This window comes from Mercenaria mercenaria, chromosome 5 (assembly GCF_021730395.1).
Source record: "Mercenaria mercenaria strain notata chromosome 5, MADL_Memer_1, whole genome shotgun sequence".
Classification (NCBI taxonomy): Eukaryota; Metazoa; Mollusca; class Bivalvia; order Venerida; family Veneridae; genus Mercenaria; species Mercenaria mercenaria.
The window spans coordinates 27,309,919-27,370,866 of record NC_069365.1 but is presented as its reverse complement, the minus strand read 5'-3'; the positions used below and the strand labels follow the sequence as shown (position 1 = coordinate 27,370,866).

Sequence of the window (60,948 nt, the reverse complement as noted above, 5' to 3'; positions counted from 1 at the left end):
TCAAAAATGCCGAGCACTAGCTAACTGACTGAAAAGGCATTCTGTATACAATAATATATCAAATCAACCTAAATAAATTGCAAAGTTTTGCAAGATATGTCTAACCATTGAAGTTTAATTTTGAAGTATCTAAATTCATAATCTGAAAGTGTAGAGCATTGGTAAATATCCAAACGAACCTTAACAAGTTTTTACTTGGTCTTTTTTTCACGAAACAGTGTGAATCGTTGAGAGCAGTTAAATGGTAATTTTGTTCCCATTTAAAATATTTCTTTTTCGCGTCGAGTTTTGGTTCACCAACTAATGTGAAATACACTCGGTGACTGCTTCCTGGAAAGTAACCAGTACTCGCACCGAAAGAAAGGACTGTTGGAGTCACGGTCAAATCCGCTGACAGGATTCGAACCCGCGACCTCCGGTTTCGAGACTTCTGTACAAAAATGAAAAATGGTAAAATTTGTATCTCGATTCTACTCTATATAGTTTTGAACTAATTTGAATATAACTTAAGTAAGTCAGTTTATTCAGAGATTACTTGCAAACTTAAAAAAAAAAAGAAAATATGTTAAAACATTATAGCAACCTGCCGAATATGAAATCGATTATCGAAAGTGCAAAGGCTATGCCACAAGCTGCAATGTACCACAATATATTCAATGTGTGACTTTCATCGTACGTCAATTCAGTCGACTAAGTTCAAGAGATACTCACAATACTGCGTGAACAAACCTGTCTCAGTATTTGTTTCTATATATTTGTACAGGAATATTTTAAAAATATGGGGTACGGTGTGTAAAACTTTTCAATATTCAACGCTGCATCTTCGTGCGCTATCGGTATCCCGACCTATCCTATTTTTTTACATAACCCTAAATGTTTTATAGTCTTTGAGATTTTTTAAAAACTTTTTAATAAAAAGTTTTAAAAAACTGCTCATTCTATTCTTTAAAAATTGTCAGTGATATTAGAAATTATTCGTATTCATTTTTTTTTTTTTTGACATAAAAATAATTCCGTAAAGTCTCATTTAACAAAAAAGTATAAAAATCCTGCCTTTTTACTACCTATTTTTTTAGGCATGTTACCGGACACAAAGAATTATTTAGGCTTTGGGAATACACAGGTGAAACAAAAACTCTTTGAGGCCCGAGAGGAATTCCTTTCTTCGAAATATAACAACTTTTTGGACAAAACGTGATTATAAAATAGTATATAATGATAACGATACAAAATATCGGGAACTAATTAGAAGGCTCGTCAAAACAACGCTATGTATAACGACTTCCTGTGTACAAGTTTACAAATTATATTAAGACGTTTTTGCAACCAGAAAGAACACGCAGTTTTAACCCATTCATCAAAGAAGTTCCTCGCGGGCATCATAAAGTTCAGTGTATTTTTTTTACTCAATTCTAAATATGTAAGTTGATATCGACACGATATCATTCGTAATTATATTAGCCTTCCGTCCGTAAGTTTCCGGTGGTTTCCGTACAATCGGAATCGGCTATTTCCGTGGTTTGGTCCGGGCCGGGCCGGGCCGGGTTTTATTAATAACCTAATACAAATGCGTTTCATGACTGTGATTAATTAGAAAAAAAGAAAACAATTGTCATTTAATTTTTCTGTTTTACCAAACATAAGTTTATCAGGTGCAGTTTTAAGTTGTGGAAATGACCACGATATAAAGTTATTGGAAGCTGTCTTTTCTGCTACTTTATATTCTTGCAAGTAAAAAGAGTCCTTTTTGTGAAATTATTCGGTCTCGAAACTGTTCGTACTTAAAACCACAGTAAGTACAAACAGCGTTTGTTTTTTTGTTTGTTTTTTATTTTTGTTACTAGTATCATATTTTTGTTGTAAAGAAGTACTTGGAGTAATCAGTGGATGCCTGTCACCTGGAGAATATTCTCTCTTATAGCAATATTCACCAAACTTGAACAAAATGTCTTTGGCCAAGTTCAGTAACTAGCCAAATCGGCCCAGGAGCTTTGGTATTATGGCCCTTGAATTACCAAAAAATATTGATGCCAGTGATACAGGTCTTGGTGCATGGTTAACTCAGATACATAATGGAGAAAATTTAAATGTCAATCTAGATGATTAGGCAGTTCTGGGAGACATGCACTTTTTTCTCAAAATCGGCTAGATAGATAGATAGATTTATTTGTGTAAATATATACATCACATTGACACAATTAATCACATACATTGAATTTAAACAGCACATAATATATTAACACAGCTTTGATTTCACAGATATTATTGGTGACTAGTGCACAATCATGACATATATAAAAACACAGGATAACCTGTAAAAGCCTTGCGGCTTATTTCCAACAGGGTCAAAGGCTCTACTTTCATTTGATTTCTGGACCATTTCCCTCCCAAGCCTAATGCTCCTCTGACTATCCATTTACTTTCAGTTCAGTTTCTTTATACTGTATCTTGTTATCTGCATTCCACACCCCCATATATACCCCCTCCAGGGTTTCCTCAGGGTCAGATTGACTGCGCCAACAATTAAATTTGCCAATCAGAAAATGTTTGTGCCAGTGTTACCAAACTTGGAGCCAGTAGTCTGTGGGAGGCAACATACCACTTTTGTTAAGATATAATAACAATTACAGGCAATCAGTAACAAACACATAAATTCCAATCATTTAAATATCAACTGTGACACTTTATCAAATATTTAAGAAACAGCACAAGAAGTGTCTTTTCTTTTACCCATATATATAATTTTCATTCATGAGAAAATTATACCATAAATTTAAACTGAATAATAACGGCAGCATCACAAGCAATATTTGTTTTCATCAGCTGTTCATTGTTTTAAATTTGCTACAGTCGTCAGCCAATGCGTGCATAATCAACTGTTTGAATAATCTCGTCAGTTAATTCAGTTATATTATATTTGTACTCTGAAAATGTCACTAGCTACTCAAAACACTTGTCTCGAAGTGTCATACAGGTGATGCAAACAACACAATCATCATGTATATGATCATGTGTGACCTTTCCCTTGCATCAATTTTCTGTGTATGCGATAAGAATTTTATGTCTGTGAGAAAAACTCATCGCTGAATATTATTAGCTTGACTATTCGAAGAATAAGTAGAGCTATCCTACTAGGGTTGGATACCGGTTCCCAGTATCGGTACAATACCGAATAATCACTTCAAAAAGTACCGGTATATACCGTTTCGTAAAAGAACCGGTTCCGATTTCGGTATTTCCATAAAAGTAAAAACAAAATTCTTACGAAATCTGTGGCAAAATAAAGCAGAAATTTAAGCAAATAGCGTAATAACGCGATCGACATTGTTTACTGTGATACCACTCAGAGTAACCTCCCTTGACATGGAGAGCTAACCGTGCGAATAGTTTTGTTGCTAAATATTACCTGAAATACTTCTTTACCAGTCGTTTTAGACAATGTAAACCAATACTTAATTTCAAAATATACGACACTATTTTTCTTTGTAGTATTCTTTTAAAACCAATGAAAAAAAAATGATGTAAATAAAAAAATACAAGAGTAAGCTGTAACCTACATAAACAAATGATCGGTTTTCGCAAACCATTAGAAATAATGTTATTGTTGGAATGTTGGTTGTTTCAAGAGTTTTGAAGGTTATTGTTCAATTAAAAATGTGTTGCTAAGTGTTTCACTTTAAAAACATTACTAGTCAACCTAGTCGAAGATTATCATGAGTGAGAATGAGTCTGACTTGTTAGAGGGGTAATTTGAAAGCTATGAATGTTCAGTTTAACAGTTCTAGACAGTACTGAGCTTTAAAACCATTACTACTGTGAGTGTATTCATAGATTTAAATTGCATAGTGAGCGAGCTATCTACTCTAGATTTTAATTTTGGAAAACTAGTCTGTAAGATATGTTTATTTTGTACTCTTTCATAATCTAATACACACAACATTCCATTAACAGACTTAAAATGTTTATTTATCACAGCAAATTTTCATGTATATCTACTTACATAGGTGTATATAGTACTAAGCAAATCATTGCTTATGTAATGTACTACAAAGCATGGTATCGGTATCGTTAAAAATACCGTATCGTTTCATTAGTATCGGTATCGGACTGCTTCGTCCTTAACGATATCCAACCCTATATCCTACCAGTGATTTTTTTTGCGTATTTTTACTGCCGAATATCGGCACTTTCCCCTCGCCAAAATAGGCCATTTTTTCCCAAAAAATTGTCTATTTTTCCCCTAAAAAAGAAATGTTTTCCCCCCTCAAATTATAATATTTTATTTTCAAAATGTAACAGTATATATTCGGGCGTGAGATCCACGATATCTAACATGAAATTGGCAGAAATGACGTCCTTTTTAAGATCAGAATCGCATCAAGGTTACCGTCGCGAAAACACGTGACAAACAAAACATTGCCGATTTTCAAGAGAAATATGGACTACAGTCGGTTTAAATATGTTTCATTATGTCAGTTAATCATTTATGGTAATGAAAAATGACAATATCTCTCCTAGTTTTTGAAAAATTGGTCATCAAAATCGCCGCGATTGTACCGAATTTCGGATAGTCAAAATTTCGGACGTTATCAAATTTCAAGGGAATGAAGTGAAAATTGATAAATACAATTATAACAAGTTGTATTGGTGTCTTAATTAATTTTATCAACCAAAAATTTCACGATTTTAAATCCAAACGTGGTTTTGAAAAAATATAAACTCTTTAAACAAAATTCAGTTAGGAAATGTACAGATTTATATCACTTAGTATGGAAATTAAACATATTTCTATTTTTCCCAATTTGGGGAATTATCGTGCTTATTTTCCCAATTCAGCGGGCACAGGCACCTTTATTTTGTCCAAAAAAAATCACTGCCTACTCTCCACAGCGTCGACGTCACACCTTGGTTAAATTTTTTGTACCAGTCCACTTTTTGACAAAGTCTTTTGAGATAAAGCTTTGAAACTTTCAATACTTGTTAACCATCACCATGTCCAGTTTTAGACAAGAGTACATAACTCCAACAAGAATTTTGGCTGAGCTATGGCCCCTTTTAACTTAGAAATCTTGGTTAAGTTATTTGCACCAGTTCACATTTTGTGTAAAGTGTTTGATATATGGCTTTGGACCTTTTATCACTAATGTTTAATATAACAGTCTCTATCTGTAGGCAAGAGTACATAACTCTGTCAACTATATTGGCTGAATTATGGCCGTTTTTGGACTTGGAAATTGGTAGAATTTTTGTACAAGTCCATGTTTTGTCAAAACTATTTGACTTGTGGCTTTGAAAGTTTGAACAATTGTTTATCATCATGATTTATATTTGTAGGCAAGAGTACATAACTTTGTCAACTATTTTGGCTGAATTATGGCCCTTTTTTGACATGGAAATTGGTTCAGTTTTTCGTACAAATCCATGTTTTGTCAAAACTATTTGACATATGGCTTTGAAACTTTGTACACTTGTTTACCATCATGATTTCCATCTGTAGGCAAGAGTACATAACTCTGTCAACTATTTTGGCTGAATTATGGCCCTTTTTGGACTTGGAAATCTGTTTAGATTTCGTACCAGTCTGTATTTTGCCTAACCTGTTTGTCATATGGCTTTGAAACTTTGACCACTTGTTTACCTTCATAGTCTTAGGAAATTTCACATACCATTGGATATTTTGTCTATTAACTGTTTGATATATGGCTTTGAAACTTTGAACACTTGCTTACCATCATGGTCACACATTGCCATATAACTTGTAAGACTTATCCAATTCCACAAATGCAGGTACAATGTTTGTCTTATCTGTTCCTTTTCTTTTGTCTGAAAATCTCAGGTAATATTTTGACCCTATACTTCTGTCAGTGCTTCAAATAGTCGAACATGGTGTCAACAGACAGCTCTTGTTTTGTAATATTTTTTGTTGGGGCCACTAGAATTCACAAATTGAATATTTTTCGAGCCACAATTTATTTGATGTGCATTTCATGATTTGAAATTGGTAAGGCTAAGCACTTGTTGTAATTTAAATTCTAATTTCTAAAATTTTTGTTTATATGGCTGAAAAAAAAATCTAACTTTTCCCTTTGAAATTAAAGGTAAAGGTAAATTTTATTTACCATTGGTTTATGAAGCAATGAACATAAGTTCTGTGGAGTTTTTGAGCAACCTTATTTGAAGAACAGTTTTACCTTACTCCCAGCATAAATATTACTTGGCACAAATGTTCCCCAAATGAGATGCCATGACCCAGACCCCTAGCTCCAAGGTCAAGATTACACTTTAAAGTCAAAAGATTCTTGTGCTTTCCATAACTGCCTTTCATCAAAGATTTTGAAATTACTTGTCACAAATGTTCCTCATAACATGTCATGTGCAAGACCCAGGCCCCTAGCTTCAAGGTCAAGGTCACAGATCTATAGCATCAGTTTCATGCCCTCTACCATTCATCAAGAGATTTCAAAAATCACTTGACACAAAATGTTCCCAGTAAGAAGACATTGTATCATGTGCAAGATCCAAACCCCTCTCTCAGTTATGGTCAGATTCACACTTAGAGGTCAGAGATATAAGAACTTTTTTGTTTTGATCTTGTTAGTAACTTTACTTTGCATGAATGGATATTCAAGTAACTTGACAAAGACAGTCACTGTAATAAAACGGTTGTTTTGTGTCTAAGACTTAGACCTCTAGCTCAAGGTCAAGGTCAAATTTGAAGATAAAACATTTTTTGTGTTTTTTTTTGTTTGGTCTGTAACTTCTTTATGCATGGATTACATTCTACCCTGCTAAATTTTTAAAATGAACAGGTCCATCTTTCAGTTTGGGCAGTACCACTTATTATTCAAAGGGGTGTTCATTGAACATTTTCTGACTGAATATCGAACAGTGTAGACTATGATCAGCCAGCACAGTTTAAGCTGCTGGCCCTCTGAATCAGCCAGATGCTTTCTTGTTGACTTGACTTTGTTCCACTGATAACTTGAAAAAAACACACCATGTACAACGACGTCATACTGATTTCATGACATTCCTAATGTCACGTCTCAAAATGCCTTTGGTGACTTACTTAAAAGCATTGTAGCTCTTGAAATAGTGGAGATAATTACTTTAATTTTTTTATATTAGAAAGGTAAAAGAATGTTCTTCATGGATATTTTGTTATCTCAATTTTGAATTTTTTGTCACTACTACAGGTTTTCTCATGGAATGCCCAATATATTTATATTAGGACAGTGTTAGTGAGAGACCAATCAATATGAGTCATTAAGCTTGTTTAGGGTTTGTTGCTGTTTTAATCAAAGGATTTTATAGTTTAAAAGTAGATGGCATTTTAATAGTCTCCTTGTTCTTTTATGCTGCAGAATGGAGGACTACAAGTATTTATTCAAGATAGTTCTAGTAGGGGAAGCTGGTGTAGGAAAGACATGTCTTGTGAGACGTTTCACTCAGGTAATTGATACAGCTTGTATATCTTTCTTATGAGCCAACAACAGAATGAAATAACTGTTACCATAATAGTGAAACATGTCTGAAATAGCAGTCAAACTTTTAAAACTACAAAAAGCATGTTAAGTCTTTAAAAATGTGAACCATCAGACATTTTTGTTAGAAAAAAATTACATGCGTTTAGGATTGAGCTTTTTTGGCAGTTTGCAACAATTTACTTAGCAGACACTTCTGGTGGTCCTGCAAGCAAGTAAAAAGTATAATGTGTTTGTAAATGTGTTATGTCTCAGATATCTGTAATAAATAAATTTAAAATGTATACAGAAATGTAAACAGTGTCCGAATCATGTTTTTTTATTTCTGTAGCAATGCCATTTACAGCCTAACAGGTATCTTTCCCTCAGTAAATTTCATTCAAATCATGCAGTTTTCCTCCAGTTTCTAAAATTGACTGCACATACATAATTATCAGGATTTTAATTTTTATTCCCCTTTGCCCAACTACTGAGCTAGTTTTTTACCCAAATGACATGTATAGCCTTCCCCTTTGCTTCTGGATGGAAATGAATTTATTAAAATTGCATAGCTAAGTATTGCTGATGCAATTTGTAATGAGTAGAATTTTGAATTTTCAGGGTCTGTTTCCACCTGGTCAGGCAGCAACTATTGGTGTTGATTTTATGATTAAAACGGTGGAGATTGAGGGTGATAAAGTCAAGGTAAGTATGCATGGCATAACCGTATCACGTATACATGTTTTTGTAATCTGTACCTCCTTATCAAGTTATCAGTTGTCTTGGTAGTCTGTCTGTAGATAAGAAAGTATTAGATCAGAAAAATGAGAATACTTTCACATAAAGCCTTTATGTAAAACTTGGAAGTAGATTCATCAGTCTTACTGTATTTTTTTAGCAATAGATCAAAGGCAAAGGCCTGTACATTACCTTGAAACTGAAGACATTTGTTGACTTAAACACTTTGACATCAAAAGATGATTGCCTAGGCTCAGTGGAGGACCAATTTAAATCAAGGTTCATGGTCACCCTGGCCCTGAACTTCAATAAGATGAATATTGCCTGTTCTAAGTACTCAAACTCAGTGCTTGTTTGGGCCTCCTAGTTCCAGATCATTTGATAATGGTTTTTAGCTCCACTATTCAGATTCTACTCGCCCCGGCGTTTGCGTGGGCGTGACCTTTATTGGTTTAAGTTTTTCGGCAACCTTTGTTTTTCTGTCATATCTTTGTTACTATTGCTTATACCTTACTGTAACTTCACATAAACATTGTCCAGTATACAAACAAAGTATGTGTAGGGGCTGAGCCCATTATACCCAAGGTCAAGGTCACCAAGGTGTTATACTTAGGTTATTTTTAAGGTTAAAGTTTCTCGGCAACCTTTGTTTTTCTGTCATATCTTTGTTACTATTGCTTATATCTTACTGTAACTTTACATAAACATTGTCCAGCATACAAACAAAGTATGTACAGGGGCTGGGCCCATTATACTCAAGGTCAAGGTCACCAAGGTGTTATACTTAGGTTATTTTTAAGGTTAAAGCTTTTCGGCAACCTTTGTTTTTCTGTCATATCTTTGTTATTGTTGCTTATATCTTACTGTAAGTTCACATAAACATTGTCCAGCATACAAACAAAGTATTGGCAGGGGCTAGGCCCATTATACCCAAGGTCAAGGTCACAAAGTTATTATACTTGGAATTATTTTCATGTTAAATTTTTTTGAAAGCTTCGTTTATAGACATATCTTTGGTACTTTAAAAGATAATGACTTGAAGTTAAAAGTATTTCTTTATAATCATCATCTGCACTTGTGGTTACAAACCCCATAACTGTAATTGTATTTTTGACAGAATTATGCCCCTTTTGTACTTAGTTTTTTTGTGTGCAATCTTTGCTTTCTGGATATAACTTTAATGCAATATAAGATAAAGACTTGAAACTTAAAATGTATCTTTATCATCATCATCTGCATGTGTGGTAACAATCCCCATAACTCTGATTTGTATTTTTGACCAAATTATGCCCCTTTCATACTGTAAATCACTTTATATTAGCGTGATCTTTATTTCGCGAATTCCGGCACCCTGAATTACTTCGCGGTTTTATGAATTCGCGATGGAAGGGTCAGGAATTTAAATTCGCGAAGGTTCTTATCTTATATTAGCGAAATTTCAATTAATTCAGGAAGTCGTGATTATATTAATGCCTTTTTTTTCAGTACCGTACCGAATTTATGCCTGTCAAAGACTCGTTAAACACATGGTCCGTAACGGTTATTTTGTATCAGCAATCGGTTACTTTATTCACACAGACTGAAATAATTGAGCCTTTAAAATCCTTTATTCAATTTAATGGCGATTATTCTTATTACACGTAATAGCTGATAAAATGTTCAAAGTTTGTTACAGCCATTTCATAAATAATTAACGCACAAGTATATAATACAATGGTGTGATAAATTGTCCGCTAATCCCTATTGTTGTCTAAACAAAATGTGTAAGGTTTGTTGAGAAGATAAGTGATGATATGGATCTTCCCTTCGGGCAACACGCGCTCTGCTTGTTTGACACAAGGAGATGCTCTCCGTTAAAAACTGCCTGCTACATGTAAATCTAACCTTTAGCAGTATATTCTACATGAATTATTCATAATACATTGAAATGTGAAATGAATTGAAATTCATTCAATAAACATTGATGTACAGGCGGCTAGTTATGATTGCTGAACTTGACCGTATTTTGGACATTTTTTCGAATATGTCTGTATGTTATGGAAGGATATTTACGCGGATTCATGATTTCGCGATGCACCCGATTCGCGAAAAATAGCGAAAATTATAACAACGCGAATAATACCGGATTTACAGTACTTAAATTTTTTTAACAAACTTCGTTTTCTGGACATAACTTTGGTACTATATAAGATAATGACTTGAAACTCAAAATACATCTTTACCAGTATCATCTGCATGTGTGGTAACAATCCCAATAACTCTAATTTGTGTTCTTGACAGAATTATGCCCCTTGGTGTATCTTCCTTTTAAAGTAGAGGCCTCTTATTGAGACATACATTCATTTTATTGTCAAATCCTCGGATAGTGGAGCGCGCTGTCTTACGAACAGCTGTTGTAGAATTTTATGATTTCTTTAGTATTACAAGAAAGATGTTCAAATTAGTTATTTTTGTATCAGCTGCAGATATGGGATACGGCGGGTCAGGAGAAGTTTCGATCAATCACCCAGAGTTACTACAGAGCTGCTCATGGCCTCATTCTGGTGTATGATGTCTGCTTACAGAACACATTTGATGCTCTTCCACAGTGGTTGACAGATATCGAATCATTTGCTAATGAGAAAGTGCTCTCCTATTTAGTTGGTGTGTATATTACTTTTATGACTCAGTTAAGCAGACATGCGTAATTATACCTGCAAAAATGAAGCAGGGATGTAGGAGTCATCTAACGTTTGGTTGGTCTGTTGGTCATACCGTCAGTCGGTCAGAAACAAAATATTTGTGGAGTGAACTACTTCAACAGAAATGTTTAGTTGTAAATAAAATAATTTTCTGTGGCAGACAAAGTTAGATGGCACTGGGGGACCTACGCCCCTCAAAGTGGATTTAACTACTTTAGCAGTTTTAAAGGGATTCCAATGAAACTTCATACACATGGTCTCCAAGAATAATTATTGTAGATTTGCATAATTATTTTGTCAGGTATTGACAATGGTTCTAACCCTTAGGCACCGCACCCTCTCAATTTTGTGGAATGAACTATTTCCACATCTTTTAGGGGGATTGCAAGTAAGGAATAATTTATAGCAAAACTGGTTTTAACACTATTTATACATAATGAGCAGTTTTGCATGGAGCTTAATAATTTCACGAGAGCGTAACCCGAGTGAAATTATTACGTATGACGTATAACCATCAAAGTATAAAAATAGTGTTCAAACATGGTATGCCATAAATTATTTCGATTCTTGTATGTCTTTTATTGTAAAATTTAGATCAAATGTGATAGAACTGTTTCTTTGCGCATGTATGGTACCAAATGGTAGGTCATCACACTCCTTTGTTTATATACGCCTGGACCAGAAATGGTTATACGTCTTGCTGAATATTCCGTTGTCGAATTATTCTGCACAGCAAATAACAAACTCAGTTGGTGTGTAAAAAAATCAAGACAGTTGTGCATTGTGACATTTTGTTTTAAACATGTTTTTAAGGAAAATATTTGATCAAATTTGAAAGTACTATTTCTCGATGCATACATGGCGCTAAATTATAAATATCACATCAACGTGATGTCAGCATAATATCTTTGTGAGGATTTAAGCATTGCTAGTCATATTAGATGAATCTTCATACAGGTGATCACCATGAAGTGTAGTTTTATATGACATGTTTTGTTTTTGGGATGGACAAAGGTGGGGGCATAGGGGCACCCATACCCTATCAAGATTGTGAAATGAACTACTTTCTCAGTTTTGAAGGTCTTCATACAGCAAATTACAGGTAATCACTATGATGTTTAGTTGTATAGGGGTTTCATGAATGGCCAGGGGTGAGGTGGTTGTGGGGGCCAATTTTCCACTTGCTGTAGTTATCTGAAATCCTGGCTACTTTTCCTATAGCAAGCAATGTTTTAAATGGAAGGGATCCCAGGTCTGTGTCTAATCCTCAGCTTCCATGATCTGCTTCAGTAATTAAAAAAAAAGTCCTGCAAGGTTTGTGTAACATCTGTTGTTTTGGGATAGACAAGATGTGGGGCCCAGGGATACCCCTGAAGTTGGTGATTAATTTAAATGTAGAAAACTACTTCCACTAGTTTTAAAGGGACTCTAATGAAACCACCATGGGTGGATGAAGGTAGGGGCATGTCTCAGCTTTTGTTTTTTGTTACCTTTTTTAGCTCACCTGTCACAAAGTGACAAGGTGAGCTTTTGTGATCGCGCGGTGTCCGTCGTCCGTCCGTCTGTGCGTGCGTGCATCCGTAAACTTTTGCTTGTGACCACTCTAGAGGTCACATTTTTCATTGGATCTTTATGAAAGTTGGTCAGAATGTTCATCTTGATGATATCTAGGTCAAGTTCGAAACTGGGTCACGTGCCTTCAAAAACTAGGTCAGTAGGTCTAAAAATAGAAAAACCTTGTGATCTCTCTAGAGGCCATATATTTCACAAGATCTTCATGAAAATTGGTCAGAATGTTCACCTTGATGATATCTAGGTCAAGTTCGAAACTGGGTAACGTGCCATCAAAAACTAGGTCAGTAGGTCTAAAAATGGAAAAACCTTGTGACCTCTCTAGAGGCCATATATTTCACAAGATCTTCATGAAAATTGGTCAGAACGTTCACCTTGATGATATCTAGGTCAAGTTCGAAACTGGGTCACGTGCCGTCAAAAACTAGGTCAGTAGGTCAAATAATAGAAAAACCTTGTGACCTCTCTAAAGGCCATATTTTTCATGGGATCTGTATGAAAGTTGGTCTGAATGTTCATCTTGATGATATCAAGGTCAGCTTCGAAACTGGGTCGCGTGCGGTCAAAAACTAGGTCAGTAGGTCTAAAAATAGAAAAACCTTGTGACCCCTCTAGAGGCCATATATTTCACAAGATCTTCATGAAAATTGGTCAGAACGTTCACCTTGATGATATCTAGGTCAAGTTCGAAACTGGGTCATGTGCCATCAAAAACTAGGTCAGTAGGTCAAATAATAGAAAAAACTTGTGACCTCTCTAAAGGCCATATTTTTCATGGGATCTGTATGAAAGTTGGTCTGAATGTTCATCTTGATGATATCTAGGTCAGGTTCGAAACTGGGTCACGTGCGGTCAAAAACTAGGTCAGTAGGTCTAAAAATAGAAAAACCTTGTGACCTCTCAAGAGGCCAAATATTTCATGAGATCTTCATGAAAATTGGTCACAATGTTCACCTTGATGATATCTAGGTCAAATTCAAAAGTGGGTCACGTGTCTTCAAAAACTAGGTCAGTAGGTCAAATAATAGAAAACCATTGTGACCTCTCTTGAGACCATATTTTTCATGGGATCTGTATGAAAGTTGGTCTGAATGTTCATCTTGATGATATCTAGGTCAAGTTCGAAAGTGGATCACGTGCCATCAAAAGCTAGGTCAGTAGGTCAAATAATAGAAAAACCTTGTGACCTCTCTAAAGGCCATATTTTTCATGGGATCTGTATGAAAATTGGTCTGAATGTTCATCTTGATGATATCTAGGTCAAGTTCGAAACAGGGTCATGTGCGGACAAAAACTAGGTCAGCAGGTCTAAAAATAGAAAAACCTTGTGACCTCTCTAGAGGCCATACTTTTGAATGGATTTCCATTAAAATTGGTCAGAATGTTCACCTTGATGATATCTAGGTCAAGTTTGAAACTGGGTCACATGCCTTAAAAAACTAGGTCAGTAGGTCAAATAATAAAAAAACCTTGTGACCTCTCTAGAGGCCATACTTTTCATGGGATCTGTATGAAAGTTGGTCTGAATGTTCATCTTGATGATATCTAGGTCAGGTTTGAAACTGGGTCAACTGCGGTCAAAAACTAGGTCAGTAGATCTAAAATTATTAAAATCTTTTGACCTCTCTAGAGGCCATATTTTTCAATGGATCTTCATGAAAATTGATCTGAATGTTCACCTTGATGATATCTAGGTGAGTTTCGAAACTGGGTCACATGCGGTCAAAAACTAGGCCAGTAGGTATAAAAATAGAAAAACCTTGTGACCTCTCTAGAGGCCATATTTTTCATGAGCTCTTCATGAAAATTAGTGAGAATGTTCACCTTGATGATATCTAGGTAAAGTTCAAAACAGGGTCACATACCTTCGAAAACTAGGTCACTATGTCAAATAATAGAAAAACCTTGTGACCTCTGTAGAAACCATATTTTTCAATAGATCTTTATGAAAATTGGTCAGAATTTTTATCTTGATAATATCTAGGTCAAGTTCAAAACTGGGTCACATGAGCTCAAAAACTAGGTCACTATGTCAAATAATGACATCATACTCAAAACTGGGTCATGTGGGAAGAGGTGAGCGATTCAGGACCATCATGGTCCTCTTGTTTAATACATTTTTGTCCAAAACTTGACAGCTGGTATCACACTACTATGGCATGCACTATTGTTAAAAATAATTTGCTTTTATTTATATTCTTTTTATGGTATGAATTCTTAAACTGAGAATGTCTTCTTTTCTCTGACAATGCGGTATTTGGGATATTACCAACATTTAGTGATAGTTCTAGGTGTAAAATATTTTTTTAAATATAACATAGAATATTGTACCATCAAAGTTCCTTTGTCAGTTCTTTTGTTTAAGATAGACTATAAGCAGGGTATAAATACACCTCAGATTAGTCAGAACATTTGAAAATGTTTCTAGGCACTGTCATACCTAACTGGTTTCAGGAAACCACACGTAACTAATTTCCATTTAAATATCATTTTATATTGGGTATCATGTTTTACTAATGTCTTTATTTGTGGTTTGTTTGAGTGAATCATGCCATAATGTGTGCGTAAAGAAATGGTAAAAATATAGCAACTCCATTACTTCTGATTTGAAATGTCAAATCACCACAACATTTATCATAAATATTTATGGCTGTGTAGCATTGATGAAAGTAGCGCATATATTTAATTCAAGTTCTACATGGAAATAGGATTCACTTAGATGTGTAGCCACATCAAATAGTGATAGGTTGTTTGTATTGACAAATATGCACTAATTCTGTAGTGGAGATATTGGGCCTAACGTAAGGATTACATTTTTTTCTGCAAAAGGACAAATGCTAACAATTATTTATAACATATGCATCTACAATGCTTATTATTATATAAATGGAGAAAAAAAGTCTTTTACATGAGTACAGTTGAAAATACCACCAAAGATGAACATTTTAATGCAACAAGTTTCAACACATTAGAATGACTTCATGCACCAAATATGAAATTTGGATGTCAGTAAGGAAGAAATTTGATGTCTCCAGTCCAGTTGTAAATATTTATTTACAAATATTGTTATTATTTTAATTGTTGGATGTCAATGTACATGTGTCCTATTTTCACAATGTTTATGTTTTCCAAGGTAACAAGATAGATAGAGGAGATGCCAGGGAGATCCCTACACATATAGGTCAACAGTTTGCTGATCGCTACGAAATGAAATTCATAGAAACTTCTGCTAAAGAGGCAGACAATGTAGATAAACTCTTCCTGGATATTGCAATGAAACTGACAGCCGACGCAAGAGAGATGGGTAGACTGGCACCAGATAGTTCACCAATGAACATTTCCAGTAATACCAAAACCATTAGTTCCTGTTCACAGTGCTTCAAGTTTTGATGAAGGAGTTGTGTGATATTACAGTTATGTGAATGTTATAAAAGCTGTATCATTGGTGTATTTTTAGAGATTGATGGTTGAAAGGTCTAATATTTCAGACCAGTTACAGTATGGTAGTTATTGTGAGATTATTTTTGCACAACTGAATGCCTGTAGTATTGTCTTACCCCTGAGTAGGGAACTTTTTCCATAAAGTTTAAACATAGTCTATCAGAAAATTAATGATTTTCTGAGTTGTTGCAGTGAGTCAGGTGTGTGCAGACAGGAAATTTCATTTTAGAAGATATATCAGAAAGAATACATTAAAAATACTGTTAAAATTTTGGGCATAAACTTAAATTTTGAGATCATATTAGGTATATTACTGTTAAGCCATTTTGGAGAAGGATTTGATATCCAATTTTTTACATAAACTTACTTGTATAGGAGAGATCGCCGTTACGTCACGCATTAACACCTGTTTATCTGGTGGTGGGCAAAACCAATGTTTTTACATTTGTGTATGGGATTGGAATTTTTAATTTTTAATAACTTTTTCGCTCATTTATGGATTTTGAAAATTCAAAAAGTTTTGAAATGCTTACGATTTTCATATTTTCTCATTTAAATATCTTTTTAAAATTAATAAACATTTTAAATGACATATGATTTTAATAGCGGCGTAGCGATGCACCAAGCTTTTAGAAAAAACACTGTTTTTAAAGTTAAGCGTTCATAATTATTCCATTTTATTTCGAAATAATAATTAAAAGTAATCAGTAAATTGCTTGTTTTATATCCTTTCAATTGATCATAAAAATATTGATGTCAGTTATGTTTTAAGAAAGTTTAAGCCGTTAGAAAAACAGCACTGTTTACAGAAAAACATCGGAGCTCGGCATCTGCCCACCCAATCATTGCCTTATCAGTTCTAAAAATAGAAAAATACAACGGATTTGTATACAAACACGATCTCTCCTATAGGAATAAAAACTTTCTAAGATACAGATAAATATGTATACAGGGTACTTTCACTTTCATATACTAACAGAAAGAGTCATATAGTAATATACATGCAATAATACATTGCTTTTCAAGACTTTCCATGCTTAAATAATTTCTTAAGAAATAATGTCTATTTTCAATCTTTCAAATATTGACACAATATACAGATTTTTTTGTAGATGATAACCTCTGTGATATTTTTCATCAGACTTATTAATCCCCCGCCGTGGCGGAGGGATTATAGGAATGGTCTGCGTCTGTCCTTCCGTCCGTCTTTCCGTCCGTCCTTCCGTCCGTAATAAAATCGTGTCCGGTCCATATCTCCTAAACCCCTTGAAGGATTTTCATGAAACTTGGGTCAAATGATCACCTCATCAAGACGATGTGCAGAACCCATGAGTCAGCCTTGTTGGTTCAAGGTCAAGGTCACAACTCAAGGTCAAAGGTTTGAGCTTTCCATTTTGTGTCCGCTCTATATCTTCTAAACCCCTTGAAGGAATTTTATAAAACTTGGGTCAAATGATCACCTCATCAAGACGATGTGCAGAACCCATGAGTCAGCCATGCTGGCTCAAGGTCAAGGTCACAACTCAAGGTCAAAGGTTTGAGCCTTCCATTTTTTGTCTGCTCTATATCTCTTAAACCCCTTGAAGGAATTTTATAAAACTTGGGTCAAATGATCACCTAATCAAGACGATGTGCAGAACCCATGATTCAGTCATGCCGGCTCGAGGTCAAGGTCACAACTTGGGGTCAAAGTTTGAACCCTTTCCCTTTTGTGTCCGCTCTGTATCTCCAAACCCCTTGAAGGATTTTCAATCAAACTGGGTCAAACGATCACCTCATCAAGGCGATGTGCAGAACTTATAAGTCAGCCATGTCGGCTCAAGGTCAAGGTCACAATGGAAGGTCAAAGGTTTGAGCCTTCCATTTAGTGTCCGCTCTATATGTCCTAAACCCCTTGAAGGAATTTTATAAAACTTGGGTCAAATGATTACCTCATCAGAACGATGTGCAGAAATTATGAGTCAACCATGCCAGCTCAAGGTCAAGGACACAACTAAGGGTCGAAGGTTTGAGCCTTCCATTTGGTGTCCACTCTGTATCTCCTTAACCCCTTGAAGGATTTTCATCAAACTTGGGTCAAATGATCACCTCATCAAGAACTCATGAGTCAGCCATGTCAACTCAAGGTCAAGGTTACAACTGAAGGTCAAAGGTTTCAGCTCTGTATCTCCTAAACCCCTTGAAGGATTTTCATGAAACTTTGGTCAAATGATCACCTCATCAAGACGTTGTGCAGAATTCATGAGTCAGCCATGTCAGTTCAAGGTCAAGGTCACAGCTAAAATCAAAGGTTTTACCCTTTCACTATCCATAGCAGTGGCGGGGGATTTAGCTGTCTTTCAGACTGCCTTGTTCATGGAATGCATTAACAGTTACCAAACACCATTTAAGTGGAGATTCACCTAAAATTACTGATTACTTGCAAGTGAAGGGTTTGCATTTTGTCTTCAGATGTAAATTACCTTTATAGCAGTAATTATATTCAGTTTTTGCTTCCATACGGCTAGATAATTGTTAGAGGGAATTGAAAAACAAATACAATGAGGGTTTGATTGTCTTGGGGTTTTTTTTACCTTAAACCAGGTTGTAGTTTAATCGAGGTATTACTAAAAATGTAGATAAATTGACATCCCAGTAGAGTGGGGGTTATTTAGTAAGAAAATGCCAAATGGTTATGTTCTATATTAGACTTTGTAGTAGAACTTATTCTTTATTGTGAAGCAGGTAACACGTTTATACTTTTTTACTAAAATATTTTTGTTTTATTTAGTAGTTGGTTAGTTTATACTTCTGTTTTTTAATGCGTGTATTTATTTTTTACTTTGTTCTAGTCAACATTGTTGTTTTATTCTCTTTTTTTTACATAAAAAGTCATAATATTTATATCTAGTCCCTTAAATGTTGTCATTGATGAATATGTCTTCCCCACTTAGTGAACAGAGACAGGATGGGATGTACCGGTCAAGGTTTCCCTCCTGGTCTTACCAGCTGTGTTTTCAGTTGCAACTTTTGACAACCCTTCATTAGAAATCCGTGAAAAATATGAAGCTTGGTGGAAAGTGTTACTTACTTAAGTAGATACCTACTTTATAATATGAATATAAGCTTGAATGTACAGTTATTTAGCTCGACTATTCAAAGAATAATAGGCCAAGCTATTCTACTTACCCTGGTGTCGGCGTCACACCTTTGTTAAAGTTTTGCATGCAAGTCCATATAGCAATCATTTGAAGGCATATAGCTTTGAAACTTATTTTTTCTTTTTCTAGGTCAGTTACCAATCTCACTGGCTCAAGTGTCATAACTCTAACACGTATTTTGGCCAAATTGTGCCCCCTTTCGGACTTACAAAATCCTTCTGGTTGAAGTTTTGCATGCAAGTTACTACCTCCAAAACTATTGCAGATACTGGATTGAAACTATAGATATTTTAACATTTAGGGTAATACTCCTGCTTCTGGGACAACATTGGAATAGTCGAGCATTGGCTGTCTTTTGGACAGCTCTAGACTAGCTCTTGTTGAGATTTTTGTCAATTTGTATTCTGCAAATTATTTTTGTTCTTGTTGCTATAGAATCTCAGAATAAGTTCTGTGCAGAAAGTGAAGTTGATGTTAACTTTGTCCTGTAATCAAGTTTATGTCTTATGTAATGTAGTGGACCCCTATTGATGATTCCATGTGGTCACATGTTCTCGTATGCTATTTCAGCATGCTTCAGGTACAAATGCAGCTTATATTCCAATTCAATTTGTTTATTCACTTTATTTCATGATATCATGACATAATGAGGTAAAATACATACCATATTATTATTAACTTATCAGGGTTTCCTCTGGGTCAATTTCACTTTGCGCCAACAAATTCGCCAATCAGGAAAAGTTTGCGCCAGTGGCTCTCAAGTTGGAGCCAATAGTCTGTGATGGGCGACATACCATTTTCTTTTTCAATCTCTTTTTCATAAGATTCTTTACAGTAACCATGCAATTTGCTCTTTACCCAGTCTATCCTAATATCACATTGAATAAAAAATAGTTTTTAATCTTCTCAACCATTTTCAAGAACATTTTCTAAACAAAAGTAATTGCTCAATCTATAAAATTATCTCTTTATATAGTTTGCCATTTTTAATTATCTCCCTTTAAGGGATATTTTCACTAATTAGATGTTTTCAAAACATGAATATTTATCCTAATATCACATTGAATCAAAAATAGTTTTTTTAATCTTCTCAACCATTTTCAAGAACATTTTCTAAACAAAAGTAATTGCTCAATATATAATTTATCTCTTTATATAGTTTGCTATTTTCAATTATCTCCCTTTAATGGTCATTTTCACTAAATAGATGTTTTTAAAACATGAATCTTTATCTCTTTATTCTTTTAACTTTTTATTTAAAAATTTATTTAGGTCTTTTATGAAAAACAGTGTTGTTTTATATTATTTTATAACTTTTGAAAAGCTTTTTAAAATGCTTAAGTTTCATTAGATATATAACTAAATTTCTATTTCCTTTCATACATACTATTGTATAGCGAAAATACCACCTACAGGTATTATTAGCACTTTGTTTTGAAGCTTTGGGGTTGAGCTTTTTAAAATTATCCCCGTGTACCAATGCTTTACGTTGGGCACGTAAAAGAACCAAAAGAACTGCTTTAGTTCATTTGTATCTCAAAAATTCTTGATTGAAATTATACGACCGCGACTGAAATTTACGAACGCGTAGATTTATTTAACAACGTTTGTGCAAAATTTATCTATTTACGATCGGAGAATATGTGTATCTTTTCATCGCGCTTTGACGTGTCATTATTTCCGGCATTTTCTCGGCCTCATTTTCTTCGGCGAATCGGATTGTCATTAAAATAACCTGTAAATTTATCTTTATACAAGCTTTATATACAGAGACATGGCATTCTGTAACAGAAGATGAATGCTGAAATTGCATACAGAGAACATGGAATCAAATTTGAATTAGGGGTCTGCTACCTAAAATTTCATTGTATATTTCAGTGGGTGACATTTATTTTGCATTAATGATTATTTGGTTCTGAATTTGATACTGAATGTGCCAAATACATTGTTTGATTATATTATGTTCATCTTGTTTTTTTGTCATATTTTATTTCTTTTTTTAGCTCGACTATTCGAAGAATAGTCTAGCTATTCTACTCACCCTGGCGTCGGCGTCGGCGTCACACCTTGGTTAAGTTTTTGCATGCAAGTACATACAGCCATCAATTAAAGGCATATAGCTTTGAAACTTATTTTATCTTTTTCTAGGTCAATTACCAACCTCTCTGGGTCAAGTCCCATAACTCTGACATGTATTTTGAGCAAATTATGCCCCCTTTTGGACTTAGAAAATTTTGGTTAAAGTTTTACATGCAAGTTACTATCTCCAAAACTAATGCAGATATTGATTTGAAACTTCACATGTGTCTTCGGGGTTATAAAACTAGTTGATAGCAGCAAGTCCCATAACTCTGACCTTCATTTTGGCCAAATTATGCCCCCTTTTGGACTTAGAAAATTCTGGTTAAAGTTTTGCGTGCAAGTACATACAGCTATTTCTAAAAGGCATATAGATTTTAAACTTATTTTTTCTTTTTCTAGATCAATTACCAACCTCACTGGGTCAAGTTCCATAACTCTGACATGTATTTTGGGAGAATTATGCCCCCTTTTAGACTTAGAAAATTTTGGTTAAAGTTTTACATGCAAGTTACTATCTCCAAAACTAATGCAGATATTGATATGAAACTTCACATGTGTCTTTGTGGTTATAAAACTAGTTGATAGCAGCAAGTCTCATAACTCTGACCTTCATTTTGGCCAAATTATGCCCCCTTTTGGACTTAGCAAATTCTGGTTAAAGTTTTGCGTGCAAGTACTTACAGCTATTACTAAAAGGCATATAGATTTGAAACTTATTTTTTTCTTTTTCTAGATCAATTACTAACCTCACTGGATCAAGTCCCATAACTCTTACATGTATTTTGAGCAAATTATTCCCCTTTTTGGACTTAGGAAATCCTGGTTAAAGTTTTGCGAGCAAGTACATATAGCAATTACTAAAAGGCATATAGATTTGAAACTTTTTTTTTTCTTTTTCTAGATCAATTACCAACCTCACTGGGTCAAGTCCCATAACTCTGGCATGTATTTTGGGCAAATTATGCCCCCTTTTGGACTTTGAAAATTCTGGTTAAAGTTTTACCTGCGAGTTTCTATCTCCAAAACTAATGCAGATATTGAATTAAAACTTCACATGTGCCTTCGGGGTTATAAAACTAGTTGATAGCAGCAAGTCCCATAACTGATATGCATTTTGGTCAAATTATGCCCCCTTTTGAACTTAAAACTCTTTTAATATTTAACCTTTTTGGGTAATATTTTCCTGCTTCTGGGACAATATTTCGAATAGTCGAGCTTGGCTGTCTTACGGACAGCTCTTGTTTATATATATATTTTTATTTCATTATTGGAAGTAGAAGTAGCTGCATGTTGTTGATGTGCTTTATTTTGTGAGTATATATAGCCTTTATGGTAGATGTACATTTGAGCCGCGCCATGAGAAAACCACCATAGTGGCTTTGCGACCAGCATGGATCCAGACCAGCCTGCGCATCCACGCAGTCTGGTCAGGATCCATGCTGTTCGCAAACGGTTTCTCTAATTGCAATAGGCTTCGAAAGTGAACAGCATGGATCCTGACCAGACTGCGTGGATGTGCAGGCTGGTCTGGATCCATGCTGGTCGCAAAGCCACTATGTTGGTTTTCTCATGGTGTGGCTCATTTACCTTTTTTGCAGATTGATTTATACAATTATATAGCCAAGTTTTTGCCATTAGCTAGATATTGTATTTTGTATTTTTCTTAACAATTTTCTGGGTATGTTTCAGCTCAAATTTTTTTGTGCCAAATTAATGTTGCATTATATGTTATAGCCAGTCCTTTACAATGATTTTACTGTGTTTAAGTTTTTCAAGAGATTTAGTCTCATGTTTGATACTAGGTTTCAATTTCAATTAAGAAACTACTTAAAACACTATATAATTATACGAGAACTCGCATCAAAACACTAGGACAGGTTTCAAAGATTTTATTTAGGGTCTACTGGTTTCGGTCTACAATGACCTTCTTCAGGATAGTTTGCAGTCAGAAATTCAGAGGTAAAGTATACAGAATGTGGATTATAATACTAAATAATTTTAGTATCACATGACACTGAAAAATAATTAAAATTTGGTATTGTTCCAGTGTCTTTTTGCAGAGTTCCAATATGTGCAATGATAGTCAGACTACAGATTATATTTTCTATAATTTATGAAATTTAGAAGTCTTAGAAAATGGGAAGAAAATGTAATTTTGTAATTACTGACCAAGTCTATTAGGTTTATTTGGTCATAGATTATTTTAAGGGGGAGACATATTGTTTTTGCCCTGTCCGTCCGTCCGTATGTCACACTTCATTTCCGAGCAATAACTGGAGAACCATTTGACCTAGAACCTTCAAACTTCATAGGTTGGTAGGGCTTATGGAGGAGACGACCCCTTTTGTTTTTGGGGTCACTCCGTCAAAGGTCAAGGTCACAGGGGCCTGAACATGGAAAACCATTTCCGATCAATAACTCGAGAACGACTTGACCCAGAATGTTGAAACTTCATAGGATGATTGGTCATGCAAAGTAGATGACCTCTATTGATTTTGGGGTCACTCCGTCGAAGGTCAAGGTCACAGGGGCCTGAACATGGAAAACCATTTCCGATCAATAACTTGAGAACGACTTGACCGAGAATGTTGAAACTTCATAGGATGATTGGTCATGGAGAGTAGATGACCCCTATTGATTTTGGGGTCACTCTGTTGAAGGTCAAGGTCACAGGGGCCTGAACATTGAAAACCATTTCCAGTCAGTAACTTGAGAACGACTTGACCGAGAATGTTGAAACTTAATAGGATGATTGTTCCTGCAGAGTAGATGACCCCTATTTGTTTTTGGGGTCACTCCGTATAGGTCAAGGTCACAGGGGCCTGAACATTGATAACCATTTCTGATCAATAACTTGAGAACCTCTTGACCTAGAATGTTGAAACTTCATAGGATGATTGAACATGCAGAGTAGATGACCCCTATCGATTTTGGGGTCACTCTGTTAAAGGTCAAGGTCACAGGAGCCTGAACATGGAAAACAATTTCCGATCAATAACTTGAGAACCACTTGACCCAGAATGTTGAAACTTCATAGGATGATTGAACATGCAGAGTAGATGACCCCTATTGATTTTTGGGTCAGTCTGTTAAAGGTCAAGGTCACAGGGGCCTGGTCATGTAAAATCATTTCCGGAAAATAACTTGAGAACCACTTGACCTAGAATGTTGAAACTTAATAGGATGATTGGACATGCAGTGTAGACGACCCCTATTTATTTTGGGGTCACTTGATCAAAGGTCAGGGTCACAGGAGCCTGAACAGTGACTTGAGAACCACTAGGCCAAGAGTGTTGAAACTTAGCGGGATGACTGGACATGCCAAGTAGATGATCCCTATTGCAGCCAAGCATCAGTGTCTCTTTGACTTTCGCTCCTGACCCCTATTGACTTCTTGCCTATAGGACTTTGCATTGAGGGAGACATGCCCTTTTTTACAAAAGCAATTTCTAGTTGTTTATGATTTCATAATTTTTATGAATTTTATGGTTGTCAGTCCATGAACTTATTTCTCATTCCCAATAACTTTATCTTTAACATTTGAAATCTGGGAATTTATCTTACCGCAAAATAGATTGGTCAGAATTGCAACAATTCTTGCCCATGAAATTGAAGGAGTTCATATTAGATTTTTCTCGTAAGTGGGGGATTGATGATATGCCTGCAATGAAACGGCATTTACTTCTCAAACTACTGTAGATTCCAAGTTAGATGTCAAATTCTTTATTTCATGTTGAAAAATTAAAAAATAGTAACATTCAAGTCAAATATTCTGTCAAGCATTTTGTTTAGACAATCAAAGTTTACTTTGAACTTAGCTTTTATTTTGATTTACATAGATTTATGTATATGATTTTAGTTTTTGTTTTTGATGGGTTTAACGTCACACTGACCCATAGGTCATACAGCAACTTACCAGCTTTTGATGGTGGAAGAAGACCCCAGGTGCCTCTCTGTGTGTTATTTCATCACAGGCCTGCACCTTGGTAGAACCGCCCATCTTCTGTAAACCAGCTGGATGGCTTCCTCACATGAAGAAATTCATGCCCTGAACGAGGCTCAAACCCACATGGGTCAGGGGCAAGTGATACGAAGTCAGCAACCTTAACCATTGGCCACAGAGATTTAGTTTTCGAGTTGTTAAATTATACAGGATGCCAAATGCTTTGCCACATTTCTTGAATATCATTTGTAGTTTAACAGTCATTCTGAGAGAGTTGTTAAACAAGGTCTGAGCTATTTATAGCCTGAATTTACTTCATTCAGGTACAATGTAATATGTATTTGTTGTTGTGAAGTTGTTTACCTGGATTGTTGAGGGAGGTGGTTGTTACTGATGGTTCTTAAACACATGATGTTAGATTTGGAACAATAAAACAGACACCTGCTTGTCCAGTTTACTCAATTTATTATTACAAGACATGTAAACATTATTGTTCATTAATGTTATGTGCTGTAATTTGAAATATTTCATTTAATTTGAACAATTAATGAGTTGATCGGATGGAGGACTAGCTTTAGCATAGTTTCTCAAAGACATGTTTCATAGCTTGTTCTTGTCTTGATGTATGAGAGAATTCAAGACTGAGTTTTATTTGCAAGAAATGAAAATGAAATTGGCAGATTATACACTGGTTGTGTCATTTTATTTCTCATGACTGGAATACTGTGAAATTATTAATTTTTGTGGAGGAATAACTTTTATGGACTTTATAGTTACATCAATCCACAAAATCAAACCCAAAAGAAGGAATAAAATATTGATCCTTAGCCTGCTTGTGGCAAGTGATTTTGCCTTTGCAACCAATACAGACCAAGATCAGCTTACACATCCGTGCAGGCTAATTATGGTCTGCACTGTTCGCTATTCAGTCAGTAAATTTCCTGGGAACACCCCTTCGAATGATAAATGGTACTGCCCAAATTGAATGATGGACCAGTCCATTTTAGAAATTTAGCAGGGTAAGGGTTAATATATACAAAAAATTAAGGTCCCCACAAAATAGCTGTTTTGGCCAAAACTACAAAATATCTTGCCAATGAAATTAAAGTAAACAATTAGTGGATGTACAGCTGATATAATCTGCACTGAAATGATCTAAAAGTGCACACTTTCAGGTTCTGCCCAATCTGCCTGTGAATAATGTAAGCAGACTGTTTAATACTGTGATAATTTTAGTTATATATTCTACAATTTCATGTGTTTAGTTTTTGAAATCAGCCATGCATTAAAGAAAAAACATGATAAATTAAATGCGATATTAGTGGTTAAGAATGGTGACATTCTCTTCTCAAGCAACTGTCAAATTGGAAAAATTATTTTCTCTTATTAAGTATAAACTTTTTAAATGTCTGCATTTTTCCAAGTCAACTTACATGAGGGATGAATTCATAACACAGTTTGAAATTTGGAAGTACTTTTGTTCAAAAGAAGAGCTTATTTTGTTTACAAATTTATGTTTAAAACAATGTAATTTGTTTTCCTAACAAAACATGTTAAAATTCCTTTTTCACAAAACTGAAAACACATCAGCCTGTAGAAGAGCTGTTTCGTTAACATCTAAAATTCAAGGTGAATATGCAGGAAAATAGGCAGTGTAAATCTTAAAACTATTATAAGTATTAATCAGTAAATGTAAAATCTTTAAAAATCTTATAGTCAGAAACCGCTAGCCCTGTTCAGACTATTTCACAGATATTTTCCTTGAGCAGCTCTCTTCCCAATAGTTTTACTTATATAGCTATATGGAATACTTTGATTGAAAATCTTCAGTTGTGAACCTACTGGTCAACATGAAAAGATGACATTCCAAAACTTGTTACCTTTTTTAGCTGCGAAGCTCTCATAAGTGACCTTAGGCCATGGTGACCCACTTGTTTTTCTGAGTTTGACACATTTGGTCAGTGAAAATATTTTTGGTTGAATAGTTTTTATTAAACAATAAAATCTAATGTATACCTTTGGTGTTTTCATCTATAAACCCAAGTGGTCAATGTCTTTTTGCCCTTGACTGTCATACTGTTTTTAAATTATGAAAATTGATTGCAAAAATAATTGTAATTGATATTTTTTTCTTTGTTTTCATGCTTACAAAAATGTAGGTATGAATTAGCATAATGTTGATTTGTAAAAAAAAAATATTGTTACAAAGATTTTTTAGCTCATCTGATTTTTTGCAAAAATTCTATGAGCTATTGTCATCACTTGATAATTAGTGTTTGCTTTGGTTAAGCTTTTTGTTTATGTAGTTTTTTTTAACTAGATATGGCTCTGAAGCTTTGTACACTTAACTCTTTTTCTTGAATTTTGTCAAGAGATCTGGCCCTTATAGATAAAAAGAACTTCTTGGTTATATTTTTTGTTTCGGTCCACATGTCCAGTACCTTTGAAACTTTATATATTTTTAATTCAACTTTTCAAAGAATGAGAGCAATTCTCTTTCCGTGGATGTTGGGTTTACAGTGTCATCTGCATCACACCTTGATTAAAGTTTTGCTTGTAAGATCATAACTGCAGGGTTACTACTGCATGTATTAGACTGAAACTTTACACAAGGTTTCCTAGTCATCAAACCTACTGAAATAACCAAGTTATGTAACTCTGGGTTGAATTTTGTACAAATTATGGCCCTTTTTCAAGTTAGAAAAATTGTTTAAAATTTGCATACAACTATAGAGCTGATTCTCAGTAACTGCTGTATGTACTGGATTGAAACTCGATATTATGCTTTTAACTCATCAGACTTACTTTAGTTACCAAGTTAGATAACTCTTGGTGGAATTTAATTTACATTATAGTTTTTAGCTCGACTATTCGAAGAATAAGTAGAGCTATCCTACTCACCACGGCGTCGGTGTCGGCGTCACACCTTGGTTAAGTTTTTCGTACCAGTCCATATTTTGGCAAAGTCTTTTGAGATAAAGCTTTGAAACTTTCAACACTTGTTTACCATCACCATGGCCAGTTATAGGCAAGAGTACATAACTCCATCAGGGATTTTGGCTGAGTTATGGCCCCTTTTGACTTAGAAATCATGGTTAAGTTTTTCGTACCAGTTCATATTTTGACAAAGTCTTTTGAGATAAAGCTTTGAAACTTTCAACACATGTTTACCATCACCATGTCCAGTTATAGGCAAGAGTACATAACTCCGTCAAGGATTTTGGCTGAATTATGGCCCCTTTCGACTTAGAAATTTTCGTACCAGTTCATATTTTGACAAAGTCTTTTGAGATAAAGCTTTGAAACTTTCAACACTTGTTTACCATTGCCATGTCCAGTTATAGGCAAGAGCACATTACTCCATCAAGGATTTTGGCTGAATTATGGCCCTTTTTGACTTAGAAATCTGGGTTAAGTTTTTCGTACCAGTTCATATTTTGACAAAGTCTTTGAAGATAAAGCTTTGAAACTTTCAACACCTGTTTACCATCACCATGTCCAGTTATAGGCAAGAGTACATAGCTTCATCAAGGATTTTGGCTGAATTATGGCCCCTTTTGACTTAGAAATCTTGGTTAAGTTTTTCGTACCGGTTTATATTTTGTGTAAAGTGTTTGACATATGGCTTTGAAACTTTTTATCACTTGTTCAGTATAATAGTCTCTATCTGTAGGAAAGAGTACATAACTCTGTCATATATTTTGGCTTTATTATTGCCCTTTTTGGACTTGGAAATTGGTTCTGATTTCATACAAGTCCACGTTTTGTCAAAACTATTTGACATATGGCTTTTAAACTTTGAACACTTGTTTATCATCATGATTTCCATCTGTAGGCAAGTGTACATAACTCTGAAAACTATTCTGGCTGATTAATGGCCCTTTTTGGACTTTGAAATTGGTTCACACATTGCCATTTAGTGCAAGACTTATTGAAATCCACAAATATGGGAACATTGTTTGTCTAATGTATTTTTTTCTTTTGTCTGAATATCTGTAGAAATATTTTGACCCCATTCTTCAATCAGTTCTTCGAATAGTCGAGCGCGCTGTCATCCGACAGCTCTTTTTGTTCTTACTTAGATTTTGTGTGTAACTAAATATTATCTTCATATTGGATTGACATTTTACACAATGTTTCCCAGTCTTCAAACCTACTGAAGATAACAAAGTTTGATAAATCTAGGTTTACTTTAATATAAATTATTTGATTTCATTGTAGAATGTTTGGTTAAAGTTTTGTATAGAGCTATCTATCAAGCTGTATCTCAGTAACAAGTATATAACTATACTGGACTGAATCTTCACACACGGTAGCATTCTCATTCAATGCACTTCTGAAATCAAATGAGAGAGGTCTTGGTAGAAATTAATTCAAATTCTTAGTTGACTTGGAAAATTTATTGAAGTTTTACATGCAGATTGTTATCACTGCCGAAATAAAATTTTAACTTCTAATAAATTTGTAATAAAATAACTCGGTTACATATATATTGCCAAGTTATGGCCTGCACTGTCCTGGGAACTGCTCTTGTTTTATCATCAACAGTTGATTAAGAAAGGCAAGGACACTCATTTCATGCTTATTGTCTTATGTCAAACACTTACACATGAGCGTTGGCATCTGCAGATGGTGCCCTTCTTGTTTTATAAAGGTTACAGTTTTTACTCTTTCCTTAGCCAAAGTGATGCTGTATTTATATTATCTGTGCAATAAATCATGCATAATATAGTTGTACATAATAAAGTTATAAATATATTCAGGACTACACTTTCTGATTTTTTTGATTCCATAAAAACAAGGTTTAGACGGGTATATAGAGTAATGGCACATTTGCTTGGATGGTCATGTGGTTGGTTGGTCCCCGTGTTTGTGGAGCAAATAACTTCCACATCTTTAGTGGGATTCCAGTAAAACTTTATGCACATGATCACCATGAAAATTAACATAGATATGCATAATACACATCTGTCTTTGGTGGACAAAGGTGGGGAGGCATCTATCCCCTATTCTACAAAAAGTTCGTGGAGGAAATGGGTTGGCACAAAAGTTATTCCAGCATTATCTAGGCCTCCCATTCTTTTAAGGGATTTCCGATGAAAAGTCGCACACATGCTCACCATAAAGTGTAGATAGGACATTTTTTCAAGGATGGACAAAGGTGGGGGCCCCCATTCCGCCTTCTTCAAATGTCATAGTTTTATAGAGATTCCAATAAAAGATATACATTCAATCACCTTAAAACGTAGACGTGTATGACATTTTTATACGCCTGTTTTGAAAAAAAAAAAAAACCGACATTATCATGTGATGGCGCGTGCGCCCGTCCGTGCATCCGTCCAAGGTCACAAATCGAGTTCAAAGGTCAAATTTTACCCTCGTATTTGTGTCCGGAGCATAACGTAATAACTATTCTAGGTATTGACTACAGGTAGCTAGTGATTAGACGATGTGCAGAGCACATTAAGCAGGTTGATCTGTCAAAGGTCAGGGTCATAAATGGAGCTCATAGGTCAAACTTGTCCTTCATATTTCGTGTCCGGAGCAAAACTTAAAAGTCATTTAAGGTATTGACTTCAATCTTTGGATATAGGTAGACTGCATAGAGACTTTTAAATTCAAGCACGTGAACTTGGTCGATAGGTCAACGGTCAAGATCACAAATGATTTCAAATCTGTCCTTTGTATTTTGATTCTGGAGGACAACTTTAAAACAATTCAAGGTGTTGTAAAGTGAACAAAAAACCTGGAATAAAGGCGGGTGGTGAAGAAGTGACTTTGAGGAGTGCAACAAATCACATTACTCCCTACCCCAACATCACACACAAATTAACCCCAACCCCAGCAATTCTGCTGGCAAATGGAGCTAAGTCTGAATGCTGGAGACTTACTGACAGTAATTCCGCTGGCGAATGGCTCTATGTCTGAATGCTGGAGACGTACTGACAGCAATTCCGCCGGCGAATGGCTCTATGTCTGAATGCTGGAGACGTACTGACAGCAGTTCCGCTGGCGAGTGGCGCTATGTCTGAATGCTGGAGACTTAATGACAGCAGTTCTGCTGGCGAGTCCAGCTATGTCTGAATGCTGGAGACTTACTGAAAGCAGTTCTGCTGGCGAGTGCAGCTATGTCTGAATGCTGGAGACTTACTGACAGCAGTTCTGCTGGCGAGTGGCTCTATGTCTGAATGCTGGAGACTTGCTGACAGCAGTTATTCTGGCGAGTGCAGCTGAATGCTGGAGACTTACTGACAGCAGTTCTGCTGACGAGTGCAGCTATGTCTGAATGCTGGAGACTAACTGACAGCAGTTCTGCTGGCGAGTGCAGCTATGTCTGAATGCTGGAGACTTAATGACAGCAGTTCTGCTGGCGAGTGCAGCTATGTCTGAATGCTGGAGACTTACTGACAGCAGTTCTGCTGGCGAGTGTGCTATGTCTGAATGCTGGAGACTTACTGACAGCAGTTCTGCTGGCGAGTGCAGCTATGTCTGAATGCTGGAGACTTACTGAAAGCAATTCTGCTGTATGCTATATGTGAATGCGGGATACATTCTACTCTAAAGTTATTGATTGTCGGGATATTGATTAAGTAAATAGACACTGTATTCAGACTGGCTGGATATGACCTGTCTGTTACAGTTATATATATGTATATATTCCGTGTACGTTTTACAGTCAAATTTTAACCAAATGGACAGTCTCTAAGTTATATAATATATACTTAACTAACTGGTTTATATTAAAGTACCGGATTTTGAAGATATTTAAGCGATGTACATTTTATGTACATTTATGATAAAAAAGACGCTAGTTATTGCGCGGAATCCCCGTGAGGGAAAAGCATAAGGATCGGGGAGGGGGTATTAGGTAATAAAAGGTCGAGTGTCACCACCTTTGTCCATCCCATATGGAGCTGCGTTTTGAAAACGCAGTCATGCTACGGGTTATGACCAAAGACGTTTTTTTTTTAGTTTTAAGTTCATAAAGGTAGTTATTTATTTATGTTTTTTTAAACTATTCTGAAAAGAGATTGACTGCATAAGTTTACAGACGAAACACGTTAAGATGATGACCTAATGTTTTATACCAACTAGTATCATCAGAATGTTTTTCACGAAGTTCATGTGGGATGTAAAAGTAGGTCAAGAGGTTGTGATGGGTCTTTGAACAAAAACTGATGTCTTAATTAATGCTATCATCTGTACCATAAAATCTACTATATCCTTAAGCACTAGCTGTATAGCTCCATTCACCGGCAGAATTGCTATCAGTAGTCTCCAGCTCTGTATTTAACCTTTAGCCTGCTAAATTATTTGGGCAGTACCATTTATTATTCGAATGGGTGTTCACTGAAAATTTACTACTGTAACTGCATGAATAGCGATTAGAGCAGACCATGGTCTGCACTAGTCGCAAAGGCAGAATCACTTGCCACCAGCAAGCTAAAGGTTAAAACGTTACGTTAAGGTACCGTAGCATCTGCAAAAGAAAGGAACTTTACAGCTTAAAGAAGAAAAGATACAGTTACCTGTTCATAACAACATGTAAAATTTATTGATAATCCTTTTAATTATTTGGCATTTTGGATATATGAATAAAGGAAATAGCATAACATCTCTAACGGAGTCATGTAAATATAAAAATACGCGGTTTAAGACTAGGCTACAATGTCGTCTTGAAAAATACCGTATATGAAGCGGCCACCCTATGTACATGTTAAAGTAAACCCGCGGGCGCCTCTTCCCTCTGTCATATATCATATGACTACTAATAAACTGTATAATAGTGCACAGATGGAAAAGGAAGATTTGGTTCTGGTTGGATTTGTTGCTGCAGCACATGCATGGCAATTAGGTAAGCCAATTTCTTTTCATATAGGCTCACTTTATCATTTTTTTTCTTTTGCAATGATATATTCAATATACATTTTAACCCCGACCTCGTTATGGTATAACTTTTGCATATACATATTTAACTGTTTGATCTAGTTTTGTGATATCCTCCCTTCCGGTCCACGTCAAGCTAATAAGACGTAAGCTTTGCAGTGGGGTCATTAAATGATGAAAATCATTTTTAATTACAAAGTAAAATTAATGTCCTAAATCTTGACACGTAACAACTAGGACACACATGTTAGAATAGGGATTTGGAAAACATGAGCACCCCATTCATATTGATGGTTTGATAATTCTATTCTATATATTATGTGAGACTGTTCCCATCTTATCAAAGTTTAAAGTTCACATTATAAAGATAAAAGGGTATAGGAGGTACATGAACTAATAGTCCTGCATATGTTGTCTCCCTTGCACATAATTAAGCGTCCCATTTTTATCAATACTGTACAGATGCCGTGTAAAATATTTCAATATAAGTGTTAATCTTTTCCCAAATTAACATTTTTGAAATGTAATATTAATTGATCATTCAAATTTTCAAAATTTGTTTACATTTTATTCTTACTCAGTTTGTTATATTTAATAGGGAATCGATCTTACCAACGACGAAAATCGGGATCGATCCCTCTGCGGTAACATGCGATATACCGAATGAGATATATACCATCGAATGAAAAAATGTGTCCTTCCGGCACGTGCACAGAGCGTCTGACTTAGGATTTTTTTTTTTTGGAAGAATACGCTATTCCTTGTGCCGTATAGCGTCCGCATAACTTGTCCGAACCGCAACGTCTTGCATGGGCAGTCGTTGCCCGATTGAGGCACTGCCTTATTTCATATTATACTAGTATTGGCTGAAAGACAATAAGCAAAAACGAAGTAATGATAAAAAGTAAATTATGATTTACAGAAGGTATCCATAAAATATTTATAATAAAAAAACTGGCCACATAAATTTACTATATAACATATTATCAAAGTGGAGAGTGTAAAATTTGAAAATGGGTACAAGTGGTTTCACAATATGTAGAAAATAAGTTACCGTTTAATAAGAAACCTGCCACATATAGCACGAAAACAAAAAGCTTCACAGAGACGTCAACTCTTTCCGATTTCTCATAAATTCTACACATTTTCTTTGTGAACAGAAGCTTTAGAGGATCGAACTCAAAACAAAAAAATATATATATAGTTTCAGTCGCGTCATGGAACTACACATGTGTATATAGAAATGTAATAGAGTAAGACACAGTTTCAGTGTGTGTGTACACGTGACTCAAATCCATTATTTCAAGATCAAAGCCGTCAGTGTAACGTCATTGAAATAAAAAAAAAGCAGATATCCGGAGTAAACAAAAAAGTACCTGTCAGTTTGCATTTTTTTCTGCTAAATCATGTAATTTCGTTGACGAAATATTTCGGGTTTTTTTCCGGGGAAAACGGCTATTTCGTCGAGGTGGTTGGTGTGAACTTGTGGTTTTAATTTGTTTAAGGTGGATTAATGCAATCACAAAATCCACGAACATTTGAACTTTATAATTTGTTAATTTTGTTATTCAATGTTGATATCTCTATTCCAGGAGCGGCGGCGACGGAGGTTGCTGTCCTTAGAAGAAAACACAAGATTTCCCCGCCGATAACGGATGGACCACCAGATTTCATACGAGCTCTCAGGGCGCAGTGAGTTTTTCCTATTCCGTTTCAAAGATACCTCGTTTTAACTTGTTTCTTTACGGGCTCATAGGACACAATGAGTTTCCTCGAATACCTCGGTTTTGTCTTGTTTCTGTTTGTTTTGCTTAGCAAATTATCATTTTTGAGTCGGCTAAAGGCTGAAAGCCTTTTGACGAGTCCTTGCTATCCAGCGATTCTCTAAATGGACCAAATAACACAGTGAAGGGATGTAGTTCCATTAGATTTCTCAAACTTCAAAGAGTTCACTGCATGAATGAAGTTAAGTTGTGTCAATTCCCTTTGCTATGACCAATATACGATGTAATCTGTCATATTTATGACTTGTAATTGTGCAATACTCGAATGTAACTCATTAAGCATAAATATGCATTTTAAGAATTGCGCAGGCTTACAAAGCTTGGGTAACATTCAGCGAAAGACAAAAAATAGTTCCACAGGGCTCCAGATAAGATGCGTATTAGCGTAAATTACGTATAGAAATAATGCAAATACGCATGTCTAATAATTTCTAAGCGTATAAAAACGTATATAAAATTACAGAAACGCACACAATGCTTTTTTAAAAACAAAATCTGAATCGTCCGGATGCGTTAGGTAACATAGCCGATCAGCCTTAATTCTCCCACATTGAACGTAAACACGCATCGTATGATTTCTATAAACTTTGCGTGGGTTGAATTTTGCAGTCAGTAAACGGATAAATTATCGGAAGAAGAAGCTCTTACTGGTTTGTTTAGTTACTACTGATATTAAAAATGATTTTAATTCTTATTTTTCGAGAAATAAACAAATCGGCGAAACATTAAATTGTATTTTCTTGTAGTTTTTGAAATCGAAAGTAGATCGTCTATGTTTGGCTGCTTTCACGAAACGAAACAACTTTTTTATGAAAAGATTTAAATAAGAGGTAATTTAACCGTAAACTTCAATGTCAGATACTGCCAATTGCTGCTAAATGTCTTCGTATCATCACAATTTGTAAAATATATTGTTCAAACTGGAGAAAAGTGTAATCGTATCCGGATATAATATTTTGGATAAATATCGAGCTGTGTTATGAAATTTTAAGAAAAAAACTAAAAACAAACTGAAACTGGTAGACTATACTGTCAGTACATCAATCATTAGCCGACTCAGGCCATTCAGGCCTTTGATTATACATTTATGTTTCTTTCAGGCAAAACGGTTTGGAGTTTGGTGTGATGTTTGAGGTAATCCTATGGACTGCCGGTATATTTGGACATCAAGGTTCGTTGATACATGTACTTCATAAATGACAGAAAATCCCATCATTCGGTACACGTTTCGTTCCTTTCAGGGGCATAAGTTTCAGATAGCGGAATTTGTGATTGTAACGATAAAAAGTTCTTATGTATCTGATACCACAAAAGTTTTTTTATTACTACTAACACGCATATAATTGAAAACAATGCAGTCTGAAAGACAGCTATATCACCCGCCGCTGTTATGGAAAGTGAAAGGGTATATGATATTGGATGGAAGCATTGACGTTGTTAGTATATTTTATAGTCCATGTATGACGACATCAATCAATTTAAAATCCTTCAAGGGGGTTATGAGATACAGAGCAGACATAAAATGGAAGGCTCAAATCTTTGACATTGAGTTGTGACCTTGACCTTGACCCGACATGGCTGACTGATGAGTTATGCACATCGTCTTGATGAGGTGACCATTTGACCCAAGTTTCATAAAAATCCTTCAAGGGGTTTAAGTTATATGGAGCGGACACAATTGTTACGGACGAACGGACGGAAAAACGGACGGAGACCGTTCCTATAACCCCCACCACTCTTCGCGGGTATAAAAAGTCGGTCGTATTCTAACAAGCCAAACCCTTTCTCATTGAAGGGAATACATTCATTTAGTTTCTTTTCAGTACCTGCAGCGGCCCTAGGCTGTTACTATCTGGTTGCTAGACATTTTTACGTCAAGGGATATATTCAAGACGCCGAGAAAAGGTAAGATGGTATTTTTGAATATCTCTTCTGCTATCTACAGTATATAGAAAAGGCCTACTAGGGTTGTGTGGTAGTTGGACTTCTTACTTGGACATCACACTACATCTGATTAAGTAGAAAAGTTAGATTTTTAACAAAGGTATCCAAACGTTTTCATTACTGTTTACCTGCAGCTGGTATAGTAAGTGTATGAGACGAACCTTGTAGATAAAATAATAGAAACGTTCAAAGAAATTAACCTTACTTACTTGTTTTACCCCAACGGGATATATTTCTCCTTCCTTTCGTCCGTCTGTTCATATGTCTGTCCTTATTGTATCGTGTCCTTCAACGATAATCTAAGTTGATACAACTGTTCATCAGAAAGGACATATAGAATAATGATTTCAATTACCGACTGACCTTTTTTAAAAACAACATGGTGGTGAAGAATATGGCTCCCGGTGACACGGCACTCTTGTCACATTTGTAATTTATACTTTTCAGAAAGGCGCCATTTTATCACAGCGTACGTGCAGTGAAGGGATTACTTGCAGTGTCGTTGCTGGGCATGGGAAATATCGTTCTGAGAAATTACGCGAACGTAGACGTTGTATCCATGCTCAAAGTTAAATTCTTCCCGGCTTGATACCGGCTGAAATTGCTACTACTAGTGCCATCTACTGTCAAATATGACAAACAGTATTTTTAATGGGCTTGAACACGGCTGTCGTGACAACAGCGTTTTGGATCAGATTCAGAATTGATCATGTTTGAAATGATAAAATTGCGGTCAATGTCTGTTAATTTTGTGTATTTTTTCAGAATCAGTAGATGCGTTTCCCAACTGGTATTTGCAAAGGTTCCACATTGCATGCGGACACAGTATTTTGTGTTGATTAGCATAGGATAAAAGGGATATTTAAAATAAATTTTGAAGTAGCATCAAAGTTACTTTTGTTAATAAGCATGCTTACATTTAAGTCTACAAAATGTCTACTGATATATTTTTTAATGTCTGATTTCAATAACTTTTATGACAAAATATTTGTGAAAATATAAAAAATAATACTTAGTTGTTTTAGCATTATTGATAGAACATTCGTTTTGTACGATTTTAATTAAGTTAAGCAGATATGTGAAAAGAATTATAAGATACATTTATCTCACAGTTGACATGTGGAGAGTTCTCTACACATTTATCTAGAGCTGACATGTAAAGAGTTCTCAACACATTTATCTCGCAGTTGACATGTGAAGAATTCACTACACATTTATCTCGCAGTTGACATGTGAACAGTTTTCTACGACATTTATCTAGCAGTTGACATATGAAAAGAATTCTACTACATTTATCTCACAGTTGACATGTGAAGAGTTCTCTTTTATCTAGCAGTTGACATATGAAAAGAATTCTACTATATTTACCTCGCAGCTGACATGTGAAAATAATTATAAGTTACATTTACCTCACAGCTGACATGTGGAGAGTTCTCTACACATTTATCTCGCAGTTGACATGTAAAGAGTTCTCTACACATTTATTTCGCAGTTGACATGTGAAGAGTTCTCAACACATTTATCTCGCAGTTGACATGTGAAGAGTTTTCTACGACATTTATCTAGCAGTTGACATATGAAAAGAATTCTACTACATTTACCTCGCAGCTGATATGTGAAAATAATTACAAGTTACATTTACCTCACAGTTGACATGTGGAGAATTCTCTACACATTTATCTCGCAGTTGACATGTAAAGAGTTCTCAACACATTTATCTCGCAGTTGACATGTGGAGAATTCTCTACACATTTATCTCGCAGTTGACATGTAAAGAGTTCTCAACACATTTATCTCGCAGCTGACATGTGGAGAGTTCTCTACACATTTATCTCGCAGTTGGCATGTGAAAAGAATTCTACTACATTTACCTCGCAGTAGACATGTGAAAAGAGTCTTAAGTTAACATTTATCTCGCAGTTAGCTTGTGAAAAGTTTTCTGCTATGCTTACCTCGCAGGTAATATTTGAATTGTATTTTACAACATGATTTGTCTAATAGCTGACATCTGATGTTAATTATATATGAAATTCAATGGTAAGCTATTGAAATGCTGCATTGTGTATACGTTTTAGAAATAAAGAGAAATAATATTCATACCCGTATACAATAAAATAAAATACTTTTAAAATGCTTCAAATGTTTATTTTTTTCTGTGAAATATTAAGCGATTGCTTGTAAAATACAATGTATATGTATCTGCTATTTTCACAGTAAAAAACATAGTGTGTTTTACTGGTAAGCCACTATGGAATGGGAAAAAATTCAGCTAAAATATAAAGGAAAAAGATATTATCTTTTTAAGTATGTCACTGGTGAAAAGATTGCAGCTGGCGTTCAAAGCGTAATATATTTCGATCTTATATACTAGGAAAACAAACATCCCGTCTATGTACTGTTGCGATATGACCGTATACTGACCGTGCGCGAATCGTGAAATCGCGATGGTAAGTCAAGTTGCGAAACGCGAGACATCGATGGCGGAGCGAAAATGATTGCGCAGGTCCGTCATCGTGATCTCGCGTTGAGCCACCATGGTCCCGCGTTTTGCTTCTGTAATCTCGAGATCACGACGGCGAAGCGCAAACTTCTGACGCGAAAACAAGAGACGGGAAAATACATTTTTTTTTGTTAATTTGCTCTTCGCGGTCGTGATTTCACGCCATACCATCACATTCGCCGTCGTGATTTTGCATTTTGCCATAGTGTGAGATTACCAATATTTTCCGATTTCTCGGTATGCCATATGAAATCACTATGGTGAAATATGAGTATCTCCATCCAGATCTCGAGCTTCACGTACAGCAAGCAATGCACGAAATATGAGATAACAAGTGCGAAATGCAAAGCACGAGACCATAGTTGCAAAGCGCAGGATCGCGATGACAAAATTGCAAAATGTCTTCGCCCTTTACCATGATTATCTAGCATTGAGCAATTGTGGTTTCTCGCGATCTGAAAACATGGTCACTTGCTTTGCCCTTCGCGCACGGCATTATCAGAGAGGAGACAATGGTCCTAATGGGACACGGTACAGGTCATTCTACATTGGAAACTTGTCGTTTCTATTTCTGTCATATAAGAAGGGCTATCGTAACTGCAATGGTACCAAGAAGCGCATACTGGAACTGCCATTATGTCCAGAGGTGCACGTAGTAAAGCTAGACTTGAGCTAATTCAGAGAACTGAAATCCCCAGCCGAATGAGATAAAAGTTTCAACCTTGAAAAACCTACCTAGAATGCAACCTAAACATTGGTCTCTATGAAAGCTATTTACCAGATTTGGTCTACTTACCTTAGTTGTAACTAAAGTGGGTGTTTTTATATTTGTAATAACAATGATAAATCTTGACCCAGGCAACCAAAAATACAACTAAAATTATTACATGTACTTCCTTGCAAGCTTCTGAAATTCCAATTTTGATCGCAATATCTTATTCCTTACTGAAGTTATTCAAACCAAACAATTTTCTAATTTTAGTAACAACGACCTTGACCCAGTGACCAGCACGCATACTGTACCTCAGTCTCCAAGAACGCTATACACATACTAAGCTTGGTCGCAATATTATCCTAAAGTTAAAATGGACCCTTGCTATTTTTTATTTAAATACCCAAAACCATGTCATGCTTATGGCTTAGGACGGACGGACGGACGGACCACGCAAAAACTTTATCCCTTTGCCTTCAGCGAGGGATAATAATAACACGAGGCACAGAACAAAAAATGAAATAATGACCCTATAAGCAAAATGTAAAGCTAGATCAGAACCGAAATAGTGTCCATTGGCTAGTCCTGACCTGTAATAATGTCCCGAGATACACGTAGTAAAGCTAGTCCTGACCTGTAATAATGTCCCGAGATACACGTAGTAAAGCTAGTCCTGACCTGTAATAATGTCCCGAGATACACGTAGTAAAGCTAGTCCTGAACTGTACTAATTTCCCGAGATACACGTAGTAAAGCTAGTCCTGAACTGTTACAATGTCCCGAGATAAACGTAGTAAAGCTAGTCCTGACCTGTAGTAATGTCCCGAGATACACGTAGTAAAGCTAGTCCTGAACCGTAGTAATGTCCCGAGATACACGTAGTAAAGCTAGTCCTGACCTGAAGTAATGTCCCGAGATACACGTAGTAAAGCTAGTCCTGAACCGTAGTAATGTCCCGAGATACACGTAGTAAAGCTAGTCCTGAACTGTAGAAATGTCCCGAGATACACGTAGTAAAGCTAGTCCTGAACCGTTGTAATGTACCGAGATACACGTAGTAAAGCTAGTCCTGACCTGAAGTAATGTCCCGAGATACACGTAGTAAAGCTAGTCCTGACCTGTAGTAATGTCCCGAGATACACGTAGTAAAGCTAGTCCTGACCTGTAGTAATGTCCCGAGATACACGTAGTAAAGCTAGTCCTGACCTGTAGTAATGTCCCGAGATACACGTAGTAAAGCCAGTCCTGAACTGTAATAATGTCCCGAGATACACGTAGTAAAGCTAGTCCTGACCTGTAATAATGTCCCGAGATACACGTAGTAAAGCTAGTCCTGAACTGTTGTAATGTCCCGAGATACACGTAGTAAAGCTAGTCCTGACCTGTAGTAATGTCCCGAGATACAAGTAGTAAAGCTAGTCCTGACCTGTAGTAATGTCCCGAGATACACGTAGTAAAGCTAGTCCTGACCTGTAGTAATGTCCCGAGATACACGTAGTAAAGCTAGTCCTGACCCGAGATACACGTAGTAAAGCTAGTCCTGACCTGTAGTAATGTCCCGAGATACACGTAGTAAAGCTAGTCCTGACCTGTAATAATGTCCCGGGATACACGTAGTAAAGCTAGTCCTGACCTGTAGTAATGTCCCGAGATACACGTAGTAAAGCTAGTCCTGACCTGTACTAATGTCCCGAGATACACGTAGTAAAGCTAGTCCTGACCTGTAGTAATGTCCCGAGATACACGTAGTAAAGCTAGTCCTGACCTGTAGTAATGTCCCGAGATACACGTAGTAAAGCTAGTCCTGAACTGTAGTAATGTCCCGAGATACACGTAGTAAAGCTAGTGCTGAACTGTAGTAATGTCCCGAGATACACGTAGTAAAGCTAGTCCTGACATGTAGTAATGTCCCGAGATACACGTAGTAAAGCTAGTCCTGACCTGTAGTAATGTCCCGAGATACACGTAGTAAAGCTAGTCCTGACCTGTAGTAATGTCCCGAGATACACGTAGTAAAGCTAGTCCTGACCTGTAGTAATGTCCCGAGATACACGTAGTAAAGCTAGTCCTGACCTGTAATAATGTCCCGAGATACACGTAGTAAAGCTAGTCCTGACCTGTAGTAATGTCCCGAGATACACGAAGTAAGCTAGTCCTGAACTGTTATAATGTTCTGTAATAATGTCCCGAGATACACGTAGTAAAGCTAGTCCTGACCTGTAATAATGTCCCGAGATACACGTAGTAAAGCTAGTCCTAAACTGTAATAATGTCCCGAGATACACGTAGTAAAGCTAGTCCTGAACTGTAATAATGTCCCGAGATACACGTAGTAAAGCTAGTCCTGACCTGTAGTAAGGTCCCGAGATACACGTAGTAAAGCTAGTCCTGAACTGTTGTAATGTCCCGAGATACACGTAGTAAACTAGTCCTGACCTGTAGTAATGTCCCGAGATACATGTAGTAAAGCTAGCGGGTCTGATTCATGTGTAGTTTATAATTATATAATTTTGCGACGTGTCATAGTTGTCATGAAGCCAGACCGGACCTGAAATAATGTCCTTTGTAAACTATAAGCAGAAACAGTATATGACCAGAGACCAACTGTGAGCAGAGACTGCATATAACTAGTGACCAACTATGAGAAGAGACAGCATATGACCAGAGACCAACTGTGAGCAGAGACAGAATATGACCAGAGACCAACTGTGAGAAGAGACAGTATATGATCAGACACCAACTGTGAGAAGAGACAACATATGACCAGAGACCAACTGTGAGCAGAGACAGCATATGACCAAAGACCAACTGTGAGCAGAGACAGCATATGACCAGAGACCAACTGTGAGCAAAGACATCATATGACTAGTGACCAACTGTGAGAAGGGACAGAATATGACAGAGACCAACTGTGAGCAGAGACAGTATATGATCAGACACCAACTGTGAGAAGAGGCAGCATATGACCAGAGACCAACTGTGAGCAGAGACAGAATATGACCAGAGACCAACTGTGAGCAGAGACAGTATATGATCAGACACCAACTGTGAGAAGAGACAGCATATGACCAGAGCCCAACTGTGAGCAGAGACAGCATATGACCAGAGACCAACTATGAGCAAAGACAGCATATGACCAGAGACCAACTGTGAGAAGAGACAGCATATGACCAGAGACCAATTGTGAGCAGAATCAGCATCATCCATGATGACCAGAGACCAACTGTGAGCAGCGACAGCATATGACTGAAGACCAACTGTGAGCAGAGACAGCATATGACCAGAGACCAACTGTGAGCTGAGACAGCATACGACCAGAGACCAACTATGAGCAGAGACAGCATATGACAGAGACCGACTGTGAGCAGAGTCAACATATGACCAGAGACCAACTGTTAGCAGGTATATATAAGAAAAAAGTAACAAAGGGCCAATTGTGATAAGAGACAGCATATGACCAGAGACCAACTGTGAGCAGAATCAGCATCATCCATGATGACCAGAGACCAACTGTGAGCAGCGACAGCATATGACTGAAGACCAACTGTGAGCAGAGACAGCATATGACCAGAGACCAGCTGTGAGCTGAGACAGCATACGACCAGAGACCAACTATGAGCAGAGACAGCATATGACAGAGACCGACTGTGAGCAGAGTCAACATATGACCAGAGACCAACTGTTAGCAGGTATATATAAGAAAAAAGTAACAAAGGGCCATAACTGGTGGAGCAAATCCAAATTTCTTCCTGCACAACTAGGCATCGGTAGTAGTAATCCCTGAAAGTTTGAATCAATTCCGTCCATTAATGAATGAGGAGTTGCGGTCACAAAAATGTTGCACGGACGCACGCACGGACGGCTGTCATTACCATATTCTCCTCCGATGCCTATCGGCGGGGAATGATTATATTGTAAGTGAACCTTAGATGGGTTAGGGTTAGGGTTAGGGTTAGGGGGTCGTTATTCTATAGGGGGTCACAATTCTATGTGAGGGTCATTTTTCTACGTGTGGGGAGTCATGGTATTATGACCCCCGGTCATTATATTATGACCGGGGAGTCACTATTCTATATAAAATAATGACCGGTGGGTCATAATACTATGACCGGGGGTCATTATTCTATGGGGGTCAGTTTACAACGTTACACCTGTAACAATGTATTTGTTAATGGTCGGTTAAAAAGCTCATCAGAGCTTATGTTTCATATGTTTGTGTCTTGCCGACTTGAAATAAAACTTATTGTATTGTATTGTATTGTATTGTACACCGGCTTTTAAATTAATTCCAGACTGCAATCGTTGCTTCTAAGAAGTGTCTGCATTACATTGAACTGACAGGCATTTTGTAAGAGTTAGTCCCCTTTATTTCCACTACGCCATTTGCATTTATGATAGTCTTGCCACAGGAGTAAGTAGATATCTACTTTTTTAAAGTTTTAAATCAATCAAAATATGACATAAATCTACTTGGCAATATACAGCTACTTACTTATATGTTAGAGGCGTAATTTGAGACCATATAAATCATTTGACGAAGTGTGTTTTAAAAACTAACTGGTATACGCCCACGTCTACGGACCAAAACACGTTACAAAACGCGTTATATAAGGTGTAAGACACCAGCCACCACATTTTGGTTTTTGATTAAAAGATGAAAATAATGCTTTTGAACTCTTATATGTGTATGAATGACGAATCAATTGTGGTTTTGAACACAAAATCTACTGATAAATCTTTATGGGGTGTTGAAATCGTGTCCTAGATTTTGACATACATGTAACAACATTTTCAGGTGTGTCAACAGCTACGTACATTTTTTCTGCTACATGCATTTGGTTTATTTTAATACAACTTATATATTCATCCATTACAAAGGGACATTTTTTCTCTTCTTTTAAATTTAGCTCACCAGAGCATGAAGTGCTCAAGGTGAGCTATTGTGACCGGTCGTTGTCCAGCTTTGTTCATCTGTCAACATTTGCCTTGTTAGACTAGAGGCCACAGTTATGACCCAGTCTTTATGAAACTTGGTCAGAATATTTGTCTTGATGATCTCTAGGTCTAGTTTGAAATTGGGCCATGTGGGGCCAAAGATCAAAGAAAAATCTTGTTAACACTCTAGAGCCTACATTTATGACCCTCTCTTCACCAAACTTGGTCAGAATGTTTGGCCATGTGGGGCCAAAGATCAAAGGGAAAATCTTGTTAACAGTCTAGAGGCTACATTTATGACCGTATCTTCACGAAACTTGGTCAGAATGTTTATCTTGATGACCTCTAGGCCAACTTCGAATCTGGGTCATGTGGGGTCAAAAACTAGGTCATCCGGTCAAATCAATGGAAAAGCTTGTCTATAGGCTACATTTATGACCTTATCTTCATGAAACTTGATCAGAACGTTTATCCTCATAATCTTTAGGCCAAGAACTAGGTCACTAGGCTAGATCCAAGGAAAATCTTGTCAACACTGTAGAGACCACATTTTAAGTTTGAAACTCATGAGAATTGGTCTGAATGTCTTAGTGACCTCTAGGTCAAGTTCGAATCTTGGTCATATGGCGTCAAAAACTAGGTCACCCGGTCAAATTAAAGGAAAAGCTTGTGAACACTCTAGAGGCCAAATTTATGACCCTATCTTCCTGAAACTTGGTCAGAAAGTTTATCTTAATGATCTTTAGGCCAAGTTTGAATCTGGGTCATGTGGGATCAAAAATTATGTCACTAGGTCAAATCAAAGGAAAATCTTGTTACGGAAACGTGAGAATTTGCTGTTTTTACTACTTTTTACGATGAACATCGAAAAGTGTTGTCACGCTTTTACTCCAGGTAAACTGTCTCGATTATAAATATCTATATTTTGAAGTCATTATTCACTACTTCAGCTATAGCTCTATTGGTTACGACGACAGGAAAATGTCTTTATTGCCGCGGCGGTCCGGGGTTCGATTCCCGACGCGGTCATCTTTTTTTCTTGATTTGGAATTTTTAAAATATTTTAGAAACAAAAATTCATATTCTAATGTTCATAATATGACCAAAATTTCAATTTGAAAGAAAGATTATTTTTTAGCCAAATCTGGAGGCATGCTGCTTTAGGCGTGAAACTCATGAGAATTGGTCAGAATGTTTGTCTTGATGAAATCTAGGTAAATTTGGAAAGTGGGTCATCTGGGGTCAAAAACTAGGTTACCAGGTCAAATCAAAGAAAAACTGTGTGTGCAGTAGGGGCTACATTTTTCAATGGATATTCATGAAATTTGATCAGAATGATCTTTTTGATGAAATGAAGGTCAGGTTCGAATATGGATCATCTGGGGCCAAAAACTAGGTTACCTGGTGAAATCAAAGACAAACCTTGTGTATGCAATAGGGGCTGTATTTTTCATCTGATGTGCATGAAACTTAGCCAGAATGTTTGTCTCCATGAAAACTCGTAGGGGTTTTAATCTGGGTCTTGTGGGTCAAAAACTAGGTCACCAGGTCAAATCAAAGTAAAAGCTTCTTTACACTCTAGAGGCCACATTTTTAGCTCAATGCCCAGTTGAGTTATTTTGATTGCTCGATGTCCGGCGTCTGTCGTCTGTCTGTCTGTCTGTCGTCTGTCCGGCAACATTTAGGTTGTGTATGCGATAGAGGCTGTATTTTTCAACTGATCTTCATGAAATTTTGTCAGGATGATAACCTTGATGAAATCTAGGCCAAGTTCGAAAATGGGGCATCTTGGGTCAAAAACTAGGGCACTAGGTCAAATCAAAGAAAAACTTTGTGTATGCAATAGAGGCTGTATTTTTTAACTGATCTTCATGAAATTTTGTCAGAATGATAATCTTGATGAAGTCTAGGCTAAATTCGAAAATGTGTCATCCTGGGTCAAAAACTAGGTCACTAGATCAAATCAAAGAAAAATCTTGTGTATGCGATAGAGGCTGTATTTTTCAATTGATCTTCATGAAACTTTGTCAGAATGTTTATCTCCTTTTAAACTCTGACGAGTTTCAAACTGGGTCGTAGTGAAAAACTGGGTCACTAGGTCAAACATGTTTACGCTGTTATAGTGTGATACTCTGGTGAGCGACCTAGGGCCAATTTGGTTCTCTTGTTTCAGTGGGATTATGGAGCTATTTACTATATAAATTAAATTTTAACCCCACCCCATTTAGTTGCTACATAGGGTTGCGTTTTGCAAACATCAGTGAACTTTTTAAGTAAATTTTCAAGTGCGTATGTACTATACTGGAAATGTTTGACAAAGAAATGTTCCCTGACCATGCATTTGTATACTATTCATACCGTCTATAACTGGGGCTGGCTGATGGTTTTTGCATGTTTCAAAGCTGGTAGAGTGCTACTTCTCTGTTATTGAGGGCAGCCTTTCGTTGGGGAGGTTTGTACATCCCGTTACAGAACTTTGAGATCATGAACAGATTGTATGAAACTGAGTCTGCTGCTGTTTTAGCTTGGTTGGTCCTATACTTCTTAAGGACCTTTTACAGATTTTATGATATACTGAATTGTTCAGTCGTTTTGCTTGTGTAACAGATATTTTGCCCTTTTCATTTGAAAGACAGTGTAAGACTCCAAGTAACATAATTATGGAAAAACCATTTAATATATTTTGTCGAACAATTATTTAATTCCTGGAATATAGAATAACTTGTTATTTCAAATAAACTTTACAGAAAATTTTCCTATTTGCTTCAGAACTACAGTGTTTAAACAAAATTTCCAAATAATTTGGACTTTTTTTTAATTTCACAAAAGGATAGTTTTCTGTCTCGTTTTCTTAAATGCATGCATGCATGGTTGCTGCACAAGTTATGTGTGTGAGAAGTTTTCCTTCATTTGATTTTTATATCTTACCGGAAAGCGAATTCAAGTCATTCGGTCAGAAGATATTTCGTCTTTCATATTGAGTAAATGTCTCAATTCTGGCAAAGTCTCTGACCTGTTCATAACTTCAGCTGTTCAATATTTAATTCATAGAGGATATCAAATGAGCCGTGCCATGAGAAAACCAACATAGTGGGTTTGCGACCAGCATGGATCCAGACCAGCCTGCGCATCCGCGCAGTCTGGTCAGGCTCCATGCTGTTCGCTTTTAAAGCCTATTGGAATTGGAGAAACTGTTAGCGAACAGCATGGATCCTGACCAGACTGCGCGGATGCACAGGCTGGTCTGGATCCATGCTGGTCGCAAACCCACTATGTTGGTTTTCTCATGGCACGGCTCAAATATCTAGAGCTTTATTTTATTTTCTCCATTTTCTAGCTGGCCTGTCCAAACCCTGTGTCCGTGTGAACTGACACTGTGACAGCAACAAAACTAGGACTTAGAAACCTAGGGTGAAAGATGACTGTGATCAGTGTAGTGGATCAAATTTTGACAGGGACAGTGGCAGTTTTACATGCCAGGCAACTTGGTAAAGTATTTTTCTGATAAGTTCATACATGCTTTAAATGACAAAGTCAGTTACTTTTATTTGTGTGTTACTGACATCTTATTTGGTAACAACAAATTCTATAGTCACATTTCTGAGATATTGCTGTTTGTAGTTTAAGAAAATATTTTCTAGTTCATTAGAAATCTTACTTTGTTTTTTTCTAAAACGTAATTTGCTGTAAAGAAGTCTATTTTTTTTTAAATTTTCATTATAATGAAATACTTATTGAAAATTTTGTTATTAATGATTTATTGCTATACTTTAAGTGATTTAATTAACTTCAGTGAATTGTGAAGAAGTATTACAGAAAGAAGGTATAATTTCAAATGGTCAAGATACTTCTAAATATACTTTTATCATGTAAATGATAATGTCACATGCCATATTAATCCAGAACTCTGAACCCAAATACATTCTGAATATAAGCTTAGCAAGTTAGAGAAATAGACAGTTAATTTATGTTTTTATTCATTGTCAAGTTTCTTATTTACTGAGGATTTTCTACATTTAAAGTTAGTATTTTAAAAATAAACATTTTAGTGAATTGTGTGCATTGGATATGTTTAAGGTCAGACATCTGCAAAGGTTGGAGCTTTGAGGAGAAAGCACAAAATAGCTCCACCACGGACAGACGGTCCTGATGAGTTTATACGAGCGTTAAGAGCACAGTAAGTTAACATAATATACAATAACATTCACATCAGCATTTTGTTAAATTAAGGCTAGTTTCAATGCCGTTTTAAGCTAGGCTATTTTTCATTTAGTCGACCATTTGCATATTCCCATTCTTTGGCGCCTCTTCTCACATCTACGTCCTAATTTAGGCAAGATTTTGTGTGTAAGGTGGTATCTGATTATGGTAACCACTTGCAGGAATGAATCATGTGATGATTTGATTTGTAGTTTACAGGTTTCGTAATGCTTTTTTGCATTTTTAGCTCACCAGAGCCAAAAGCTCAGGGTGAGTTATTAGGATCAGTCACCGTCCGGCGTCCGTAAACTTTTACTTTAAATGACATCTTCTCATAAACCGCTAGGCCAATTTCATCCAAACTTCACAGGAATGTTCCTTGGGTGAAGCTCTACAAAAATTATTCAAAGAATTAAATTCCATGCAGAACTCTGGTTGCCATGGCAACAGAAAGGAAAAACTTTAAAAAAATCGTCTTCTCAAAAACCAGAAGCCCTAGAGCTTAGATATTTGGCGTGAAGCATTGCCTAGTGGACCTCTACCAAGTTTGTTCAAATCATGACCCCGGGGTCAAAATTGACCCCGCCCCAGGGGTCACTTGATTTTACATAGGAAAATCTTAAAAAGATCTTCTTCCCAAAAACCAGAAGCCCTAGAGCTTAGATATTTTACATGTAGCATTGCCTAGTGGACCTCTACCAAGTTTGTTCAAATCATGACCCCGGGATCAAAATTGACCCCGCCCCAGGGGTCACTTGATTTTACATAGGAAAATCTTAAAAAATTCTTCTTCTCAAAAACCAGAAGCCCTAGACCTCTACTAAAGTTGTTCAAATCATGACCCCGGGGTCAGAACTGACCCCGCCCCAGGGGCCACTTGATTTTACATGGGAAAATCTTTAAAAAATTTCTAAAAATAAACCAGAAGGCCTAGAGCTTAGATATTTCACATGTAGCATTGCCTAGTGGACCTCTACAAAATTTGTTCAAACCATGACCCCAGGGGTCAAAATTGACCCCGCCCCAGGGGTCACTTGATTTTACATAGGAAAATCTTCAAAAATTTTCTAAAAATAAACCAGAAGGCCTAGAGCTTAGATATTTCACATGTAGCATTGCCTAGTGGACCTCTACAAAATTTGTTCAAATCAGGACCCCCAGGGTCAAAATTGACCCCGCCCAAGGGGTCACTTGATTTTACATAGCAAAATCTTAAATTTTTTTCTAAAAATAAACATGAAGGCCTAGAGCTTAGATATTTCATGTGTTGCATTGCCTAGTAGACTTCTACAAAATTTGTTCAAATCAAGACCCACGGGGTCAAAATTGACCCCGCCCCATGGGGTTACTTGATTGTATATAGGAAAATCTTCAAAAATTTTCTCAAAATAAACCAGAAGGCCTAGAGCTTTGATATTTGAATGTAGAATTGCCTAGTGGACCTCTACAAAATTTGTACAAATCAGGACCCCCAGGGTCAAAATTGACCCCGCCGCAGGGGTCACTTGATTTTACATAGGAAAATCTTCAAAAAATTTCTAAAAATAAACCAGAAGGCCTAGGTCTGAGATATTAGACGTGTAGCATTGCCTAGTAGATTTCTACAAAATTTATTCAAATCATGACCCCCAGGGTCAAATTGAGCCCGCCCCATGAGGTTACTTGATTGTACATAGAAAAATCTTCAAAAAATATTTAAAAATAAACCAGAAGGCCTACAGCTTAGATATTTCACATGTAGCATTGCCAAGTGGACCTGTACAAAATTTTTTCAAATCATGACCCCCGAGGTCAAAATTGACCCCACCCAAGGGGTCACTTGATTTTACATAGGAAAATCTTCAAAAATTCTCTAAAAATAAACCAGAAGGCCTAGATCTTAGATATTTGACATGTAGCATTGCCTAGTAGACTTCCACAAAAAAGTTTCAAATCATGACCCCTGGGGTCAAATTGACCCCGCCCCATTGGGTTACTTGATTGTACATAGAAAAATCTTCAATAAAAATAAACCAGAAGGCCTAGAGCTTAGATATTTGACATGTAGCATTGCCTAGTGGACCTCTACAGAAGTTGTTCAAATCTTGACCCCCCCCCAGGGTCAAATTGACCCAGCCCCAGGGGTTACTTGATTGTACATAGGAAAATCTTCATAAATTTGCTAAAAATAAACCAGAAGGCCTAGATCTTAGATATTTGATTACATTGCCTAGTAGACTTCTACAGACTTTGTTCAAATCATGACCCCCGGGGTAAAATTTGCCCCGCCTCAGGGTTACTTGATTGTACATCAGAAAATGTTCCAAAAAATTTCTAAAAATCATCAGTTTGACATTTGAAACATGTAGCTCATATTACTCTGGTGAGCAATCCAGGGTCATCATGACCCTCTTGTTACAAAATGTGTCCCTTTTTAGCACACTGTGCTCAAGGTGAGCTTTTGTGATCGCCCTGTGTCCATCGTCCGTCCATCGTCGTCAACAATTTGACTGTTAACACTAGAGGTCACAATTTTGGCCTAATCTTAATGAAACATGGTCAGAATGTTACCCTCAGTAAAATCTTGGAAGAATTCGATATTGGGTCATATGGGTTCAAAAACTAGGTCACCAGGTCAATTCAAAGGAAAAGCTTGTTAACACTCTAGAGGTTACAATTTTGGCCCAATCTTAATGAAACTTGGTCAGAATGTTACCCTCAATAAAATCTTGGACGAGTTAGATATTGGGTTATCTAGGATCAAAAACTAGGTCACCAGGTCAAATCAAAGGAAAAGCTTGTTAACACTCTAGAGGTCACAATTTTGGCCCAATCGCAATGAAACTTGATCAGAATGTTACCCTCAATGAAATCTTGGATAAGTTTGATATTGGGTCATCTAGGGTCAAAAACTAAGTCACCAGGTCAAATCAAAGGAAAAGCTTGTTAACACTCTAGAGGTCACAATTTTGGCCCAATCTTAATGAAACTTGGTCAGAATGTTACCCTCAATAAAATCTTGGACGAGTTTGATATTGGGTCATCTGGGATGAAAAACTAGGTCACCAGGTCAAATCAAAGGAAAAGCTTGTTAACACTGTAGAGGCTATATTTATGACTGTTTCTTCATGAATCTTGGTCAGAATGTTACTCATGATGATCTCAAAGTCCAATTTGAATCTGGGTCATGTAGGATCAAAAACTAGGTCACAAGGTCAAATCAAAGGAAAAACCAGTTAACACTCTAGAGGCCACATTTATGACCATATATCTTAATGAAACTTGGTCAGAATGTTAATCTTGATGATCTATAGGTCAAGATTAAATCTGGGTCAGTTAGGGTCAACAACTAGGTCACCGGGTCAAATCAAAGGAAAAGCTTGTTAACACTCTCTGTATCTTCATGAAACTTATTCAGAATGTTAATCTTGATGATCTTTAGGTCAAGTTTGAATCTGGGTCATGTGGGGTCAAAAACTAGGTCACTGGGTCAAATCAGAGGAAAATTTTGTTAACACTTTTAACTATCTTGATGATCTTTAGGTCAATAGGTCAGGTGAGCGATACAGGGCCTTCATGGCCCTCATGTTCTACTTAGCAGCTTTTGTTCAAGATGTTGTATGTATATTGGTATCTTCTTAACCACTATTGTAAATGAACTGAAACTTCAACACATGCAGTGCATTGGTTCAGCAACTTCATAGTTTTCATTTTTACAAAAGTTGTGCCCCTTTGTTGACTTTAATAGCAAAATTTTGTTATTTTCAGCTCACCTGAGCCAAAGGCTTATGGTGAGCTATTGTGACCGCTCAGTGTCCGGCGTCCATCATCCATCCGTCAACATTTCCTAAAAAAATCTTCTTCTTGAAAACCACTAGGCAGAATTACACCAAACTTCACAGGAATGATCCTTGGGTGGCCTCCTTTCAAAATTATTCAAAGAATTTAATTCCATGCAGAACTCTGGTTGCCATGGCAACCGAAAGGAAAAACTTTAAAAATCTTCTTGTATAAAACCACATGGCCTAGGGCTTTGATATTTGGTATGTTGCATCATCTAGTGGTCCTCTACCAAGATTGTTCAAATTATCCCCCTAGGGTCAAATATGGCCCTGCCCTGTGGGGTCACATGGTTTATATAGTTATATAGGGAAATCTTTGAAAATCTTCTTGTACAAAACCACATGGCCTAGGGCTTTGATATTTGGTATGTAGCATCATCTAGTGGTCCTCTACCAAGATTTTTCAAATTATCCCCCTAGGGTCAAATATGGCCCTGCCCCGGGGGTTGCAAGTTTTACATAGACTTATATAGGAAAAAAAGTTTAAAAATCTTCTTGTCTGAAACCACAACTCTTAGACCTTTGATATTTGGTTTGTAGCATTGTCTTATGGTCCTCAACCAAAATTGTTCAAATTGTACCCCTGGGGTGAAAAGAGGCCCTGCCCTGGGGGTCCCAAGTTTTATATAGACTTATATAGGAAAAAGCTTTAAAAATCTTCTTGTCAGAAATCATACGACCTAGGCTTTTGATATTTGGTATGATGCATTGTCTAGTAGTCCTCTACCAAAATTATTCAAATTATGCCCCTGGGTTTAAAAGAAGCCCCGTCCTGCGGTCACTTAGTTATTATGTGAGTTGGGGGCCTCCGTGGCCGAGTGGTTAGGTCGCTGACTTCAAATCACTTGCCCCTCACCGATGTGGGTTCGAGCCTCACTCAGGGTGTTGAATTCTTCATGTGAGGAAGCTATCCAGCTGGCTTACGGAAGGTCGGTGGTTCTACCCGGGTACCCGCTCGTGATGAAATAATGCACGGAGGGGCACCTGGGGTTTTCCTCCACCATCAAAGCTGGAAAGTCGCCATATGACCTATAATTGTGTCGGTGCGACGTTAAACCCAACAAAATAAATAAATATTATGTGAGTTATATAGGAAAAATACTTAAAAAATCATCTGATCCTATTTCCAAGACTATTTAATTATAATAACCTGATGACCCCAAGTAATATGATGTCACTTGATTGTGACCTTGACCTACTGACCTACTTACTTGTTTTTTAAGATACAGCCTTGAAATTTTGATGACTTACACAGTTTTGCACACAAATCGTAAAACTGAATTTCATTGACCATGAATGTTACCTACTGACTTTCTTAATATTTTATCATCAGTTTGACATTTGAAACATGTAGCTCATATTACTCAGGTGAGCGATTCAGGGTCATCATGACCCTCTTGTTTATGTTAGCTGATAAGATAATCACTTGTGGGAATGGATTGAAACTATACATGATTGTTCACTGAAATGAATGGACCGGCAGTGATCAGATTTCACAAAAGTTGTCCTTTTTGAATTTATTCTGTTATGATTATTAGGGACAAGGCTTTTGAATAATCGAGCATTGCTGTTATCTGACAGTTCTTGTTCTAACATAACATCATTCCAGTTAGTTACATGCTCTCTATCTATCACACCCCACAGACAAAACAGTCTTGAGTTTGGAGTGACCTTCGAAATAGTGTTGTGGTTAGCCGGGATATTTGGACACCAAGGTAAGGTATATATATATATACATAAGTATAGTTAAATAAAAACATCTTTACTTTTAATGATACAGGTATTTATATCTCAGGGATCGTTTTACACAGAACCTGCATTATTCACTGCAACGTGGCAGTTATAAAAAAAACCATCAATGTTGTTGGATTATGTGATGAACTTGGAAGATTTTCGAGAAAAATAATTAAAAATGTCAGGAGTTAAGATTCTAAATTTTAAATCCAAAAGTTAAAAAAATATATAACACTTACATAATAATAATAACAAGCAAATTCGATGAATCGGAATCCCCCGCCGAAAGGGTCAGAGTTGAGGAACGGCAAAAAAATATATCCTGCAAAAAGTTAAGAATGTTACCAAGAAGCAAATCATTTCATTAGTCAAATCAAATTAAAAGAAAATGAATGGTTTGTTTGGGTGTGGGGGGGGGGGATGAGGATACAACAGTTTACATGTTGATTATAAATATTGGTAGAAAACGAAAAATGAAAAAAAAAAAAAAAAATGGGGGGTGGGGGGGTGGGTGGGGGGTGAGAGGGAGGGGGTGACCAATGTGGGAGGGGGGTGACCAATGTAAGGTGGTGACCAGGTGTAGGTACACAACATCACATGTTTATAATAAATGTGCATGGAAAAGAATGGAAGAAGTTAAATGAAATTCTTCCAATTGGTTGGTTTGTTATGTACAGATCTGTGGATTTTTAAACAATTAAAGGGCAATAACTAAATGGAAAATTGACCAATCGAAAAAAACTTGAAGGGCATCGTCGCAGTATCTTGGTTCATGTCTATTTCAAGTTTGATGAAATTCTACCTGCTAGTTACTGAGAAATGGCTGCAGACGGACATTTTTCATTAAATCAAGGGCAATAACTCCGAGGGAAATTGATCTATCAAAAAAAAAACTTGACGGGCATCAGCGCAGTATCTTGGTTCATGTCTATTTCAAATTTGATGAAATTCTACCTGTTAGTTACTGAGAAATGGCTGCAGACAGACATTTTTTATTAAATCAAGGGCAATAACTCTGAGGGAAATTGACCAATCAAAAAAAAAACTTGACGGGCATCATCGCAGTATGTTGGTTCATGTTTATTTCAAGTTTCATGAAATTCTACCAAGTAGTTACTGAGAAATGGCTGCGGACGGACGGACGGACTGACGGACAACGCCATTTCAATACCCCCCTCCCGATTTCATCGGCAGTATTTTCAGTACGTAATATGTTGTCTACTAGAACAAAGAAGTAAAAATACATGTGAGCCGTGCCATGAGAAAACCAACATAGTGCATTTGCGACCAGCATGGATCCAGACCAGCCTGCACATATGCTAAGGATCCATGCTGTTCGCTAACGGTTTCTCTAATTGCAATAGGCTTTGAAAGCGAACAGCATGGATCTGCGCAGTCTGGTCTGGATCCATGCTGGTCGCAGAGCCACCATGTTGGTTTTTTCATGGTGCGGATTTATAGCTCTTTGACTAGAAGCTTTAAAGCTAGTTGTTGTTGTTGCATATGTTGTGTCATTTGAATTTTGAAAATCTTAAGTTTTGATGCACATGATTTAGTTTTTGCCTTTTCATGATCGCTTAAAAATGCTGACTTGTTACTCTTAAATTTACAAAATGTATATTTATTATACCTGAATATAATAATACTGCGTTTTGTTGATATATTCTCAGTTCCGGCATCAATATTTGGTGCAATGTATATCTATTCCCGGGAACAATACATCAACGGATATATAGAAGATGCTGAAAAGCGGTTAGTTATACTTTGATAAAGTCTAGTTTAATACAAAGACCTATCTGTCTCCACCAGTTTGGCAAGTAATATATAGTATGATACAAGTGAATGAATATGTCTTCTTCTCCTGTCACAAAGAATCACTTGGTAGAGTGATTATAAAGATATTAACTTGGTTGTGCTTACGCCATTATACTACGGTATAACTGGTTATTTCTGCGATATTTTGTGGGTCTCTTCCAGCTGCAAAAATTAAATTCGCATGTATTTCGTAGTTTCATATAATGGATTGACCCGTTTGTTGCCTCTTTTTACCTGTGTACTTTAAATTACTTAATCAATACACGTATCCCGCTAGTAGCCCCTCGCGTAACTTTTATCGATAAAGATTTGTAACACTAGCAGTAAAGTACAAAAGAATTTATAAGTTAACCGTGTACAATCAATTTTAGCCAGTTTGGTGTTTGCGATAGTTCAGGCAAGATTTGTAAATTAATGGCTCTGCTGAAATACCTTGTTAGAAAGGGCTTGCCGGATCCCAACGAGCCCTTGTCTGATAGCTTGTCGCCATGGGAAATATATGACTGCAATGTGTTTTTAACTATATTTTATGCATGAAATAAATTTTAAACCTTGTAACTTGTACCTCACTATACAGAGCCATGTCCCAAACATTAAAGCAACTCTCCATGGATAAACGCAGAAATTAAATTAACCTCTCTACAGAAATTCGCAGAAATTAAAATCGTAGAAATTAGTATACCTATTTTCATGCCCAAAACGCAAAAATTTGCACCCACAGAAATAACCAGTTATACGGTATCAGCTTTGTTCTGGACTTTGTCTAGTTCTTGCTTCTCATGGATAGACTTCATCATCATAATTCTATTCAGTCACAGGGCAAACAAAAGAGACCAGATCATTACTAAGATGCGGCAATCTAACATATTTAAGGTTACATTTACTACCAATTTTCATACGCCCGTCGCTGAAAGAGTGAGGCGTATTATGAGAACACCCGTGGCAGGCGGTCGGCTGCCAAAACATGTCCGCTCTCAAGTAGAACAGTTTTCATCCGATCTTCTCCAAATTGGCTGACAATGTTTATGGGCATAATATTTTGACCAAGTTCGATAACCACCCAAATTACCCCAGGCACTCCCTGGATTATGGCCCTTGAGTTACTCGAAAAAAACTGAATTTAGCCTTGACACCACTTTAAGTCGAACAGTTTTCATCTGATCTTCACCAAACTTGATGACAATGTTTGTGGGCATAATATCTCGGCCAAGATTGATAACCACCGAAATTGCCATAGGCATTTTTGGATTATGGCCCTTGAATTACTCGAAAAACTGCGAATTTAGCCTTGTCCGCTGTCTATGTCGAACAGTTTTCATCCCATCTTCACCAAATTTGCTGACAATGTTTCTGGGCATAATATCTCGGCCATGTTTGATTACCATCCAAATTGCCATAGGCACTCTTGGATAATAGCCCTTGAATTAGGCGGGGCATAAAAAGGTCCATCCGTTGGAAAACACAGAATGCAACCAAACAAACTAGAAAATGCTTTTGTAAAAAAGCGCATGTCTCCCCCAATGCAAAGTCCTATAGGCAAGAAGTCAATAGGGGTCAGGAGCGAAAGTCAAAGAGACACTGATGGTTGGCTGCAATAAGGATCATCTACTTGTCATGTCCAGTCATCCCGCTAAATTTCAACACTCTTGGCCTAGTGGTTCTCAAGTCACTGTTCAGGCTCCTGTGACCTTGACCTTTGATCAAGTGACCTCAAAATAAATAGGGGTCATCTACTCTGCATGTCCAATCATCCTATTAGGTTTCAACATTGTAGGTAAAGTGGTTCTCAAGTTATTTCAAAAAAATGATTTTACATGAACAGGCCACTGTGACCTTGATCTTTAATAGACTGACCCCAAAATCAATAGGGGTCATCTACTCTGCATGTTCAATCATCCTATGAAGTTTCAACATTCTGGGTCAAGTGGTTCTCAAGTTATTGATCGGAACTGGTTATCAATGTTCAGGCCTCTATGACCTTGACCTTTAACGGAGTGACCCCAAAAACAATAGGGGTCATTTACTCTGCATGAACAATCATCCTATGAAGTTTCAACATTCTGGGTCGAGAGGTTCTCAAGTTATTGATTGGAAATGGTTTTCCATGTTCAGGCCCCTGTGGCCTTGACCTTTAACAGAGTGACCCTAAAATCGTTAGGGGTCATCTACTCTGCATGACCAATCATCCTATGAAGTTTCATCATTCTGGGTCAAGTGGTTCTCAAGTTACTGACCGGAAATGGTTTTACAGTAAAAAGGATCATCAGATGTTGGAATATTTGAAAAGTCTCTAAAAGAAGCCGTTCCAGACGAAACCTAGAAATTGGTATCAGCTCTGACTGTCTGAATAGCTACCTCAGCAGTTTTTATTTAACGGTAAAGAAAACAAAATGGAGAAGATTATGAATGGCAGTGGACGGGTGGTCAGCATCCAAAACATGTCTGCTCTATAATTCTATATTTTCGTAGGATCTTCACCAAACTTGCTGACAATGTTTGTGAGCATTACATCTCGGCCAATTTCGATAACCAGCCAAATTGTACCAGGCACTCTTTGATTATAGTCCTTGAATTACTCGAAACCTAGAAATTGGTATCAGCTCTGACTGTCTGAATAGCTACCTCAGCAGTTTTTATTTAACGGTAAAGAAAACAAAATGAAGAAGATTATGAATGGCAGCGGATGGGTGGTCAGCATCGAAAACATGTCTGCTCTATAATTCAGTTTTCGTAGGATCTTCACCAAACTTGCTGACAATGTTTGTGAGCATTACATCTCGGCTTATTTCGATAACCAGCCAAATTGTACCAGGCACTCTTTGATTATAGTCCTGGAATTACTCGAAAAATGGGAAATTTAGCCTTGTCGCACTTTTAAGACGAACAGTTTTCATCCTATCTTCACCAAACTTGCTGATAATGTTTGTGGGCACAATATCTCAGCCAAGTGTTATTACCACCCAAATCGCCAAATGGCTGTTGTAGGGAGGTTGCACCATATACTTTTTTTAATGATGATACGCAGAAAAAACAACATTCAATGAATTACGTATATTACATATGAAGTGAAATAAACATAGAATAAAAAGGTTATTTAAGGTCTAACTTGTTCTGTATAATATATATTTGCACTCATACCAAGCTGGGAAAAACTAGAAAAGGCAGGAATACAATACATTCTGTGTACTCGTCCAAATATATCTCCGTATTGTACAGAACAATGTTAAATAACCTAATAGTATCACATGGAATTCAGACGGGCTAGTTTAATCTGCTTTTTATTACAATTGTCTTAGATGCTTCTAATTTTCAACATGCATTTAAAATTGTATTTGTCACAAATATTTTATCATCCTTTTCAGAATTAAACCATTCTGGATGGGTATCTGGGCTTTGAAGGGTCTTATTGCAGCAGTAGCAATACTGGGTCTTACCAATACAGCACTTACCCACTATGCCGGAATTAACCTTCCCAACATGCTGAAAGAGAAGCTCTTCTAGACAAACAGCAATACTTTCACATCATTTATATTTGTCTATAGAAACAAAACTTTTTTTTTTTACATTTGTATATAAACAAAACATTTATTAACATTTGTACATCAATGATACATTTTTCAACAATACATATATTTATATTTGTGTATTACAAAGCATTTTATTATAATGCAGATTGTTAGTGAATGTTTTAAACATTATTTGATAAGCAATTATTATATTAAAGCTTTTTTTAGCTCACTTGTCACAAAGTGACAAGGTGAGCTTTTGTGATCGGGCAGTGTCGTCGTCCGTCGTCCGTCCGTGCGTCCGTAAACTTTTCCTTGTGACATCTCTAGAGGTCACATTTTTCATGGGATCTTTATGAAAATGGGTCAGAATGTTCATCTTGGTAAATTCTAGGTCAAGTTTGAAACTGGGTCACGTGCCATCTAAAACTAGGTCAGTAGGTCTAAAAATAGAAAAACCTTGTGACCTCTCTAGAGGCCATAATTTTCAATGGATCTTCATGAAAATTGGTCAGAATGTTCACCTTGATGATATCTAGGTCAAGTTCGAAACTGGGTCACATGCGGTTCAAAACTAGGTCAGTAGGTCTAAAAATAGAAAAACCTTGTGACCTCTCTAGAGGCCATATATTTCATAAAATCTTCATGAAAATTGGTCAGAATGTTCACCTTGATGATATCTAGGTCAAGTTCGAAACTGGGTCATGTGCGTTCAAAAACTAGGTCAGTAGGTCTAAAAATAGAAAAACATTGTGACCTTTCTAGAGGCCATATATTTCACAAGATCTTCATGAAAATTGGTCAGAACGTTCACCTTGATGATATCTAGGTCAAGTTCGAAACTGGGTCACGTGCCGTCAAAAACTAGGTCAGTAGGTCAAATAATAGAAAAACCTTGTGACCTCCCTAAAGGCTATATTTTTCATGGGATCTGTATGAAAGTTGGTCTGAATGTTCATCTTGATGATATCTAGGTCAAGTTTGAAACTGAGTCACGTGCGTTAAAAAACTAGGTCAGTAGGTCTAAAAATAGAAAAACCTTGTGACCTT

The 60,948-nt window shown here is 36.5% G+C and overlaps 3 protein-coding genes across 3 annotated transcripts in view; all 3 read left to right on the top strand.

The window, feature by feature from the left end:
- Positions 1-1,565: 1,565 nt before the first annotated feature.
- LOC123556704 (ras-related protein Rab-30-like) lies at positions 1,566-17,577 on the top strand. Its single transcript, XM_045347619.2, has 5 exons — positions 1,566-1,792; positions 7,365-7,452; positions 8,085-8,168; positions 10,661-10,844; positions 15,588-17,577. The coding sequence occupies exons 2-5, from the start codon at positions 7,366-7,368 to the stop codon at positions 15,842-15,844; spliced, it is 612 nt and encodes a 203-aa protein (XP_045203554.1). The 5' UTR covers positions 1,566-1,792; position 7,365; the 3' UTR covers positions 15,845-17,577.
- A 15,180-nt stretch (positions 17,578-32,757) lies between these two features.
- LOC123556705 (microsomal glutathione S-transferase 2-like) lies at positions 32,758-38,809 on the top strand. Its single transcript, XM_045347620.2, has 5 exons — positions 32,758-32,915; positions 34,540-34,639; positions 35,832-35,902; positions 36,555-36,636; positions 37,123-38,809. Exons 1-5 carry the CDS (start codon positions 32,822-32,824, stop codon positions 37,262-37,264), a joined length of 489 nt encoding a protein of 162 aa, XP_045203555.2. The 5' UTR covers positions 32,758-32,821; the 3' UTR covers positions 37,265-38,809.
- A 9,330-nt stretch (positions 38,810-48,139) lies between these two features.
- Positions 48,140-60,948, top strand: part of LOC123558839 (microsomal glutathione S-transferase 2-like) — a 16,895-nt gene continuing 4,086 nt past the window's right edge. Inside the window, exons 1-5 of the mRNA XM_045350687.2 lie at positions 48,140-48,310; positions 48,900-48,999; positions 54,488-54,558; positions 56,248-56,329; positions 59,755-60,948. The exon at positions 59,755-60,948 is cut by the window's right edge and continues 4,086 nt beyond it. Of these exons, the coding sequence (XP_045206622.2) occupies positions 48,241-48,310; positions 48,900-48,999; positions 54,488-54,558; positions 56,248-56,329; positions 59,755-59,893 (462 nt within the window). The 5' untranslated portion in view covers positions 48,140-48,240 and the 3' untranslated portion in view covers positions 59,894-60,948. The remainder of the gene's footprint in view (positions 48,311-48,899; positions 49,000-54,487; positions 54,559-56,247; positions 56,330-59,754) is intronic.

What these genes read in the sequence shown, in the direction of transcription:
- LOC123556704 (XM_045347619.2), top strand. Translation starts at nt 7,366, where the DNA reads ATGGAGGACTACAAGTATTTATTCAAGATAGTTCTAGTAGGGGAAGCT. An exon ending in TTGTGAGACGTTTCACTCAG is followed by an intron (nt 7,453 to 8,084) that starts GTAATTGATACA and finishes TTGAATTTTCAG; the next exon opens with GGTCTGTTTCCACCTGGTCA. An exon ending in AGTGCTCTCCTATTTAGTTG is followed by an intron (nt 10,845 to 15,587) that starts GTGTGTATATTA and finishes ATGTTTTCCAAG; the next exon opens with GTAACAAGATAGATAGAGGA.
- LOC123556705 (XM_045347620.2), top strand. Translation starts at nt 32,822, where the DNA reads ATGACTACTAATAAACTGTATAATAGTGCACAGATGGAAAAGGAAGAT. An exon ending in AGCACATGCATGGCAATTAG is followed by an intron (nt 32,916 to 34,539) that starts GTAAGCCAATTT and finishes TCTCTATTCCAG; the next exon opens with GAGCGGCGGCGACGGAGGTT. An exon ending in ATTCAAGACGCCGAGAAAAG is followed by an intron (nt 36,637 to 37,122) that starts GTAAGATGGTAT and finishes TATACTTTTCAG; the next exon opens with AAAGGCGCCATTTTATCACA.